Below are 72089 nucleotides of genomic sequence, written 5' to 3'. Positions count from 1 at the left end.
TTTGTAACGGTTAATTATGCTCACTAGAATACTCGACAAAAATTTCATAAAGTTTCGTTATCGTATGAGCAATTTGTGATCAAATTCGTATGCGAGGGATTAAAACGTCAACGTTGAAAGTTAGGGCTTTTCGGGTAACAATAAAGTTAACCGGGGACTTAACGAAGTGGGTATAAGTGTTGAAGCCCCTAAACGTCAATTTTGAGGGCTCAATATGCAAGAAAATGATGGCCAATCAGAGTTTGAAGAGCCAAGGATCAAATCGCAAAAATCAAAAATTGAAGATCTGGTGCAGAAGAGGGTCGCGCGACGCGAGGCCCAAGGGGGAGGGGTCCGTCGCGTCATGCGAGGGCCTGTCTGGTCGTTTTTCTTTTGCTCCATGCTTGCCTCTTCACTCTAAACCGACTTAGTTCCATTAATGTAGCAGCATGGGCGCCCCCTACATGCTTTAGGGCCCTTAGGGACACTTTTTGATGATCAATGAGCATGGGTAGACTTGGTTGTCAACAATCTAGTGCCTTATGAACACTATATAAAGGCCTTCATGTGCAACAAGTTCTTCACACCTTTCTCTTGCACTTCTGATCATTTCTGGAGCTCCAAAGCAGAACCAAGCCATCCCTAGTCGTGCATAGGACTTTGGTAAGCACCCTTAACCTTTCTTAGTTGAGTTTTTGCTTAGTTATAGCTTAAAAGTCAAACCGTCATAATTAACGGTTGACTTAACGGTTAATCACAAATGGTCCAGTGATTAGCCGAATCAAAGGTAGTTATATGTTGGTAATCATGTGGGCTTTAAACCCCTAAAAGGGCACCCTCTGATTCCCACTCTAACTAGTCCGAATGTCGAGTCAAACTTGCTTAGAAAAAGTCAACAGAATACTAATTTGCGATTTTATGCATAATCAGTAACGTAGATGGTGTGTAACCTGTTTTAACACTCATATAACATGATAATAAGTATATTAACTAGTCTAAGCTTGTTTGATCCGACCATTTACTGTTTTGACCCGGTTCGGAACCGAAAGTCGCAAACTTTAACTTTTGCTTTGACTTCAGTTCTGACCCGTTATGGTATGATTTAGATATGCCTTAGGACTCTCTTAGGACCAGGTTACATGATGGTATAACCCTCTGTGACCGGTTCATTGTTTGTCCGAGTCTTTAGCACATTTCCGTTAAACGCCTAAAAGTTGACCATAACGCCCTTTTAACTTTAAAACGAGAATTTTGGACATGTGAAGGGACAATAACCTTAGTTACTGATTTCTAAGCATGTTCCTAAAATTTCACGTCAATCCGAGGTCTAGAATAGGAGTTATGCTAAATAGCGCAATTACGGAAACTTTAGTAATTAAACGGCGCAATTAGCATAAAGCCTATCTAAACCCAAATTTCGACACCAAACCTTTTACACACTGATGTAAAATAATATTTTGAGATTTTTAAAGATTTTTAATTATTTTTAACCTGCTCATAACCTGCGGTTATGGCATCGGTTCGGTAATTACTGAATATACCCTTTTCGGACATAACTTGAGTTCTACATGGTATTTTGACCCGATTCCAGTTGCTACTGATTTTAAATAACAAATAGAGTATTTTGGACTTTATAAACTGTTCGGAAAACTCAGATTTCCTGTAGAACTCGGAAACCTCTTTTATAATCTTTAAAATGACCAAAATACCCCTACGGGGAGTATATTGGATTTAAACTCGTTACGGGCATTATGGAAAGTATCCTACTGATACCACAACCTCTTTAGAGCATATTAACTTAGGAAACCTGTGTGGGACTCTTACGGTTTCCCGTTACGCCTTTTGCGCGCACGATTCGGTTTATGTAACTAGTTTACATAAACTAGCCGAAACGGGTCAAACCTTATCGTTTTCACTTCAAAATCCAGAGTGTGGTTATAATACCCATACAAAACAAGTCTTCAAACTTGTTGGGTCCAAACCACATTCTATTCCCAGTTTTCGCCTTTCACGCGATTAAACCGTAATTATCCCTTGAAACTGACCGGTCTAAGCTAAGGCTAAATTAAAGACCCGTTAGGATTCTAATAGGTTATTTTAAACCTTCGTTCCAGAATAGGAGACCAGTAAAGGATACTTGCATTTATTTGATTGAGGTTATTACTTGCTCAGGTAAATACTTTTAACTTATTTTCCGTTATACGGTCTTGGGTTACGGTATTTAAAATACCACTTGGTTTTGTTGGCTTTACGCCTTTGGGAGCTTAATGACCATGTCCCGGATATCCTTGGCAGCATTTTACGAAATGGCCACGACCTTGACACGCGGGTGTAGGCGTACACCCGACAATGTGTCCATAATTATAAAGGTATAGCCGTTGGTTTTCCCGCCACGGTTTTATGCTATGTGGTGTGTCTATTAACCTTTAACCCGGCACGACCCGGGCGACCGAACACATAGTGAACATGTAATTCTTTTACAAGATTTGATTTATAAATTATCCCAAGTTATAAAGAGTTTGTGCCTTGTGCATTCAAATCAATTTTTTAAACATTTTATAAAAGTGTCGGTTGAATGTATTTACCAGTGTAAACTGACGTATTTTCCCCAAAAAGATTAATGCAGGTTCTACACGTAATAGGCTGGCCACTCCTTAGCATCGTTAGAGTCTCGCAAGCTTGGGATGCCAATATCTGTTGAACAATTATTTTTCTTTCTTATTTTGATCCCCTGTGGATTATATTTCGACGATTGTGATACTTGGATATTACATTCGATAGTTGAAATATATTTATCTTTATGCTTCCGCTGTGCATTATATATTGTGTGGTTTGACTATATTGTTGCCAACTACGTCACGGTAATCCCCGACCGGGCCCACCGGTGATACACGTGGAAATCGGGGTGTGACAAGTTGGTATCAGAGCCAACATTGAGTGAATTAAACACTATCCTTATGTGTTTAATCTCAATGACACAATTGCACATATTCGAGTCTAGACAAGAAAATAAGACAAATTCGAATTGTTATCCCAGTTTGTCTTTTATTGTATATTGTCGATTTAAAATTTTGAAAGCAGGAATTATGCCACCAGCAATTAGAAGAGGAGGAAGAGGCAAAGGGCCGATCACTACTCATAATGATCACGAGGCCGGACCTTCCAACATGCGAGCTCCTTCCAGCACAAGGAGTGAAGAACCTCAGAGGCGTAGAAGACCTCTTTGAGCCTGCAAGACGGTCTACCTCACACAGTTCGACACCTTCATACCGTCACTCTTTTGGACCAAATTCGGAGAATGAGCCCAGTAACCCTCAACATTCGTTTATACCTCTCCAGCGATCTGCTTCGCACCGTTCCTATGGCGATCCTACTCCTTTCTTTCAAGGCCGATTTAACCCGGCTGATTATGTCCAAGAACCAATAGGTTATAACCCTTTAGGACCAGAGGATCACTTTTCCGAAGACAACGCGATGGATATGGACGAGGATACAGATCCCGTCGAGCCTGCAAGGGGTACTCCCAATCACCCTATCGAGATCTTTGATGGGTCATCCTTCCATGGAACGCCCTATCAAGGTCCCGACAGTTTTCAGGCGAGGTTTAACCAGTGCGAGTGGTACTTTACACCCTCTCACCGTTCTTCACCTCACCAGCAGCAACAGCAACAGGATCCTTCTGAGGATTCGCGTTTCGTGGCAGTTACGCCACCGCCTCCACCGCCACCAGTTCAGCAAGCACCTCCAGATCTGCCAAGGCGAAGAAGATCAGGCGCACGGATGTCCACCCGAGGAGGGGAATTCCATTTCAGCACCCCTCGCCACTCGAGTGCAAGTCATTTCCCGCCACTGCCTGAAGAACCACAGTTAGGTGAACCTTCGAGTCACCCTGTAGAGGTGAATTCCGCACCAGTTGCACCACCTCCGCCACCGTTCGGCTATGACAATCCGATACCAGCGTACGCCAGTTCCACCGCGTACAACCCGTTTGAGTAGCCGACTCACACTCACTATAATTATGATGCCGACCCATACGTGGTAGCGGCTAATTACAACGCTCTCCATCCCGAAGGACCTTATGGAAATCCTTGGGGATTAGGATACGCAGCTCATGGGTATCCAACACCTCCTAGACCTCCGGTTCAATAACCGTCGCAGCAGCCAAGTTTTTCTCCACCGGAGCAAGAAGAAATCCTCCACCGTCTAAACCGAGTGGAACGAGACTTTGAGCAAGAACGTAAAAGTAATCGCGGATTCCTCAAAGGCCTAGCAAACCTACTAAAAGGAAGGAAGAAACGAGATCATTAGTCTCTCTATGTACTGTTGTATTCACTAATACAGTCAAGTCCCTGCGAGGACAATTGCATTTCAGTCCCTGCGTGGACTTATCTTTTAGTCCCTGCGTGGACATTTATCGTGTTTAGTCCCTGCGTAGACAATTGCATTTCAGCCCCTGCGTGGACTTATCTTTTAGTCCCTGTGTTGACATCTATCTATGTATTTGGTCCCTGCGTGGACTTGTTTTCTGTAAACCTCTGCGTAGGTATTTATTTATTTAAAAGTCCCGTTTAGGGCAGTGTGTAATCATTATTATGATTAATGGAATGTTAAGTTATAAATGTCATTTTTGGGATTAGATACATTATTATATGAAATAAATCAAAAATCATTCCTTTTTAAATTCATCTGCCTAAATAAAGAATCTTAATAGTGAAACCTAGCCTTCTGTCATTATAAGACCCGACCAAGATGGTAAGACTTAATTAAAAGATTCAGATTCCAGTTAACCTCTGTAAACATGTTAACATCCTTGGCAGATGTGATTCGTTAAAATCACAAGCGTCATTCTTATATATGAATCCATCAAGGGATTCCAAAACCCAAATTAATGATTTGTAAATCAAGGGTTAAATCGTCAATAAAGATGATCATTTATTAAACATCCTTAGTGATGTAGTGCCTACAGGCCATACTTATTGTCTTATAAGACAAAAGGCAGTTGTAGTCTATGACTCCCTGTCAGAAAAGGTAAAAGGACTCGGTTCAAACCTTCATGCCTTGATTCTCTGAAATCCTGGCTGATAATATAAAAAACGTCCTTGTGACTAGGCTTATATGCCACTAACAATATTGTTTGTAATTAGGATAAGTTATATTCAGATCCTAAATAAAAGTGAGTAACAAATTAACCAAATATGGTCTATGTTTACCATGGTTAATGAATTGCCATAAAAGACAATTCCATAATAAACTCCTAAATAAAACTTTGTCATTATCTTCTGTAGCAGATTCAAGTTGCAATGGCTGACCCAAGTGGAGTTAATAGTCAATCAAAGGAGGATAACAATAATAACGCCCAGATTCATATAACGGGCGCTGAATTGAAAGCTTTGGTAGACAACGCTGTGAAGACCGCCTTAGATCGTCAGTATGAAGAGTGCATCGAGTCTAGGAGCAGGACCTTATCTACACCACACTCAAAGCCAAGAACCCATTCTAAATCTCACAGCAAACCACCCTCGACTCCGTCTAAGCCTAAGAAGGATGACGATAGGCACTCATCAAATAAGAATAGTGTCCATGCTAAGAAGAAAGTGGTCGATGACGCACCTCGCGCCAGGGGTTGCACGTATAAGTATTTCGTTTCTTGCAAACCCCGAGACTTTACTGGGGAAAAGGGCGCTGTGGATTGCATGACCTGGTTAGACGAAATGGATACAGTTGTGGACATTAGTGGTTGTGCTGAGAGAGACGTGGTGAAGTTTGTATCATAGTCGTTTAAGGGTGAAGCCCTAGCGTGGTGGAGATCTTTGGCTCAAGCCTCTGGGAAGGCTGTTTTGTATAGCATGACATGGGAGGAATTTATTGCTCTCATCAAGGAAACTTACTGCCCTCAGCACGAGGTTGAAAAGATCGAGTCTGATTTCCTATCGCTGGTCATGAAGAACCTGGACTGCCAGGCTTATCTCATGAGTTTCAACACTCTGTCGAGATTGGTTCCGTACCTTGTAACACCGGAACCCAAACGGATCGCGCGCTTCATTGGGCGTTTGGCCCCAGAAATAAAATCTAGCGTGAAGGCTTCTAGGCCTGCTACCTTCAGATCCGTGGAATGATCGACAGTCGGGCGACAAGCCCATGTGCAAGGTCTGTCAGAAGCACCATTTCGGAAGGTGCAGGTTTGAAAAGAAATCCCAGCCGAAGGCATGTGGGATATGCAAGTCCTCTGAGCATAGGACTCTTGAGTGCAAGAAACTCAAGGATGCAACTTGTTATAGTTACAATGAGAAAGGGCACATCAAGACTAACTGCCCGAAGATAGTGAAGAAGACTGAAGATGGGAAAAAGACCAATGCGAGGGTCTTTCAGATGGATGTTAAAGAGGCTATCCAGAACGACAACGTCATAACCGGTACGTTTCTTATCAATGATGTATTCGCAAGAGTGTTATTTGATTCTGGAGTAGGTAAATCCTTTGTGGATGATAAGTTCTGCGAGTTATTAAAATTACCTGTTAAAACCTTGAATGTGAAATATGAAGTAGAACTAGCTGATGGAACTATGGGAACAATTTCAACTGTTTTAGATGGATGTGTTATATCCATTAGGAATCACTCATTTCCTTTATCCCTGTTACCCTTTAAACTCGCTGGTTTCGACGTAGTATTGGGTATGGATTGGTTATCGCATAACCAAGCCTAGATTGTATGCAACAAGAAACAAGTGGTAATCAAGACTCCGTCTGGAGAACCACTTACCATCCAAGGAGATACTCGACATGGATTGCCTGCACATGTAACTATGCTAAAGGCATCCAGATGTTTGAAGAAAGGATGTGTCATATATATGGCACATGTGACTATCGGTGAGGAGAAACCCAAAATTGAAGACATCCCAGTCATCTCTGACTATCCTGAAGTTTTTCCAGAAGAACTGCCTGGTTTGCCACCAGACAGGCAAGTAGAATTCATTATCGACATCATTCCAGGAGCAGCGCCTATCGCAAGAGCGCCCTATAGATTGGCACCCATGGAAATGAAAGAATTAAGGACGCAGCTAGATGATCTGCTAGCCAAAGGTTTTGTTAGACCAAGTTCATCTCCTTGGGGGGCACCAATCCTGTTCGTCAAGAAGAAAGATGGTTCGATGCGTCTATGCATCGATTACCGTGAGCTAAATAAAGTCACAATCAAGAATAGGTATCCTTTGCCCAGGATCGACGATCTGTTCGATCAGTTGCAAGGAGCGAGCTACTTTTCCAAGATTGACCTAAGGTTAGGGTACCATCAATTGAAGGTCAAGGACGAGGATGTGTACAAGACTGCTTTCAGGACTCGATATGGTCATTTCGAGTTCCTAGTGATGCCTTTTGGGCTCACAAATGCACCTGCCGCATTCATGGATCTCATGAATCGCGTTTGCAAGCCGTATTTGGATAAATTTGTCATTGTCTTCATCGATGACATCCTCATATACTCAAAGAGTCAAGCTGACCATGAGAAGCATCTCCGATGTATTCTCAAATTGCTTCATCAAGAAAAGCTTTATCCCAAATTCTCTAAATGTGAATTTTGGCTACGAGAAGTCCAGTTCCTTGGACATGTAGTCAGCGAGCGTGGTATCTAGGTGGATCCCGCTAAAGTTGAAGCCGTCATGAATTGGCAGGAGCCGAAGACACCTACGGAGATTCGCAGTTTCCTAGGTCTAGCCGGATAATACAGACGCTTCATCGAAAATTTCTCAAGAATTGCTGCACCCCTAACTTCTTTAACTAGAAAGAGTATAAAGTTTAATTGGGGCCCTAAGCAGCAAGAAGCTTTTGATATCCTCAAACAAAAGCTGAGCAATGCTCCAGTGTTGACATTGCCAGAAGGAATGGAAGAAATTGTCATATATTGTGATGCATCGCACACCGGTATGGGTTGTGTGCTTATGCAGAGGGGCAAGGTGATTGCCTATGCTTCGCGACAATTGAAAGTGCATGAAAAGAACTACACCACCCATGACTTGGAGTTGGGTGCCGTTGTATTTGCACTAAAGCTTTGGAGGCATTACCTTTATGGCATTAAATTTGTGATCTATTCTGATCACAAAAGCCTTCAGCATCTGTTCAATCAGAAAGATTTGAATATGAGGCAGCGACGTTGGATGGAAACTCTGAACGACTATGACTGTGAAATAAGATACCATCCAGGCAAGGCCAACGTAGTCGCAGATGCCTTGAGCAGGAAAGAAAGAGTGAAACCAATAAGGATCAATGCCAAGAGCATTGAAATTAAGAACAGTCTGAATGAACGATTGTTAGCTGCAAAGAAAGAGCTGTGTTAGAAGCTAACTATCCAAACGAAAAGCTAGGGATAACTGAAGAGCAGTTATTTTATGGCAAAGACGGAATTCTGAGAGTGAATGGGAGGATATGGGTTCCTATTTATGGGGGTCTTCGTGACGTTATCCTTCAAGAAGCCCACAGTTCCCGATATTCCGTTCATCCTGGTGCTGACAAAATGTACCAGGATTTGAAGGCAAACTTTTGGTGGATAGGCTTGAAGAAGTCTATAGCCACCTACGTAGCAAAGTGCTTGACTTGTGCGCAAGTGAAAGCTGAGCATCAAAAGCCGTCAGGCTTGCTACAACAGCCTGAACTTCCCGAGTGGAAATAGGAAATGGTGACGATGGATTTCATCACCAAGTTGCCAAAGACAAAGAAGGGAAACGATACAATGTGGGTAATAGTTGATAGACTGACTAAGTCAGCACATTTCCTACCCATAAAGGAGACTCATAGCTCCGATATATTAGCCCAGTTGTTTGTAGACAAGATTGTAGCCCTTCATGGCGTGCCTGTGTCTATTATCTCTGATAGAGATACCAGATACACGTCACACTTTTGGAAAAGCTTCCAACAATCTTTGGGTACACGTTTGAACTTCAGTACGGCTTACCACCCTCAGACAGATGGACAGAGTGAGCGTACGACCCAAACGTTGGAAGACATGCTTCGTGCATGTGCAATCAACTTAGGTGGCAGTTGGGATAACCATCTACCGTTAGTCAACATCTCCTACAACAACAGCTACCATACAAGCATTAAGGCTGCACCTTTTGAAGCCCTATATGGTAGAAAGTGTAGAACGCCCGTTTGTTGGGCAGAAGTTGGAGATGTCCAGATGACAGGACCTAATATTATCTTTAAAACAACGGACAAGATTGTCCAAATTCGCGATCGATTGAGAGCTGCCCGAGATAGGCAGAAGAGCTACGCAGATTTGAAGCGTAAGCCTTTCAATTTCGAAGTAGGCGACAAAGTATTACTTAAGGTATCACCCTGGAAGGGGGTGATGCGATTCGGTAAGAAAAGCAAGTTAAGCCCGAGATATATTGGACTCTTCGAAGTAATCGAACGTGTCGGATCGGTTGCCTACAAACTAAACTTACCGGAAGAGCTCAGTGGTATCCACAATGTGTTTCACATCTGTAACTTGAAGAAGTGTTTCGCTGATGAATCACTGGTTATACCGCATACAGATGTACATATCGACGAGAGCTTAAAGTTCGTTGAAAAATCTATGTCGATCGAGGATCGACAGGTTAAGAAACTTCGCAGGAAGTATATACCGATTGTGAAGGTAAAATGGGATGCCCGTAGGGGCCCCGAATACACGTGGGAGGTAGAGTCCACGATGAAAGAAAAGTACCCTCATTTATTTCAATAAATCTCGAGGTCGAGATTTCTTTTAAGGGGGTGAGGATGTAACACCTCGAAATTTTTGCGAAATTTTGCGTCCAATAATGTATTGACACGTGTCTTAGGTTTACACGTGGTGTTAAATACTAAGTAAAGGACTAAAGTTGACAAACATTAAAAGTATGCAAATTCGAGGGTTAAAAATGTCAACAAGGGATAAATATACTGTACGGTAACCCTAAATGATGCTCGTACCTTCAAACGAATGAATCATGGATCGTACGGAACGAAATGTGGAAGAAAGTGAGGAATTACAAACTACAGGGGTCAAATGTGTCAACATGTTTAAGTTATACCTCTGAGTGACCTTTTGACAAACCCAGAGCTTTGTAACGGTTAATTATGGTCACTAGAATACTCGACAAAAATTTTATAAAGTTCCGTTATCGTATGAGAAAGTTGTGATCAAATTCGTATGCGAGGGATTAAAACGTGAACGTTGAAAGTTAGGACTTTTCGGGTAACAATAAAGTTAATCGGGGACTTAACGAAATGGGTATAAGTCTTGAAGCCCCTAAACGTCAATTTTGAGGGCTCAATATGCAAGAAAATGATGGCCAATCAGAGTTTGAAGAGCCAAGGATCAAATCGCAAAAATAAAAAATTGAAGATCTGGTGCAGAAGGGGGTCGCGCGACGCGAGGCCCAAGGGGGGGTCCGTCGCATCACGCGAGGGCCTGTCTGGTCGTTTTTCTATTGCTCCATGTTTGCCTCTTCACTCTAAACCGACTTAGTTCAATTAATGTAGCAGCATGGGCGCCCCCTACATGCTTTAGGGCCCTTAGGGACACTTGTTGATGATCAATGAGCATGGGTAGACTTGGTTGTCAACAATCTAGTGCATTATGAACACTATATAAAGGCCTTCATGTGCAACAAGTTCTTCACACCTTTCTCTTGCACTTCTGATCATTTCTGGAGCTCCAAAGCAGAACCAGGCCATCCCTAGTCGTGCATAGGACTTTGGTAAGCACCCTTAACCTTTCTTAGTTGAGTTTTTGCTTAGTTATAGCTTAAAAGTCAAACCGTCGTAATTAACGGTTGACTTAACGGTTAATCACAAATGGTCCATTGGTAATCATGTGGGCTTTAAACCCCTAAAAGGGCACCCTCTGATTCCCACTCTAACTAGTCCGAATGTTGAGTCAAACTTGCTTAGAAAAAGTCAACAGAATACTAATTTGCGATTTTATGCATAATCAGTAATGTAGATGGTGTATAACCTGTATTAACACTCATATAACATGATAATAAGTATATTAACTAGTCTAAGCTTCTTTGATCCGACCATTTACTGTTTTGACCCGGTTCGGAACCGAAAGTCGCAAAACTTTGACTTTTGCTTTGACTTCAGTTCTGACCCGTTATGGTATGATTTAGATATGCCTTAGGACTCTCTTAGGACCAGGTTACATGATGGTATAACCCTCTGTGATCGGTTCATTGTTTGTCCGAGTCTTTAGCACATTTCCGTTAAACGCCTAAAAGTTGACCATAACGCCCTTTTAACTTTAAAACGAGAATTTTGGACATGTGAAGGGACAATAACCTTAGTTACTGATTTCTAAGAATGTCCCTAAAATTTCATGTCAATCCGAGGTCTAGAATAGGAGTTATGCTAAACAGCGCAATTACCAAAACTTTAGTAATTAAACGGCGCAATTAGCATAAAGCCTATCTAAACCGAAATTTCGACACCAAACCTTTTACACATTGCTGTAAAATAATATTTTGAGATTTTTAAATATTTTTAATTATTTTTAACCTGCTCATAACCTGCGGTTATGGCATCGGTTCGGTAATTACTGAATATACCCTTTTCAGACATAACTTGAGTTCTACATGGTATTTTGACCCGATTCCAGTTGCTACTGATTTTAAATAATAAATAGAGTATTTTGGACTTTATAAACTGTTTGGAAAACTCAAATTTCCTGTAGAACTCGGAAACCTCTTTTATAATCTGTAAAATGACCAAAATACCCCTACGGGGAGTATATTGGATTTAAACTCGTTACGGGCATTATGGAAGGTATCCTAGTGATACCACAACCTCTTTAGAGCATATTAACTTAGGAAACCTGTGTGGGACTCTTACGGTTACCCGTTACGCCTTTTGCGCGCACGGTTCGGTTTATGTAACTAGTTTACATAAACTAGCCGAAACGGGTCAAACCTTATCGTTTTCACTTCAAAATCCAGAGTGTGGTTATTATACCCATACAAAACAAGTATTCAAACTTGTTGGGTCCAAACCACATTCCATTCCCAATTTTCACCTTTCACGCGATTAAACCGTAATTATCCCTTGAAACTGACCGATCTAAGCTAAGGCTAAATTAAAGACCCGTTAGGATTCTAATAGGCTATTTTAAACCTTCATTCCAGAATAGGAGACCAGTAAAGGATACTTGCATTTATTTGATTGAGGTTATTACTTGCTCAGGTAAATACTTTTAACTTATTTTCCGTTATACGGGCTTGGGGTACGGTATTTAAAATACCGCTTGGTCGGGCAATTGACCCCAACTCATTAGTAGTTGGGTATTATCAATGTGACCCGTTTAAAAATTGGTTTTGTTGGCTTTACGCCTTTGGGAGCTTAATGACCATGTCGTGGATATCCTTGGCAGCATTTTACGAAATGGCCACGACCTTGACACGCGGGTGTAGGGGTACACCCGACAATGTGTCCATAATTATAAAGGTATAGCCGTTGGTTTTCCCGCCACAGTTTTATGCTATGTGGTGTGTCTATTAACCTTTAACCCGGCACGACCCGGGCGACCGAACACATAGTGAACATGTAATTCGTTTACAAGATTTGATTTATAAATTATCCCAAGTTATAAAGAGTTTGTGCCTTGTGCATTCAAATCAATTTTTTTAAACATTTTATAAAAGTGTCGGTTGAATGTATTTACCAGTGTAAACTGACGTATTTTCCCCAAAAAGATTAATGCAGGTTCTACACGTAATAGGCTGGCCATTCCTTAGCATCGTTAGAGTCTCGCAAGCTTGGGATGCCAATATCTGTTGAACAATTATTTTTCTATCTTATTTTGATCCCCTGTGGATTATATTTCGACGATTGTGATACTTTGATATTACATTCGATAGTTGAAATTTATTTATCTTGATGCTTCCGCTGTGCATTTATATATTGTGTGGTTTGACTATATTGTTGCCAACTACGTCACGGTAATCCCCCACTGGGCCCACCGGTGATACACGTGGAAATCGGGGTGTGACAGCACATTTAGTAGATTTATTCGGGATATAAACCTAAATTTCAAACTTGCGTAATTCGTGGGGAACACTACTTGGATATATAGGTAACCCCTGAAATCTCGTTTGAAAGGTCCCTCTTTCTGAGATACTAGGTCTTTATACTCAGTGATATCTGGGGTATTATTCCGGGACTTCTGCTGAATGGAAGTTCTGACCTAGTCCCTGAATAATACTTTCCACATTGCTTGAAATATAGCACCACCCTCAGCATAAAAAACGATGAAACATTGCAAAATGCTAATCGTGTGCTGTTGAAATAAAAAGATCCTCTAAAGGGGACACACCGAAAAGTCGAAGCCGTCATCTCTCTGCGTATACGGAAGTATCGATCTGAGCTCTCACGGCCCTCGCATTTAACCCCTTACAGATATCATCTGTGGTATACTCACCTATAAGACTGAATATTGGGAATCTGGATACGGGAGTATATTCAAGAGGTGGGACACATGAATGAGCTAAGTTCATAAGACATCTAAATCGTATCCTGAGTAAATTGAAATTTGTGTGAGAATTTAAAGTGGATCAGTATATCGACAATCTACGTGAATTGTTTAATTCTGAGTATGAATTGTAGCTTAACGGTACTTGTAATTTGTCTGATAAGCTGATATGATTCCCTGACATGCTCACCAAAAATATGTTTGTAAATAGTTTAATTTCTTTACTTTCTGCAATTTAAGTTTCTGTATTTCATTTCTTAGTTTAGAACACTTTATTAAAATCCAAAAAGATTTTTCATTTCTGCTTTATTTTCTGACAAACCAAAGTGGAGAGTTAATCGTTGGATTCTTGAAGATTGAAGTAGATGTAGGAAAGTTCTGGACTGGAGAATGAGGAGAGCTTATTTTGATGGAGATTGAGATGTTAAAAATTAAATCAGGTTCATTAATTTGATGCTTGTTATTTTCAAGAAAATGTTTGAAAATGATAAACAAAAATCAGTCTGTGTTGTCAAAAGATCAACCAAGGTCGTTAAGTTGGACTTGGTAGATTAATTGAGTAATCCGGGTCATTAACTTGGATCTGAATACTTGAGTGGATTTTTAGAACTGATAGACTGTGTGTTATTGTGAAAAAATAAGTTTGTAATGTTATTTGTTTGAGACACAGGTTATGGACTTCATCATTTCCACGGTAACAAAGTGTTAAAGATTGAACCAGATCAAGATCCCAGATTCCAGCATACTGAGAGGGGGAGTCTGTGAAAGGGGGAGTCTGGATCAACAGTCAAAGAAGAGACTGAAGATGAAGCCAGGTCAAGATCTGAACTTGTGAAGATAGAGTTCTTACGATGAGAAGACAAAGTTGGAGAAAAGACCAGGACTGAAGACTCGAAGCCGAAGACTTCGTCAACATCCAAAGGGGAGTCTGTTGGTGCACTGAATGTCTGTTTACTACGTCTGTATCAAGTCTCAGGTCTAGATAGGTTGTACAGAGTCGGAAAACAGGAAATGTAGTTTTAGAGGATGATTCCGCTCCTAATGACATTTGTGTCATTAGAAGCGAAATCAGATAACATGTTGATTCTGCTCCTGTGTGTATGTTGTTAGTTTCGCTCCTAGGTGTCATTAGGTTGATTCCGCTCGAGATCACATGGGGTTTCGATCCTGCTGTTTGGAGCGAAATCAGATACACTATATATAGTAGTTGTGTGATCTCATTCGGTATCAGTTGGAGCGGAATCTGAGTCGAGGTGGTGCTGAAATTTTGTCAGAAATCATTGTATTTGACTCGGAAAGTGTTTATAAAGAGGAAATTAAGAGGATATAGCTGTGTGACTTCATTTACATTGATTCCGCCTTTGTATTTGAAGATGAACTGCCTTATACTGACTGTTTAGGGTCACGACAACAGTCCAACATGAATCCCATACTGGCCTACTTCGGTACACGGTCCGAATTCCTGCTTTATTTGGGCCAATGGAACCACATTTCTTCTCCTTATTGTCTTTTAGCATATGCCTTTGATCTCCAAGAAACCCTTCATTTGCAAATTCCCATCTATCTGGATCCACTTTCCTGAAGCCCTAATATATTATGAACAAAATTTCATAATTCAGAAATGATTGACTCTCAACTTCAGACGAATGTGATATTGTACCAATAGTAATCATCTTTACAACTATAAAATAGTACTCACCGGAACAAAACAAAGTCGCAATTCAATCATATGAAACATTTATGATATTTACAAAGAACCAACCATAACAATTAAGCATTAGTAACAACACAAATCAAAGATTGAAAAAAAAACCATTTACCTGGTACACAAAAGCAAAACTGGGGGTTATGTAGACAGACGAAGAGTAACAGACATTCAATTTGCATCTTCAATTGGAATTCGCCCTATTATTGATTTCTTGATTAATTACTCTCATCTTCATTTTATTTGCTTCTTCAATTTACATAGCTTTTGTTGAAAGAATCATTGAAACGTAATTAAACGGGGCTAGATTTGGGAGAGGGGATGAAAAATTAGGGTAAGCAGGCATGATCTTTGGAATGACGTCTTAAAATTTTGAGGGAAATTACATTTTTGTACATGGGAAATGCTTTATATAGTTTTAAAGATTTAAAGATAAATTACATTGTCTTTTAGAATTCAAAACAAAACACAACAACTATTTTGTTTAAAGCAAGCTAAGGCCCGAGTCCATCCTACGTGTAGCATGCTTTTCATAATCACACATTTGCACCAGAAACATATGTGAAAATATGGTCAACAATGAATGCTGGTGAGTAACATAGGTTTTGTGGTTAAGTTCATGGCTTTGAATTTGTATTGCAATACCTCATCCGATTACGAGAGTCGATGATTGAAAACCTTGAAATCAACTTTTATTAAATGTGTTTGGTATTGCAATATGTTTAATCAACTATAAAAGTTGGTATAAGTAGGAAACCCTTGTAGCCATGAATCTTTGACAAAAGTGTTTCCTTTGTAAAATCTTGTAAGAAATCGATTTAAAAGAAAACTTTGTATGGTTTATATATTTTTAATTGAGAACCTTTTGTGACTTGTCTAAAACAATAGTTTTTGTTTTGCGCAAACCATTTGTCCTTATTTTGTATAAACCAATCGTCCATGTTATGTATAAACTAATTGTCCTTGTTTTAATCATCTTTGTGTAAACAAGTGTGGTCGTGTGGTGAATACATTCAAGCCTGTGTTGACTCGACTAACAATCCACCAAAGGGTTTGTAAAATTGTGTTTCACAGTTTCTGTCGTTCCCCAAACATCCCCACAAGCCCCGAGAAATTTGGTAACATGATTGTCAATCCTATGGTACCATAACATACTACCGTTCGGCTTGGCCAAAGTTAATGAATATACTCGTGTTATGGATAACGCAACACCAAGACTTTAGAAAAAATAAAAGAGGGGAACTATGTACTCACTCGGATTGGGGATGACTTGCTTAATCGTGTTTAGCAAAACTCAAGTGGTTCAAGTGTTTCCTAATAATTCGGATAATTATATAGTTAGTGTGTACATCGTTGTTTAAGTGGGAGAATGGATAGAATGTGGTTTATTAACCAAACGAATGAAGGATCTCATATAATATGGTTTATTAACCTTACATTCTGATTTGGAAAGTGCCTACATGTGTTTTGACCCGTTACGACTTGTAAAAAATGGTTTACGCCACTTTAACGGGTCATATGCGTAATTACGGGTCCGGATGGTCGAATGGGTCCTATGACGAGTCTGATATGTCAAAACATGTTTAAAAATGTTTTACGATCAGTTTAGACATAAAAAATATTGGCCATATAGGATTAAAACTATTTTACGCAAAAAGCGTATTTTTAACCTTTAAAAAGTATTTAAAGTTGACTTGCCATTTGACTTGACATTAAGGTGTAACCTCAGAGGGTTATTCCCTATATTACTATGGTCATATAAATGGACTTGATCAGATCCTAAGGTTGACCAAACGGGTCATATTCGAAAGTCAAAACAGATGTCAAACCACTCGACTTTCGACTAAGGAAGAAGCTCTAAACTAGAAACGACGAGCTAGACATGTTAAAACATGTCTTATAATGTTATAAAGCTGATTTGGTGTCAAAAATTTAAGTTTTAATACCTGAAAACTCATTCGTTGTAAAATGCACTTTTATGCGTTTTTTACTTTTATTTCGTAAAAGTATGACTCGTCATTTTGCGTACTAAACATGATAATCAAAGGGTGTAATCACAAAGGATTAACACATTCATTATTATGATCACATAGCAAAGTTCAATTTGAGCTTTGACTTGACCAAAACGGTCAGAACCGAAAGTCAAAGCAAATTTCAATTTGCTCGACTTTTGGCTCATAACTTAGCTAAAAGAAATGAAATAGACAAGGAGAAACACTTACTTGTGTTTGGAAGAAGATTTGAACTTACAATAGGAGGCCTCAAATGAAGAAGCAAGCTCCAAGAGAGTTTTTGAGTGAGAAAGAAAAGAATGGGTTGAAAAGCTCTCAAGAACTCAAGCCTATTTATACTAATTTGGGATCAAGGAGAGCTTAACAAGTGTTATGTGAGGTGTCCTAAGGTTGCTTAGTGTCCTAACAAGTGTCAAGACCATATTAAAGGTGGCAAAGATGGTGTTAGGTGTCATAAATTGAAGCAAGGTGGTAGAACTTGGTGAACAAGCAAATTTTCTACAACTTGGCATGTCATGCTGACCGTAAGGCTCAGGTCTTGCGGTCTGCATGAACTCCTGGCCGACAGAATTTTGTTTTTTTATAGTATCAGTCCATGGACTTTTATTATCACATTTTTGCCATTTTTAACCCTTCTAAGTTTTTACTTAAGCTATATGAAGGGTATAAAGGCATATGTAACTTGGATTTTGTTCCGGAAGTGTCGTGAATATTGTTTCGCTTGATCGTACGACAGTTGAAATTTTGCAAATGTTACATACATATTTCTAAACCATCTTGCAAACGAATTCCAAATAACTCAAATGGTTTATGAAAGGTTTATGCTAAACATACCCGTTTTATAAACATATGCGTATTTCGAAACATGCATGAGTTTCATTACTAGTGACGGGATTGTCCTAGTTACAACAATTGGACTGGGTTGTCCTGCATACGAACAACAGGACTGGTTTGTCCTGTATACAAACAATGGGATTGGTTGTCCTACTTACGAACATCAGGATTGGAATGTCCTACATACAAACATAAGAACTTGATTGTCCGCTACTCAACCGTAAGAGCTGTAGGGTTCTTAAAACTGTACAGTTAAGTCCTCGCTGCATATCGGAACTATAACCACCTGCAAGTCTACCATTTTGAGTAAACGGTTTGGCGAGGCACTCTCTAGCACGAGGTTGGTAATAGGATCATGCGGGCATGTTGTCGTGTCGTGCGTGGACATTGACAGTTAAACAAGTTATACAAGTACAAAGTTTTCAAATGACATGCCGAGGAAAATGATTTTATTACGTTTTCTTAACATTATTTAAACTTGTTATCAAAAAGATTTATTCCAAATATTTTTCAAACTAACTAGGAACTCGCCAACTTTATGTTGATTTTTCGCATGTTCTTTCTCAGGTTACACATTCAATTTATGGCACGGTTGGAATAGGAGAACCCATTGTGATTCGAGTACCTAGTGGGCGTTCATCAATCTAGAATTCTTAGCATTTTATACTTCCGTTATGCAATCAAGACGCTAAAATGGAGGTGATGTTCATGGTCCATTTGAGTTTCTGAATAAATCAAGATGTCGTCGATCAAAACAATGATGAATTTATCCAAATAAGGTTTACAAACCCTGTTCATTAAGTCCATGAAAATGGCTGGAGCATTTGTCAAGCCAAAAGGCATGATAGTGAACTCATAATGGTCGTATCAGGTAAAAAGAGTTGTTTTGGGAAATATCTTCTTCGAGTACACAAAGTTGAAGATACCCAAAACAAAGGTCAATCTTTGAAAAACAGGTAACACCTTGTAGTTGATCAAAAAGATCATCAATACGAGGTTGGGGATATCATTTTTTAATCGTGAATTTGTTAAGCTCATGATAATCGATGCACATGCGAAAACATCAGTCCTTCTTTATCAAAAATAACACTGGAGCTCCCCAAGGTGAAAAAATCAGACGAATGCAACCTTTGTTCGATAGTTCTTGGAGTTGTTTCGCTAAATCTTGCATCTCAGACGGTGCAAGATGGTAAGGGGATTTGTGTGACAACCCTCATAATTTCAGGTATCCGTACAATTAATTAATATTAAATTTGTACTTAATGACTGTGCTTGATTACAACTGATGATTAAATTGCTTTCTAATTTCTGTTACATACATACATATGCATCACATTTCATACTGTCACACCATTTATTACACACAAACTTTAGTGATACACTTGATGCATAAAGCACAGTTAGCATAGTTAGCGGATAACTCAGAAATATACTGACAATGCAGCACATAGACAGACAGTGTTTTGAGGCCCTGTGTGAGCTAGGGACAAGGTACTACACTAGTAGGGAGTGTAGGGAAGTAAGGACCATAAAACTGCGTCACTAGGTGATAGTTTAGGTGCCGGAAAGTGCCTAAAACCCATTCAAAATGCAGAATTCTGCACTTATTAACAAAATTCAGCATTTCAACATGCTAGTAATGTTCAAAAATATGGCAAAATGGTCCTGTATGCTTTCCTAGGTGTCGGGAATTAAAAGTGACACAAAAAGTTACATAAAAGACACTAAATGGTACAACTTAGCACTTTAACGGAACAGTATCTAACCGAACAACCGGACATTACTCGGAACACAAAAATATTGTTAAAAACATTGTTTCACTTTTTCTGAGCTAGTATTGGTTCCCGAACACTTAAACACACTACATAATACATGGTACAGACTAAACACTAGACTTTTACCACATAGCCTTCCACTAACTAAATTAGTTACCACCAAATTACATTTTAACCCCCCCCCTTCTCCTGTAACCGTCCCCAAGCATGACCCACATCAAGATTTGATTAAATCTTCCATATCTTCTCTAAATCTTGCATTGGGATTATGTAGATCATATTTGTACTTGTGTTGACATAATAACCTTTGGATAAAAAGGTTTAGGGAATAATAAGAACACTTATCATCTTTCATCATCTTCACACCACAACATCTCTTCTCTCCCTCCTCCATAAGCTAGGCCGAAAACACCCCCTTACACCACAACCATTTTTGATTTCCATCATCCATTCCAAGGTTACTACAAGGTTCACAAAGGTGAATAAGGAAGTGTGGAACTCACAGATCATCAAGGACCTCTCTAGTGTGCTTTTATCCATCACTTTTTCATCTTGATCTTCCCTAGCTTTAAGCTAGTTGTAAGCTTCTTGTTAACTCTTATTTACTTCATATTGTTAGTGGATAATAGATATATTATGATGAAATCTTATGAACACTAAAAGACGTGAATATTGAAACATGAAACATAAACTTAAATAAGATGAAACAAGATGATATATGATGAAATAATGCTTGAATGATGTTGTTTAGTGAATGTATGATGTTTGCTTGATGATTACTAGTAATATGATGATTGATCATCATATGGAACTTGTTAAAATATGATTAAAAACATGGTTTAACAAGTTAGAGATGATTATGTGCTTACATGAAACAATCATCTTCTAGACTAACATGAACTTGAAAGTAAAAATGATTTTCTTACAAAGTAATAAACCTAGTGAACTAGTAAACTTGTAAACCCAAGGCTTGTGAATGATTTTTCTAAACAAACGAAGTTTCAAAGACGGTTTTTGAAAGATCATGATTCTTACATATACTTACATTATTTTTTGGAAATAAAATAAGTGTATGGATGCTAGTGAAACATGTAAATGTTGTAAATAAATATTTTTGTAAAATATGTTCACAAGTTGTGAACATCTAAAAATCCCGAGAATGAGATTTTAACAAAAGTAAACACACTTTGGAGGGTAACTAAACCCACTAAACACCACACTAAGTTACTACGCGTTTTTATAAAACATCAAGTTCATGTTGTGTTATAAATAGAATAGTTTTGCACTTGGTAAGTGTAATATTGTTTAGAGTATGGTTGTTGATTGATTTGACTGATTTTTCGAAAAGAAAATGATATGCTTATTAGCATGGACACCTCCATTTACAAAGGAGACTATGGCGAAATTTTCTATAAATTCCAACACTTAGAAATTATTTTCTAACAAGTGTTTACAAGAATGTTTTTAACTTTGTTTTTCAAAATAAACTTCGCCATAGGATTTGTTACAAAAATACAAAGTATCGGATGGTGGTTTTTGTAAATAAAAATGGATAAATAGATATTTAGAATATATATTTTATACTAAAACACTTGTGTGAATATTTGTTTACTTGGTAAACTAGTTATATTATTTTAGGGTAAATTAATATAACTTAACAATTACCATGACACTTACAACTCCATAATAATACCCTAGGGTAAATTAGTATAACTTAACAATTACCATGACACTTACAACTCCAAAATAATACCAAAAATCACACGGAATAAATATTGAAGTTACACACTTGATATTGTGAAACTGAACGCAAAAACGTAACTTATGAAATATTCCGGAAAATACTTTTATAAATATATTTTTGGTAAATATTGTTTTAGAAACAAGAAGTGAAAATATATTATTTTTGGGAAAAATATATATTTTGGAATACATTATTTTTGACAATGAGTTATATATATTTCTAAGTTAGACTTAAAAATATATTATTTTCGGAACTACAATGTACATGTATAAATACCCTCGTCCTTGGGAAGGAAATACGGAGATTAAAATACTTGTGAAGTATTAATGCAAGAATATTGTTTACACAATTATTCCAAAATTAAATATAATTCAAGGTTAAAATAATTATTATTTTAGCAAATAATTATACTTGGAATAATATTGGAAACACAAGAAAACGTAACTCAAAAACCTTCATACTAAGTAAAGGCACAGCCCGTTCGTCTAATAGACATTAGTACGTTGTAGGTTGTCGTGTAGCTGACAGAGTTTGAGTTACGAGCAGGAGACGCACTACAGTGAGTTTATGTCCCCCTTTTCTTTTAACTGTTTTCAGTTTTATACTTCGGGGGTGAAATACATGTTACAATTATTACAGACACTTTTATACGTGGTATGGTTAGCTTAAGGAGGGTTTACTACTTAGATCATGTGAAAGGTGGGTATAACACTTAAGGCCATTAATCCTCATCGTAGGACCGAGGGACATGAGTGATAGATCTATTTGGGTGTAGCGAGCCCACACCCATGCGGACTAGGGTGGCCCATGTGGTGACTATGTCTTCATCCCGGAGACAAATTTGCTAGGTTTGAGTCTTCCTGCACCATTTCACACATACCATTGGCTTTGCAACCCATTGGTGATCTCTTTTTTTTCCTTAATTGCTACATACCAGGGATTTTCATACATACAGACGTACTTTAAAGGTTTATACACACAGACATACACATGAACTCGCTCAACTTTTGTTGATTTTTCAAACTACATGTATTTCAGGGAATTAATCGGATCTGGCAAGTGATGCATGTTAGTCAAGTTGCGTATTAAATAAAGATGCCATCCATGGTTGTAGGGTTTGGGAGGTGAAAACTCTTCCTGGACGGGTTACATGTCTCCAAACCTCGTTTTATTTAAAATCTTTTGTTGAGTCTTATGAACTCGTTTTAAACAAGTCATGGTTTGTAACTTATTTTGGGGTCGATGTTTCAAGACAAGTATGTTATGGAATTTTCTAAACTTTATTTAATGGATGAACATCTTGTATTTTCATCATATAGCATTTTTGTGATTGTTGCTATGGTATTAAGAAGTCACACCAAATAACCACGCTTCCACAAAAGTCAGGGTGTGACAATTTGGCAGTTGGGTTAGCACCAGGTAGAAGATCAATGCGAAATTCCACTTCACGTACCGGAGGTAAGCCAAGTTGTCACACCCCGGCCGCGTATAACATGCAACCGCGGCGGAAACGCCGGAGAGTGTTGGCATACAAAGTTATATTTTATTTATCAAACACGAGTGTTACATCGTTTCAAAACAGGAAATAAAGTGTTTATAACATAATTAAACTATTCTATCTTCGTTTTATGTCTCTAAGGCACAGGTCCGCCCTAGTATAACATTCATCATCCTAAGCGACAGCTCCTGAAAACACATGTGAAAGTAGGTACGTCAGCATAAAAATGCCTGTGAGATACATAGGTTTTGTGAAAATGGGATTCATGACTTGAGTTTAATAACAGTCAGTCATGAACCTTGTAAATTGTTTTGTCGTGTAAATCATTTGAAAAACGATAAAACCAGATGATATGTATAGATAAATGTAAGGTTAAACGAATAACCAAGTAAAATGAGTTGAATAAGATAAGTTGTTGGTAAAAATAATGTCTTGTGAAGAATATGTTATTTGTGTAAAACGTAATATGTCTAAACTGAAATGATTTAGATAACGCTACGATATGTAATATTATACAAACACTTATATATAGGAAGTACCAGCGGCATATCCACCATGTTTGTATCGTATTACACCCGTTTCGTTACTCAAATCATTTACCCAAACCAACCACCATGTAAATTGTTCATGTATAAGTCAATTGTCAAGTGTTATTGTGTAAACCATATCGAAATGTCTATGTTCAATGTAAACCACCAAATGTGTATATAAATGTCAAAATGTTTATGTTTAATGTAGATCATGTAATGTGTACCCAAAATATATAATGTATGGTAAGTGAAATATATCAACTAAACCATATGTAAAATGCACAAAAACAAGGTATTGAAGTAAAACATGGTTTAAATCAAAGTTATGTTTTGTGGAACAAATGCATGCTATACTGATACAAACATTTATGCGGTATTGTGAAAATGCATACATCCAAGCCTTGAGACTGTGGCGATAAACCCTTAAACAAATTAAAGGTTTATCTAAGTTATGTGTATCAAATTCGGTCATTCCTTTCATCCAAACGAACCTAGGATGTCCGGAACGAGAGTTGTCAATTCCTATGGTACCACTACCTACTAACGGGCGGCATGATCGGTGTTAATGAATGTACATTGTATAATTTAAACAAACCAAATTTCATACCAAAATGTAGGCATGTGATGAATAATTGTACTAAGTACACACACAATGGGCATACATAGCATAAAATGTAGTGTAAAATGATGTACTAAGTACGCACACAATGGGCATACATAGCATAAAAGTCATGTAAATCAATGTGCTAGCATGCTCAGTCAACATACATAGCAGAAAAGGTAATGTAAAACAATGTGCTTAATATGCTAAGTAAACATATGTAGCATAATAATGTAATGTAAATCATGTACTAATCAGTGTACTAAAGAACATAGCAAGTATATGATGTGAAAACGGGAAAGCATGAAAGTAACAAGTAGGCACATGTGTTTCACCCCAAAACAGTTTGGAAAACAGTAAAAGAGGGGTTCAATGTACTCACCTGAGATTGCTTTGAAGTTCTTGTATAACAACGAAATAATGCTAGAGATCACGGAATATCAAACGGCACCTAATAGGTCGCTATATTAATATACCGGACCAAAATCGGAAGATTGTATAGAATGAGGGTTCGTAAACCAAACGAGTATAGAGACTCGTGTAATATGGTTTAACAAAGTCTACAATCTAAACTGAAACCTAACCTAAGTGCTTACGACCCATTACGACCAGTTTAGGTAGCTTATGCTTCCTTAACGCGTCGTTCGCGTAAAACGCGTTTGGAACGCCTAACATCATGACCATAAGGTATAACCTCGGAAGGTTACAGCTATGGTCACCTAATGTGTTTGGTCGGATCCTAATGATCGACCAAATGGGTCGGGTTCGAAAGTGTAAGCGATTGTTTAGATCGCTTACCTTACGACCCTATATAAGCACTAAACTAAAAGTGACGAGCTAAGCATGTTAGAACATGCTTAACTAAGTTTAGAAAACAGGTTTGGCATCAAAACAAACAGTTTTGATACCCACGAGTAGTTTGGTTACAAAATAAGCAAGAATGCGCATTTTGGCCGAAACTACGACTCGTCACTGAGCCTAGATAACGTGGTAATCAGTAGGTATAGTCACTACGGACTATAACCATCGTGATCACGCTCACGTTATGAAGTTCCAACGAACTTCGTGTTGACCATAAGCTGGTCAACGCAGAAAGTCAAACAAAGTTTGACTTTAGCACTAGAAAGCGATTAAAAGAACGAAAGAACACTTACGAAGGGTCCCCGAAAGCTAAACTTGATCCATGAGCTCAGGTATGAAGCAATGGCATCAACTTAGAGCTCTTTGATCAGTTTTGTGGGTTTTCACACAAATGGGGGGGTATTTATAGGAAAAGCAAGACCGTTAGGATCGTTTCTTGAATATCGTGCCACGATCTCATGCGTACACTTGTCAAGATGTTATGGTATCATATGGTGACCCTAACTCCAGAGATTGTGAAAGGGCATTGCCCTTTGGAGTGATTGAAAGGCCAAAATGATCAAAAAAACGAGTTTCTGCATCTGCAGGGCTCACGCGGCCCGCGTCAGGATGCAGGCAAAACTCAGGCGGGCCGCCTGGCCTTGTCTGATCTGCACAACTTTCAGAAATGACAGTTTTAGTCCATGTTGCATATTTAAGCCATTTCCAACACTTTTAAGGCCCGTAAAGCCAACTTTAAGTCCCTAAAATGATGCCTAAATATTGTGGACATGAAACATGCTCAAAAATATGCCGGATGTTGGTTCGTTTGGTCGTACAAACGCGATGTTCGCTTAATTACGACGGAATGTGCATAAGCGCGAAAAACGATCCAAAATGCGTGACGAATGGATTTTTCTCATGCCAAACACTAAGGCATAGTATTAGGATGCTTACATAAATCTTTAGATGTCCGGATATATTCAGAACGTAAGTTATGCGCGAAAGTGCAAACTTGTGCACTTTTTGACACTTTTAGCCCCTGAATGATCCAAAAGTTTGTTTTAGCATACCAAACCCCTCAAAGCCTATTTCTAAGCTATGTAAAGGATATTTATGGTATGTTTAACTTATGGACATGTTCTGGAATGTTTGTTACAGTTCAAATTGGCATACATTTGCAGTTTGTCAAGTTTAGTCCCTGTAAGCGAATTAACTTGTTTTTGCCATACCAAAGCCTTCAAAACTTATTTCTAAGTTATGTAAAGGTTATTTAAGGTATGTTGAGTATATGTTGATGTTCCGGAGTATTTGTCTCATTAAACTGAGTACGTTTACGCACCAGTTTGCGTATAATTCCCCAGAAAGCGATGTAGAGTTTAAAATCAAACAAAAGTCAAAACATGAAAATTGTAAAACACAACCAAACAAACATTGGGATCAAATAACATTGTTTTATTGATAATTGAACTGTTCATAATGATTTCGAGCACAAATGTTACAGTCTCCCCTACTTGTGGAAATTTCGTCCCGAAATTTATTTAGAGGAAACTCCTGGAAAAAGATGCGGATATTTTGCCTTCATTTGATCTTCGCGTTCCCAAGTAAACTCGGGTCCACGTTTAGATTCCCAGCAAACCTTGACCAAAGGGATGCGCTTGCGTTTAAGCCACTTGACTTCACGTTCCATGATTTCCACTGGTTTCTCAACAAATTTCAGTGTTTTATCAACACAAATTTTGTCAAGCGGTATGTGGAGGTTCTCATCAGCTAAACACCTCTTGAGATTGGACACGTGGAAGGTTGGATGAACATTTCCAAGTTCATGAGGTAACTCAAGTCTGTAGGCTACCTTACCGATTCTTTCGACGATCTTGAATGGTCCAACGTATCTAGGTACAAGTTTTCCTTTCTTTCCGAATCTGATCACCCCTTCCAAGGCGAGACCTTAAGTAATACACGTTCACCGACTTGAAAATCTAAGGGCTTGCGTTTTAGGTCCGCGTAACTCTTTTGACGGCTTCTAGCTGTCTGAAGGTTATCACGAACTTTCTTAACTTATCTATTGTCTCTAAAATGAGGGCGGGTCCAGTAAGCTGAGCGTCGCCGATCTCATTCCAGCAGACTGGTGAACGAGATTTTCTACCATAGAGAGCCTCGAAAGGAGCCATGTTGATGCTGGAGTGATAACTGTTGTTGTAGGAGAATTCAATCAACGGGAGGTGTGAATCCCAACTACCACCAAAATCGATCACACAAGCTCTAAGCATATCCTCCAGTGTCTGGATTGTTCTTTCAGATTGACCATCCGTTTGCGGATGATAAGCTGTGCTCAGATTAAGTTGGGACCCCATAGCAGATTGCATGGTTCTCCAAAAATGAGAAGTGAAACGAGCATCTCTGTAAGAAATGATGTTCAAAGGAACACCATGTCGAGTTACAATTTCATCCACGTAGATTTGAGCAAGTTTGTCAGCCGAAAAATCCTCACGGATTGGCAAGAAATGCGCTGATTTAGTAAGACGATCAACAACTACCCAGATGGCATCGTGACCTTTCTTTGTGCGCGGGAGTTTAGTAATGAGATCCATGGTAGTGTTTTCCCATTTCCAAACTGGGATCTCTGGTTGCTCCAATAAACTAGAAGGACGCTGATGTTCAGCCTTAACCTTAAGACAAGTAAGGCATTTTGATACGTACAAGGCAATGTCTTTCTTCATACCAGGCCACCAATACTGAATACGAAGATCCTTATACATCTTATCTGAGCCAGGATGAATAGAGTAACGAGACTTATGGGCTTCATCCATAAGCAAGGTACGAAGATTATCTTGGCTTGGGACCCACAAACGGTCCATGAAGTAATATGATCCATTGTCCTTCAGTTCTAGAGCAGGTGTTGTGTGATAAGGAAATTCCTTATCCATCAAACCTTGTGAAACACAAGATTGTTGAGCCTGAGAAATACGGGCTTGGATATCGGATTGAGCTTGAATAACAGATTGGACACGTACACAATGAAGCTTAGTACGTTCCTTGCGACTCAAAGCATCGGCCACGACATTCGCCCTACCAGGATGGTAGCGAATTTCGCAGTCATAGTCGTTTAGAAGCTCTACCCAACGTCGCTGCCTCATGTTGAGTTCTTTCTGATTGAAGATATGCTGAAGACTTTTGTGGTCCGTGAAAACCACACATTTTGTACCGTACAAATAGTGTCTCCAAATCTTAAGAGCGAAGACAACTGCACCCAACTCAAGATCATGAGTGGTGTAGTTCTTCTCATGTATCTTCAACTGTCTCGATGCGTATGCTATGACTTTGTTCCTTTGCATTAGGACGCAGCCAAGACCCAGTTTAGATGCATCGCAATAAACGATGAAATCATCATTGCCCTCAGGCAAAGTTAGGACAGGCGCGTCGCAAAGTTTTTGTTTCAAAGTAAAAAACGCTTCCTCTTGCTTGAATCCCCAATCAAAGGGTTTGTTCTTCTGAGTTAGAGCAGTTAGAGGAACTGCAATCTTTGAGAAATTTTCAATGAAGCGGCGGTAATAACCCGCAAGACCAAGAAAAGAATGAACTTCAGTAGGAGTAGTAGGCGTATCCCAATCCTTAATCGCACTGATCTTGGAGGGATCTACATGAATACCTTGTTCGTCGACAATATGTCCTAAGAATTGAACTTCTTTAAGCCAGAATTCACACTAGGAGAATTTGGCGAAAAGTTGTTCTTTCTTTAGGAGTTCCAAAGTAAGACGAAGATGTTGCTCATGATCAGCTCGCATCTTAGAATATATTAAAATGTCATCAATGAAAACGATGATGAACTTATCCAAATAAGGCTTTCAGACCCTATTCATCAAGTCCATGAAAACAGCAGGAGCATTAGTCAAACCGAATGGCATGACTGAGAACTCATAATGCCCATAACGAGTACGGAACGCTGTCTTGGGAATATCTTCTTCATGCACACGGAGTTGATGATATTCAGATCGCAGATCAATCTTTGAAAAATAAGAAGCGCCTTGCAATTGATCAAAGAGATCATCAATGCGAGGTAGGGGATATCAATTCTTGATGGTAAGCTTGTTAAGCTCACAATAATCGATACACATCCTAAAAGATCCATCCTTCTTCTTGACAAAAAGAACGGGAGCACCCCAAGGTGAAAAACTAGGACGGATAAAACCTTTGTCAGAGAGTTCCTGTAGCTGCTTAGACAACTCTTGCATCTCAGACGGTGCAAGACGATATGGAGCTCTGGCAATGGGATTTGCACCAGGTACGAGATCAATACAGAACTCGATTTGGCGTGCTGGGGGTAGACCAGGTAACTCTTTAGGGAAAACCTCTGAATAATCCCGAACAACAGGAATATCTTGAATAGACTTACCTTTGCCCTTATCTGCTACAACGTGTGCCTAAAAGGCCACATAGTTCTTCCGCAGATACTTCCGAGCTTTAAAACAAGACATGAGTTTGAGACCACCAGCAGGTTTCTCACCACGAACCTGTAGGATCTCACCTGACGAAAGCGGCATGCGGATGAACTTCTCGAAACAAACTATCTCTGCGCGATACTTGGCTAACCAATCCATACCCACAATAACGTCGAAGCTTCCAAGTTGCATAGGCGTGAGGTCAATAGGAAAAAGATGGTTGTTAAGGTTCAACTGGCAGTTGCGGAGAACAGAATCAAGAACAATGGGTTCACCGCTTGCCACTTCTACTGTCAATGGTTTACCTAGTTTCGTTCTAGACACTCGAAGCAATGGTTCAAAAGATAACGACACAAAACTCTTATCGGCACCCGAATCAAACAGAACAGATGCTGGCTAATTATTAATAAAGAACGTACCGTTCACCACATTATCATTTGCTTGTGCCTCTTGTGCGTTCATGTTGAAGACTCGACCTCGAGCCTGAGCCTGATTCTGGTTGACTAGCCTTGGGCACCGGTTTCTGTAGTGGGTCAGATCCCCACAATTGTAGCACGAACCAGGAGGAAAATGAGGTCGTGCAGCTTGACCTTGTTGCTGAGCAAGAGGCTGAGCTTGGTTTTGGTTAGCAGGAATGCAGCAGGTGGCAGCAAGATGACCATTTCTTCCACAGTTGGTGCATTGACGACACTGAACCTGTGGTGGGTGATGGCTGTTACACCTGTTGCACAAAGGTGCATTGCCAAGATAAGGCTTCTTGGTTGGAGGCTGTGCGGGTTGGTTGGGAGCTGCCTGGTTAGCTTGGGCAGTGACAACATAGTTTTGGGAAGCCTTACGCTTCCTTGCTCTTTTTGATGAACCAGAATCCTTTCCATTTTTGTTTTGACCTTTCTTGCTATCTTTCTTGTCAGACGACTGTTTCTTGCCCTTGTCACCCTTCCTGTGTAATTTATTCTTCTGAATTTGCGACTCAGTCAATGTCGCTGATAACTCGATCGCCTGACGGAATGTGGTAGGGTTACTACCAGTAATGATGTATTGTACCGAGTCAGGCAGGCCATCGATGTACCTTTCGATAGCCTTGTCGAGTGGGGCAACCATAGTCGGGCAAAGCAGACTCAACTCCTCAAACCTATCAGTATATGCCCTGTGCTCGCCACTATCTTGTTTCAAATCATCAAACTCCTTCTCCAACGCTCGTTGCTCACGACGAGGATAAAACCCCCTCATCATAAGAGCTCTAAGTTCAGCCCATGTCTGTGCTAGAGCAACTTCTGCACCACGGTCTCTCATTACCCCATTCCACCATGTAAGAGCCCTCTTCTGAAACACGCTCGAAGAAAACTCGACCTTGCGATTATCCGGACACTGAACGTGGCGAAAAGTATTCTCAATGCTCTCGAACCATTGAAGAAGCCCAGTTGCTCCCTCAGAACCACTAAACTTGAGTGGTTTAGCCGAGTTAAAATTCTTGAAATTGCATGGAGCATTGTTGTTGTTGTTGGCTTGGTTCCATTGAGCAAAGAGATTTGGAAGTGCAGCAGCCATTTGCTGTGCAATAATTTCTGCCAGCTCGGCATTTGCTACCTGATTGTCGCGTCGAGGAGGCATTCTAGAAGAGGAAAACATGAAAGGAAACGAGTGAGATGATTGGATGAAGAGAATGAGATGAAACAAAATCAACAAAAGCAGAGATGGTGGTTACGCATCGCAAAGCAAACAAGCGACACGCAAAGTCTGGTCAAAGTAAATGGGTCATAAATAATGTATCGCGAAGACATGTTCGCCTATAAGTGAACACTCACCCCAAGAGTTCCCAGGTAAGAGTGACTGGTCCGATTATGTGGATTTGTACGAACACTCTAGCCTTAGACAGAAAACCCGGGGTACAGGCATTCACTCTTCCAGTTCGCACGTGTTCACACTATTAAAACCCGAAAACCTTGACGAGATTTTTGAAAATCCAAAGGGGTTCAAAACCTTATAACAAAGGGTTCAAAACCTAGTAATCAATCATCCTCGAACAGACGATTAATTTTCAAAGCGGATTCGGAATCGAAGTTCCCGTTGTGGTTATCACCTAAGGATAGGTGAAGTGCATGTTTTAAAATCTAAACACAAGATAACTTGTGTTAGGGTCCTAGAAAGTTATAGTCTAGGTCAAAGCATTACTAATAACCTAATTCCCTATAACCATTGGCTCTGATACCAACTCTTTTATCACACCCCGGCCGCGTATAACATGCAACCGCAGCGGAAACGCCGGGGAGTGTTGGGACAGAATTAATTGTTTCACAACTATGGCATACAAAGTTATATTTTATTTATCAAACACGAGTGTTACATTGTTTCAAAACAGGAAATAAAGTGTTTATAACATAATTAAACTTGTCTATCTTCGTTTTATGTCTTTAAGGCACAGGTCCGCCCTAGTATCACATTCATCATCCTAAGCGACAGCTCTTGAAAACACATGTGAAAGTAGGTACGTCAGCATAAAAATGCCTGTGAGATACATAGGTTTTGTGAAAATGGGATTCATGACTTGAGTTTAAAGAGAACGTTTAATAACAGTCATGAACCTTGTAAATTGTTTTGTCGTGTAAATCATTTGAAAAACGATAAAACCAGATGATATGTATAGATAAATGTAAGGTCAAACGAATAACCAAGTAAAATGAGTTGAATAAGATAAGTTGTTGGTAAAAATAATGTCTTGTGAAGAATATGTTATTTGTGTAAAACGTAATATGTCTAAACTGAAATGATTTAGATAACGCTACGATATGTAATATTATACAAATACTTATATATAGGAAGTACCAGCGGCGTATCCACCATGTTTGTATCGTATTACACCCGTTTCGTTACTCAAATCATTTACCCAAACCAAGCACCATGTAAATTGTTCATGTATAAATCAATTGTCAAGTGTTATTGTGTAAGCCATATCGAAATGTCTATGTTCAATGTAAACCACCAAATGTGTATATAAATGTCAAAATGTTTATGTTTAATGTAGATCATGTAATGTGTACCCAAAATATATCATGTATGGTAAGTGAAATATATCAACTAAACCATATGAAAAATGCACAAAAACAAGGTATTGAAGTAAAACATTGTTTAAATCAAAGTTATGTTTTGTGGAACAAATGCATGCTATACTGATACAAACATTTATGCGGTATTGTGAAAATGCATACATCCAAGCCTTGAGACTGTGGCGATAAACCCTTAAACAAATTAAAGGTTTATCTAAGTTATGTGTATCGAATTCGGTCATTCCTTTCATCCAAACCAACCGAGGATGTCCGGAACGGGAGTTGTCAATTCCTATGGTACCACTACCTACTAACGGGCGGCATGATCGGTGTTAATGAATGTACATTGTATAATTTAAACAAACCAAATGTCATACCAAAATGTAGGCATGTGATGAATAACTGTACTAAGTACGCACACAATGGGCATACATAGCATAAAAGTCATGTAAATCAATGTGCTAGCATGCTCAGTCAACATACATAGCAGAAAAGGTAATGTAAAACAATGTGCTTAATATGCTAAGTAAACATATGTAGCAGAATAATGTAATGTAAATCATGTACTAATCAGTGTACTAAAGAACATAGCAAGTATATGATGTGAAAACGGGAAAGCATGAAAGTAACAAGTAGGCACATGTGTTTCACCCCAAAACAGTTTGGAAAACAGTAAAAGAGGGGTTCAATGTACTCACCTGAGATTGCTTTGAAGTTCTTGTATAACAACGAAATAATGCTAGAGATCACGGAATATCAAATGGCACCTAATAGGTAGCTATATTAATATACTGGACCAAAATCGGAAGATTGGATAGAATGAGGGTTCGTAAACCAAACGAGTATAGAGACTCGTGTAATATGGTTTAACAAAGTCTACATTCTAAAATGAAACCTAACCTAAGTGCTTACGACCCATTACAACCCGTTTAGGTAGCTTACGCTACCTTAACGCGTTGTTCGCGTAAAACGCGTTTGGAACGCCTAACATCGTGACCATAAGGTATAACCTCGGAAGGTTACAGCTATGGTCACCTAATGTGTTTGTCGGATCCTAATGATCGACCAAATGGGTCGGGTTCGAAAGTGTAGGCGATTGTTTAGATCGCTTACCTTACGACCCTATAAAAGCACTAAACTAAAAGTGACGAGCTAAGCATGTTAGAACATGCTTAACTAAGTTTAGAAAACAGGTTTGGTATCAAAACAAACGGTTTTGATACCCACGAGTAGTTTGGTTAAAAAATACGCAAGAATGCGCATTTTGGCCGAAACTACGACTCGTCACTGAGCCTAGATAACGTGGTAATCAGTAGGTATAGTCACTACGGACTATAACCATCGTGATCACGCTCACTGTAACAACTATCAATAAAACCGGTAATTAGGATAATAATCATTCAATAAGAAAACCATAATTAAGACACCCAAGTAATTTGGCATAAACCCTGAAATTTCCGGAACAATCGGAATCAGGATCAGGACCCCTAAAACTCGAGGGGACAAACCCTCGTTGATAATTATCTTAAGTAATTCGTTGCTCAGTTCTTATTTGTTGAAATTGTTGAATCACCTAAGCTACAACCGAACTCAGCTAGGCTAGGAAGTAGGCTGCACCCTTTACGGACCGTAAAGGATTAGCTTTACGGACCGTAAGCTGACCGGGTTCCCTTACAGACCGTAAGGGCTTAGTCATACGGTCCGTAAGCCAATCGAAATTTTAGCTATAAATAGCCGACCTTGGCATTAGAATTTTGATGTTAAAACGTGGATCAGATACTGTCTGTACGTCGTGTTATACTCCGATCAGTTCACCACACACACACGATCACGAAACGCTGCCGCAATCAGGGTAATAACTCGATTGCTATTACGATTCAACGTCCGATCGATTATAACTATCCAACGATAGTCCGGGTGCTGCTCAATTGAGCTTGTACTTTGATTATTCATCGTGATTTCGACTTGAATATTTGAGTGCTGTTCGAATTCGGACTATGCTCTGTTATTCGTTGTGAATCCGATTGAATTATCGAGTATTGCACTGATTAACCGTTGTGAGGGTTTAATCTCGTGAATTGACGTAACTGCTGTATTAGTTACTAACCTGCCTGTGTGTGCATTGTGTTAAACTAGGTGTAATCAAGGCTAATCAGTAGGCTTATCTATTTGCTCGTTAATCTGCAATGTGAGTCATTCTTCTTTTTAACTGTTTTCTCACAGTTTGTGAGTAAGTATTACAAAACTTCAAGTTATTTTCAAAGGTTATAATTACAGGGATTAAGTCTTTGTAATCACCAAATTACAGCTGGTATGTGGGGTATTGTGCACATTACTATTTTTATTACTCTAGGTGAGTGAGCCGTCACTATTGGGGCGACGGGACCCAATAGTGGTATGACCACAGTCACAGATCCGGTCGAGTGACAAATACCCATTCTTGATAATTGGTTGATAAAAACATTGTAATTCCCCTTAATACTGTAATTTTTAACTAACGGGTCGTTTTAGAAAAACCGAATGATTCACTCAGTATTTCCCCGCTGACAAAACCTTTTTCAAACATGTTTCAGGTGATCTGTGTGATCCAGGAAAAGTGCAGTAAAGCACTACAAGCTCAAGGAAGTGGCTCAGTATGAATAAATCAATAAAATATGTTTTGAAAAATAAAGATTTCTGTGTGAAATCAACTTATTGTAAATTATGGGATTTATCCCTTAAACTTTGTGTAATATATTTAACGAGCTTTTTACGGTGAAAAGATCCTGTAATAAAAGACTTCCGCTGTCACATAAATTAAGTACCACGGGTACCACGGGAACTGCCTCGCGGCCCCCGACTCCGTCCAGGGTGGGTCGGGGAGCCGTGACAGTAAAGGTGGTATCAGAGCTAAGAATTAATAACTATTGAGCCACTGATCGAGCCGCTGATTAAGCCTAATACTAAATTAAGTATTTGACAAAATACTTAATCCTACTAGTTATTTTGTGATTATATGTTTTATTAACTGATTATTTGTTAGTTACAGTATGGGTAAGCAAAAGCTGTCTGCTATCTACCACAAACTAGATGTTGCATCTTCTTCTAAAAACCCAGTAAACCTAGAAGAAGGAATCTTTGTCCGCAAGGCAAACTATGAAAATCCTCTTTCCCCAGAGAAAAGGGATTCGATACTTAAAAAGAATCAGGGGACAAAGAAACCCCGAACCAAGAGAGTTAGGTTTAACCCAGAAGTCCAAGAATTTGGTAATAGTGCACCTTGGGAAGATAAAATAGACGGGAAATGGGCAAATCTCTATATGCTAGCTACTGTAGCAGAAAATATCAACCTCTAAATTTCCAAGTAATCGAGTCTAATAGAAAAATCACTATCCAGTAAATAAATAAAACCTAGTGTGTTTATTTCTGTTGTCTTCTATATAAATTATGCAATAAAACTTCAGTGTTTGTTTGTTAAACTTTGTTCCAAAGTTTTAACATTGCATTTTTATTTTGCATATATACTATGCAGCATGAATGAGATATCGGAAGCCTTCCAGAATCTCAATTTATATCCAGTGCCTATCGAAGTCTCTTACGACTTTACTGGTTACGTTGCTGACATAGAAGAACCTGTGGAATTCCAAGCTCCACCGCTTGAAAAAGCCAAACCTAAAAAGAAAAGAAGATACGTAGGATGGAGGAAAGTACGTCGTAGAAAACCAGCCACTAGGAGACTCCCTAAAATAGAAAATCCTGTGATCGTGAGCAAGGGAAAGGAAATAGAAACTGGAGAAAGTTCGAAACCACCAGAAAAAGAAATAGGAATAGATCTTAAGCAAAAGGGAATAGAGATTGGCGAAAGCTCTAAACAACCAGAAGAAATTACGTTCCAAGACGAAATAGACCGTCTCTTAGAAAACTGTGAGGTCATAAGCCCAATCCGCACTAACTTGTACCCTTACCCGGCTACAGTTCAATTTCCCTTAAACGTAGCACCAGCTATTCCTGAACCTTTAATCCACACCCGACCACTAGGCGAACTGGAGGAATGGTGGACAAACGACTGGCAATTCCAAAACATAGTCAATAGTCCTTATAGTTTCATTCCACAATTCGATCCAGAACCAATCCCGAATCCTCCCATGAGTAATGAAAACCTGGCTGAACTCCGTCAGTTCGGTGAAGAACTGATAGGTACGGGTAATAGGATCAGGGAAATGGGAGAGCATCTAACTTGGAAGTACGATGAGAGGGAACATCGTTACTAGAAATATCAGTTAAACCACAGGAAGCCGTATTGTATAATAGTGTAAATAAGTAACTTAAAACTTTGTAAAATGGGCAATAAAACCATGTAAGATACGGTGTGTACGGATGCATATACAATATACAATAACAAAATGAAAGTCGAGAAATCGACAATTTTGGTTATATCTGTATGTTGTGATAAAATATGTGTTCAGCTGTGTGAATTTTGTTATTAATAAGTTAGACACTAATAATTCCTACCAATTAGCAGATGGAAAACGCTAACAATGAACCAATTAATGAAGTAAATCAATCTGAGCAAGAACAGGAAGATCAATATATAACTCGACAAGATATCGAGCACTTTATCGCCCAAGGGATAGCCCATGCTATTCCAGCAATTGTGGCTGCTGTTCAAAAACCTGCCGAACCACAACAATTAAATCCGAGTAAACGTACTCTGGAAGATAACGGCAGTAACAGCATAAATGGAGGCGGCAATCATAACAATCATGATCCGCAACAAGTCCCACTTCTAAAAAGAATAAAAGCTGCAACGTCTGGTTGCACTTACAAAGAGTTTCTTGCTTGTAAACCCGCTGAATTTGCAGGTAACGAAGGGGCAACTGCAACTCTGCGCTGGTTAGAGAAAACCGAAGCAGTAATTGCAATAAGCAAATGTGCCGAAGAGGATCAGGTGATGTATGCATCAAATCTATTCAAAGAAGGAGCGCTAGAATGGTGGAATACGATTCTCCAGGCAAAAGGAAGAAGGATAGCCTATGCCATGAGTTGGGAAGAATTTAAGAGTCTTGTAGAAAGAAAATTCTGTCCCGAATATGAAAAAGACCAAACGGCAAACAAATTCCTAAGTCACCGTATGACAGGGGTAGATTGCCGAGGCTATACTTCGACATTCTTTGAATACGCAAGGGTAGTGCCAACACTGGCTTCGCCAGAACCGGTACTTATTTCCCGTTACATCTGGGGGTTAATTAGTGAAATCCGAAACATCGTTAAAGCTGCGAGACCTCGTACTATTGACGATGCTGTAGAATTAGCTAACACCCTAACGGATGAATTGGTACGCACAAGAGAGGAAGATCGCAAGAAGGAATTAGCTCAAAAGATTACCCAAGGATTTCGTATGGGTAATACCAAGAAAAGAGGAACGGGGCAATCCTCATCATCTCCCTTCTGCAAAACTTGCAAAAAGAAGCATTATGGACAATGCAACATGGTTTGCAATTTTTGCAAGACACAAGGACATCGGGAAGAAGACTGCAGGAAGAAAACAAGAATTTGTTATAATTGCAGAGAAAGGGGTCATTTCCAATTTGAATGTCCTAAATTAGCTAAACCTGTAGCCAACCAAGTCAAACCAACTGAAGGAGCAACAAAGAGAAATGCGCGGGCGTTCCAGCTAACCACTCAAGAAGCCGAACTCATTCCAGATGTGATAGCTGGTACGTTCCTAGTACATGATGTGTTCGCAAAAGTATTATTTGACTCTGGTGCAAACCAAAGTTTTATCAATACTTCATTTTGCCAAGCTCTTAAGTTACCTTTAACCACTCTTAGACAAGTCTTCACAGTCAAAACCGCAGAAGGAAATTCTGTGAAAATAGATAAAGTCTGGCAAGAAGGAAAAATAGAACTATTAGGCCATAAGTTTTCTGCAAATCTGTTACCAATGAATTTAGCCGGATTCGATGTAGTGTTAGGAATGGATTGGTTAATAGTCAACCATGCTCGAATCCTATGTGATAAAAATGCTGTAGAAATTCAATCCCCTTCCGGAAAAGTAATTTTAATTACTGGAGATAAACCCCGAAAGCCACTGAAATTCATTTCAGTAATGAAATTGGCTAATTATTCGAGAAAGCAGGAAATGGTGTATATGATTTCAGTAATCGTTAACACTAAGGATAAAGAACTTCAGGATATCCCGGTAGTGTCAGAATACCCAGACGTTTTTCCAGAAGAATTACCTGGGTTACCACCTGATAGAGAAGTAGAGTTTAGAATTCATTTAATTCCAGGTACTGCACCAATAGCTAAAGCACCTTATAGATTAGCACCTACCGAAATGCTAGACTTGAAAAAGAAATTAGATGAATTATTAAGCAAAGGATTCATACAACCTAGTTCATCCCCTTGGGGTGCACCAGTGTTGTTTGTGAAAAAGAAAGATGGATCGATGAGAATGTGTATCGATTATAGGGAGTTGAATAAAGTTACTATTAAGAATCGATACCCATTACCTAGGATTGATGATCTTTTTGATCAATTACAAGGAGCTAGGTACTTCTCAAAGATAGATTTAAGATCCGGATACCATCAGTTGAAAGTACAAGAAGAAGACATACCTAAAACTGCTTTCAGAAGGAGGTATGGTCATTATGAGTTTACAGTCATGCCCTTTGGGTTAACGAATGCCCCAGCCGCATTCATGGATATGATGAATCGCATCTGTAAACCATACTTGGATAAATTTGTAATCGTTTTCATCGACGATATACTTATTTACTCCAAAAGCCAAAAAGAACATTGTGAGCACTTACACGTTCTCATAACTTTGTTAAGAAAAGAAAGGCTTTATGCCAAATTCTCAAAATGTGAATTTTGGCTGCAAGAAGTACAATTCTTAGGACATGTGGTAAATCACGAAGGTATCCATGTAGATCCTGCTAAGATAGAAGCAATTACAAAATGGAAAGTTCCACAAACAGCAATGGAGATAAGAAGTTTTCTAGGCTTAGCTGGATACTATGGACGATTTATCAAAGATTTTTCTAAGATAGCCATACCTTTAACCAAGTTAACCTGTAAAGCTGCTAAGTTTGAATGGGGGCCTAGATAAGAAGAAGCCTTTAAGATTTTAAAGCATAGATTGACAAATGCACCAATCTTAGCTTTACCTGAAGGAACAGAAGACTTTGAAGTATATTGTGATGCTTCAAAATTAGGCTATGGATGTGTGTTGATGCAACGCAAGAAGGTAATTGCATATGCTTCTAGACAATTGAAAAGTACGAAGAGAATTATACGACTCATGATCTAGAATTAGGAGCCATAATTTTTGCCCTTAAAATCTAGAGACATTATCTGTATGGAAGTAAGTTTACTGTCTATACAGATCATAAAAGTTTAAAATATATATTTGGGCAAAAAGAATTAAACATGAGGCAAAGAAGATGGATGGAGATGCTGAGCGATTACGACTGTGATATTCAATATCACGAAGGAAAGGCAAATATAGTTGCCGATGCCTTAAGTCGTAAGTACCATGAGAAACAGAAACGAGTCCGTGCTCTGAGGTTGAATCTACAAGTAGATTTAATGGCACAAATCAAAGAAGTTCAGAAAACAGCAATCAAAGATGATGCTGAAGGAATGAAAGGTTACCTAAAAGAACTAGAACAAGGAAACGATGGAATTTGGAAATTCCATAAGAAACGAATTTGGGTACCTAAGCAAGGAGAGTTAAGAGACAAGATCTTAGAAGAAGCTCATAAATCTAGGTATACCATGCACCCAGGAAACAATAAGATGTACCAAGATTTAAGAAATAATTTCTGGTGGATAGGAATGAAAAAGGATATAGCCGAATACGTATCCAAGTGTTTAACTTGTTCACAAGTTAAGGCTGAACACCAGAAACCTTCCGGATTACTACAACAATTAGAAATGCCTGTATGGAAATGGGAACTCATAACAATGGATTTTGTTACTAAGTTACCCAAAACCAAAAGAGGTAATAAGGCGATTTGGGTAATTGTAGACCGATTAACCAAGTCAGCTCACTTCCTACCAATGAAAGAAACCTTTAGCATGGAAAGGTTAGCACAACTGTACGTGGACGAAGTAGTATCCCTACATGGAGTCCCACTCTCCATTGTATCGGATAGAGATAGTCGATTTACTTCTCATTTCTGGAAAAGTTTTCAGAAAGCAATGGGAACTCGACTAAATCTAAGTACTGCATATCATCCACAAACAGACGGACAGAGTGAAAGGACAATACAAACGTTAGAAGACATGCTCCGAGCATGTGTAATTGACTTTGGTGGTAATTGGGATAGCCATTTGCCATTAATAGAATTCTCCTATAATAATAGTTATCATTCGAGCATCGAAGCTGCTCCATTCGAAGCACTGTATGGACGCAAATGCAGAACTCCAGTATGTTGGGCAGAAATCGGAGAAAGTCAATTATCAGGTCCTGAAATAGTACAAGAAACTACTGACAAGATAACCCAGATCAAGGAAAGACTGAAAACAGCTCGAGATCGTCAAAAGAGCTATGCAGATAATCGTCGCAAACCTTTAGAATTTCAAGTCGGAGATAAAGTACTTTTAAAAGTTTCTCCTTGGAAAGGTATAGTACGATTCGGTAAGAAAGGAAAGCTAAGTCCGAGATACGTTGGACCATTCCCTGTGATTCAACGAATAGGACCAGTAGCTTATCGTTTACAACTACCAGAAGAATTAGCCGGAGTACATGAGGTATTTCATGTATCCAATCTCAAGAAATGTCTATCAGACGAATCCCTGGTAGTCCCTCTACAGGATGTAGAGGTAAACGAAAAATTAAAATTCGTAGAGAAACCATTAGAAATTGAAGATCGAAAAGTCAAATTCCTCAAGCATAAAAGACTGGTATCAGTCAAAGTCAAGTGGAATTCAAAGAGAGGACCAGAATACACTTGGGAGCTGGAATCAGAAATGAAGCAAAAATATCCACATCTCTTCCAGTAAATCTCGAGGACGAGATTTTCTTAAGGTGGGGAGGATGTAACAACTATCAATAAAACCGGTAATTAGGATAATAATCATTCAATAAGAAAACGCTAATTAAGACACCCAAGTAATTTGGCATAAACCCTGAAATTTCCGGAACAATCGGAATCATGATCAGGACCCCTAAAACTCGAGGGGACAAACCCTCGTTGATAATTATCTTAAGTAATTCGTTGCTCAGTTCTTATTTGTTGAAATTGTTGAATCACCTAAGCTACAACCGAACTCAGCTAGGCTAGGAAGTAGGCTGCACCCTTTACGGACCGTAAAGGATTAGCTTTACGGACCGTAAGCTGACCGGGTTCCCTTACGGACCGTAAGGGCTTAGTCATACGGTCCGTAAGCCAATCGAAATTTTAGCTATAAATAGCCGACCTTGGCATTAGAATTTTGATGTTAAAACGTCGATCAGATACTGTCTGTACGTCGTGTTATACTCCGATCAGTTCACCACACACACACGATCACGAAACGCTGCCGCAATCAGGGTAATAACTCGATCGCTATTACGATTCAACGTCCGATCGATTATAACTATCCAACGATAGTCCGGGTGCTGCTCAATTGAGCTTGTACTTTGATTATTCATCGTGATTTTGACTTGAATATTTGAGTGCTATTCGAATTCGGACTATGCTCTGTTATTCGTTGTGAATCCGATTGAATTATCGAGTATTGCACTGATTAATCGTTGTGAGGGTTTAATCTCGTGAATTGACGTAACTGCTGTATTAGTTACTAACCTGCCTGTGTGTGCATTGTGTTAAACTAGGTGTAATCAAGGCTATTCAGTAGGCTTATTTATTTGCTCGTTAATCTGCAATGTGAGTCATTCTTCTTTTTAACTGTTTTCTCACAGTTTGTGAGTAAGTATTACAAAACTTCAAGTTATTTTCAAAGGTTATAATTACAGGGATTAAGTCTTTGTAATCACCAAATTACAGCTGGTATGTGGGGTATTGTGCACATTACTATTTTTATTACTCTAGGTGAGTGAGTCGTCACTATTGGGGCGACGGGACCCAATAGTGGTATGACCACAGTCACAGATCCGGTCGAGTGACAAATACCCATTCTTGATAATTGGTTGATAAAAACATTGTAATTCCCCTTAATACTGTAATTTATAACTAACGGGTCGTTTTAGAAAAACCGAATGATTCACTCAGTATTTCCCCGCTGACAAAACCTTTTTCAAACATGTTTCAGGTGATCTGTGTGATCCAGGAAAAGTGCAGTAAAGCACTACAAGCTCAAGGAAGTGGCTCAGTATGAATAAATCAATAAAATATGTTTTGAAAAATAAAGATTTCTGTGTGAAATCAACTTATTGTAAATTATGGGATTTATCCCTTAAACTTTGTGTAATATATTAAACGAGCTTTTTACGGTGAAAAGATCCTGTAATAAAAGACTTCCGCTGTCACATAAATTAAGTACCACGGGAACTGCCTCGCGGCCCCCGACTCCGTCCAGGGTGGGTCGGGGAGCCGTGACACTCACGTTATGAAGTTCCAACAAACTTCGTGTTGACCATAAGCTGGTCAATGCAGAAAGTCAAACAATGTTTGACTTTAGCACTAGAAAGCGATTAAAAGTACGAAAGAACACTTACGAAGGGTCCCCGAAAGCTAAACTTGATCCAGGAGCTCAGGTATGAAGCAATGGCATCAACTTAGAGCTCTTTGATCAGTTTTGTGGGTTTTAACACAAATGGGGGGGGGGGTATTTATAGGAAAAGCAATACCGTTAGGATCGTTTCTTGAATATCATGCCACGATCTCATGCGTACACTTGTCAAGATGTTATGGTATCATATGGTGACCCTAACTCCAGAGATTGTGAAAGGGCATTGCCCTTTGGAGTGATTGAAAGGCCAAAATGATCAAAAAAACGAGTTTCTGCATCTGCAGGGCTCACGCGGCCCGCGTCAGGATGTAGGCAAAACTCAGGCGGGCCGCCTGGCCTTGTCTGATCTGCACAACTTTCAGAAATGACAGTTTTAGTCCCTGTTGCATATTTAAGCCATTTCTAACACTTTTAAGGCCCGTAAAGCCAACTTTAAGGCCCTAAAATGATGCCTAAATATTGTGGACATGAAACATGCTCAAAAATATGCCGGATGTTGGTTCGTTTGGTCGTACAGACGCGATGTTCGCTTAATTACGACGGAATGCGCATAAGCGCGAAAAACGATCCAAAATGCGTGACGAATGGATTTTTCTCATGCCAAACACTAAGGCATAATATTAGGATACTTACATAAATCTTTGGATGTCTGGATGTATTCAGAACGTAAGTTATGCGCGAAAGTGCAAACTTGTGCACTTTTTGACACTTTTAGCCCCTGAATGATCCAAAAGTTTGTTTTAGCATACCAAACCCCTCAAAGCCTATTTCTAAGCTATGTAAAGGATATTTATGGTATGTTTAACTTATGGACATGTTCCGGAATGTTTGTTACAGTTCAAATTGGCATACTTTCGTAGTTTGTCAAGTTTAGTCCCTGTAAGCGAATTAACTTGTTTTTGCCATACCAAAGACTTCAAAAATTATTTCTAAGTTATGTAAAGCTTATTTAAGGTATGTTGAGTATATGTTGATGTTCCGGAGTATTTGTCGCATTAAGCTGAGTACGTTTACGCACCAGTTTGCATATAATTCCCCAGAAAGAAAGCGATGTAGAGTTTAAAATCAAACAAAAGTCAAAACATGAAAAATGTAAAACACAACCAAACAAACATTGGGATCAAATAACATTGTTTTATTGATAATTGAACTGTTCATAATGATTTCGAGCACAAATGTTACACAAGTAGTGATTCAGGAAACACTTTGTAAAAATCTCGAACAATGGGGATGGCTTTCATATTCTTGCCCTTGCCTTTCTCTGCTATGATATGTGCCAAGAAGGCTACATACATCTTTCGTAGGTATCTCTGAGCTTGGGTACAAGTCATAAGTTTGAGTCCCTTAGAAGGTTTCTCTCCATTAATTTCTACGACTTCGCTAGATGGAAAAGGCACGCAAACAATTTTATTGGAATAGATAACTTTGGCATGGTGTTTGGTTAACCAGTCCATGCCTACTATGATGTCTAAACTCCCAAGTTGCATAGGCGTGAGGTTGATGGGAAAAAGATGGTTATTGAGGTTTAGTTGGCAATTGCAAATAATTGAATCGAGTACAAGAGGTTCACCACTAGCTATTTCTACCTTTAAATGTTTTCCTAACTTAGTTCGAGGTATCAAAAGAAAAGGTTCAAAAGCTAAGGATACAAAATGTTTATCGGTACCCAAATAAAAAAGAACAAAAGCGGATTGATTATTAACAAGGAACGTACCATTAACCACATCGTTATTGGCACACACCTCATTAGCACTGATGTTAAATGCATATCCTCGAGCTAGATTGTAATTAACAAGATTTGGACAGTTGATTCAATAGTGACCCATCTCGACACAATTGTAACAAGACCCAGGTCAAAAATGAGGATGAGCAGGATTTGCTTGAGGTTGAACAGGATTTGGGACAACTTGATTTGGAACAGAACGACAAACATTGACCAAATGACTGAGTCGCTCACAGAGAGTACATTGACAAAAAGGTAAATAGTTTTGATGGCGACCATGGCATCGGTTGCGTAAGAGTGCAGTACCAACATATGGTTTCCTAATAGGGGTTGAGCTAGTTGGTTGGGAGCAGCTTGATTGGTTGGTGCAACAACAGCAAAATTCCTAGAAGCCTTACCCTTGCGGAAGAGCTTTTCTTTCTTCACTTGAGAGTCAGTTAGGGTTGTGGCTAGTTTGATAGCCTCCCGAATAGTAGCTGGCTTGCTACCATAACAATATATTGTATTTGGTCAGGTAAACCCTCGATATACTTCTCAATTGTCTGATCAAAGCGGTGACCATGGTGGGACAAAGTATGATCAACTCTTCGTACTGAACTATGTAGGCGTGACCATGATTGTATGGTTAGTGTAAATTGTGGCTTAAATGGAAAATTAGATAGAATGTGGTTTATAATCAAACGACCGAAGGATCTCGTTTAGTATGATTTATAAAACATTACATTCTGATTGGAAAGTGTTTCAAGTGTCTTGACCCGTTACGACTTGTTAAAATGGTTTACGCCATTTTAACGGGTCGTATGCGTAAATATGGGCCCGGATGATCGAATGAGTCCTATGACGAGTTTCGCATGTCAAACAAGTTTTATGATGTTATAGGATCAGTTCTTTTAGTTAGAACATAGACCATATAGGCTTAAAACCATTTATGTCAAAAGGGTATTTTTGATATTTTTATAATATATAAATAGTTGACTAGTCATTTGACTCATCAAATGAAATGACCACAAGGTATAATCTCAGAGGATTATTCTTTATATTATTATGGCCACATAGTTGGGCTTGATTGCCTTAGGTTGACCAAACGGGTCAGATTCGAAAGTCAAATCAGAAGTTAAACTGCTTGACTTTCAACTAGGAATTGAGCACTAAACTAGAAATGACAAGTTAGACATGATAAAACATGTCTTATAATGTTATATAAGCTGATCTGGTGTCAAAACTTTTGCTTTTAATACTAAAAACTCATTTGTCGTAAAATGCAATTTCTGCGGTTTTTACTTTTATTTAGAGCATGTTTGGCTCGTCATTTCGCCTACTAAATGTGATGATCAGAGGGTGTCGCAAAGGATTAACACCTTCATTATTAGGATCACGTAGCAAAGTTCATTTTGAACTTTGACTTGACCGAAATGGTCTGAACTGAAAGTCAAAGCAATAGCCAATTTGCTTGACTTTTGGCTCATAACTAGCTAAGAAAATGAAATAGATAAAGTGTGACAACCGGTGATTAACGGCTTCTAATTATGCGATTAACAAACATTTAAGGTGATAATAAGTAGTGTTTAAGGCACGGATTAACTTAATTAGGCTCTTGGTATGCCTAGGAATGCTTATCGGACGTTACACTGCGTGTATGGTGAATTCTGGAGAAATCTGCGGAACGATAAACGAAAACGAACTGACACCGTAGAAACTACTGACAACGCCCACAAATACAAAGTCTATACGTCTAACTTATACTTATGAATGTGGTTTTATGAAAACATCATGCTTTCGAATGGCACAAAGCGCAAACGTGAACGAAAACGCGACTGCAGGAACGCACCGACAACGAAACGGAAACCCTATACACGCATATTACCTACAAAAATGAAGGTTTGAGATATATTTAGCTTCATTTTCAAGTTTTAATAACCGCGGTGGAAATTGGATCGAAAAATGGACCAGAAACGACACGCGAAGCATCTTTCGCAATTTTAACGCAACGGACGAACGAACGCGACAAGCATCGACTTTCGACGCTATTTTACATATTTTTGATCTTAAAATGATATTATTTGGTACGTTCATCGCGCAAGTTGTAAATTACATTTACAATACGCGGTTAGCACGACACAAATAATAGGTAAATATATTTTATACACCGGACAAATTCATAAATAATGTTATGTGGTTATATGCACAAGTTTATTTTTGTATGCATTAATATTTCATGATCTTTCGTATTCTTTATTTTTTTATACGCACCTTCGTATTTTCAAAGATTTCTATATCACGATCACGCACACGTATGTTTAGGTATACGTACATACATACACATATATATATATTTATGGGAATTATGTATTTGATTTTATAAATCAAACTTACGAGGTTTATTTTTATCCAAACCATATTAAGATTTCATGGATAGCTTTTTATGGATTTGTTTTTTTTTTCTAAATTTTCTATCCTTAACATCCTACTTATGATATTACACCCTAACATCATTTTTCCCTAAAATGTTGTCTAAAAAAATCGGTTTTGAGGGTCCCAAAGAAAAAAAAAAGAATTAGTTTGTTCATTTTGACACTCTATCATCATGATTCTAACAAGAACAACTCTTTACCCATACCTTCAATCTTGCAAGTGAGATAAGCATGGCATTATGAATAATAAATATGAAAGATTTACCATGTGACCCCCACTCTCTTTCTCTTTTTCTGCCTTGGACCGAACCCACACCACCACATCCATTTGAAACCCCAAACTTGATATTTCTAAGTTATTCCACTAGTCTTTCAAGCATCAAGCTAATGAGGATTCTAAGACTCTTCTTCAAGATCTTGTTGATCTTATTTCTTCTCCATACTTGTGTCTTGTAAGTTTATCTTAAAGATCATTTCATATTTGTTTTTATTGTTGTACATGGTCGAGCTCATTCAAGTAATATTTTATAACTTAAAATACATGAGTTCTAACAAGTTTATATATTTTAGAAACTTGGCTTTCTATTACAAAAATAATAATAAATAAATAAAAGCACAAGACTTTTCTTGAATATAGGTCTTTTTAGACACATGATCCTATAATATTTTACAAGAGATTTCATGAGATGTTTGTGTTTTATTCAAGATCATAAATATATTATATGTTTATATTTTTTTCCACCGATCTATTGATGGGTATTATTATGTATTTAAATATTTACTATGAACAATAATATGATTTTTATTCCATAATATTTAAGGAAGTATTTACATCATTATGTATGTATGCACATACGTATCCTCTGTGTACATACACAAGATGGAAATGCACATGGGCACATGGAGTTAAATATATGTTTTAGGCTAAAAAAATATGTTATATAGATATAAGTTGGAACTTTGGAATTTGCAAATCTTAGTATACATTCTCGTGTACTTGGTGATTTTCAAAGTTCTAAGAAACGTAAGGACTGAATAGAAGGATTTTTATATATAGATCTATTAATTTATTTTCATCCTACGAAAACTATAACAATATGTTACCATAATATATACGATATTTTGAATACATACCATTTCACCTACGCCTTTTAGTTCACGAAAACTAACATGACGCCACAAGTATATTTATATTTAAATATATAAATATATATATCTTATAACACTCGAAAACTAAGTCGAATTCGTGACTTAGTTTTATCCCGTTTATAAACGGGATCAAATAATCATAGATTGGTTATTCTAGATCAAAATACTAACACCTTCGTAGAGTCGTTTTATTAATGACTCGGTAGAGCTCGGATACGTAGTTAACTACGTCGTTATACTAGAAACTTATAATTATTCCTTGATTAGGAATGCTTTAGTTGCACGCTAGCGAGTTCACATTATTGGAATGATTCACAGAATCACTTGTAGCTAGCTTTGCACAAGGATATCGAGGTGAGTTCATAACCCCCACTTTTTACTGTTTTACGGTGACACTTCGGATTTTCCCGGACAACCTTTCGATGTAACATGTGTGTACGTAAACTATTAAGTGAAAAATTATGAATTGCTTGTTATTACGTGTTGGGTGCATATGTGTACGTATACATATATATATATATATATGTGTGTGAGTTATATATGAGCCGAAACCTCAACCCGACCCGAGACCCGGAGTGGTCTCGAGTGAACAATGAACGTGGGCCGGTTTGGGCCGGTTAGGGCCTTGCGACCGAGAACCCAACCCGGAAACCCCTAAGCCCACTCGTGACATTATATAAACCAACCCTCCCCTCCCTTAACCATTTTTACAACACTCTCCCTCACTCACTCCTTCTTCCTCACTAAAACCCTAAAAACCTAAGAACTCTAGCAACCAAAACCATCTCCTTCTCCCTCTTCCTCTCTCGGATCAAGTGGACAAACGACAAGGAGGATCGGCCGGATCAATCTTCACCCGAACACCCCCTTTCTTACACCTCGAGTTAGCCGGTTAGTGTTTTCTTGGCTTGAATGTAATCCTCATTATTTTGTGCTTGATTATGCTTGTTGATGATTGTTTGGCCATGTTTTGTGTGAATAAAAACATGTGAAATGGATAACCGGTTAGCATGTTTATGTTTCGGAATGTTTAGATAGAATGAATATTCATGACTTTGGGTGAATGGTAAGCATCCGTTTATGCTTAGGAACCGAGAATGATAATGTCTATTATGTCCGTTCATGTTGTGATGTTTAGTGATAAAATGTGTTCTAATATTTCTATGAGGGATTTGATGATTTTGTTATCCGAATGATATTAAAGTGATGTTAGGGATTGAATGTTCATGAATGATGTTGAATGTTATTTGAATATGATGAACAACTTGAATGTCATATAAATATTTTCAAATATGCTTGGTTTGATCTGTTTTGTGCACATTTTAGACAAGAAAACATGTTTAGTGGGCATAGTACACTGTTACATGAAAATGCAATTTTATTGGTCAGTACATTGCAGGTTCTAGAAGATTTGTTGTGCACGTAATCACGGTTGCGAGTCGTAACCTTTGGTTGCGACTCGAGATCACATCAAGATTTGTCGAGACCTCCTAGTTGCGAGTCGCAATCAGCACGAGTCGAATCCGGTTGCGAGTCGTAACCACTGCTGCTAAGTCGGAACTGCTAGTTGCGAGTCGTAACCTCTGGTTGCGACTCGTAACCAAAACGTGATGAACCGAGACCTCGGTTGCGAGTCGTAACCTCGGTTGCGAGTCGCAACCACCCTTGTCTCGACTGGACTATTTTAGTGTTATTGGGCTTTGACTGTTGGGCTTTCTGTTGACTGGGCTACGTGTTGTTGCTGCTGATTGTATGTTTAGGGCTGACCCAATAACCCAACTGTTTGTTGTTACGCATGTTATACGTGTTTGCTATATGTGTTGCCATACGTGTTCGCTATGTGTTTATTTGTACCCAACTTGACCCATACTTGGTAACCATGCTAGGACGTGGTGACCAACTTACTTGACCGGGTAAAATAATCTACCGAGCAACCCAAGGTGAGTTCACAACTTAAAAGCATGCGTCCCGGTGGTTTGGGACACGAGACTAAAACAACCCTATCCCCTTGTAAAGGGGATACCATTTACATTCCTTCCCTAGTTATTGAGAACAAACTTACTTTTCCTTCCCTTGTCATTGGGAAACCTTTTAGTTAATTACTGTTTATACGGAATGCAACCAAACGGCACTAAACGCAAATCTATCACTCAAGTCCCTACTACATAATACCGATTAGTCGCCGGGGCCAGGCGAACGGGTTATTAGTTGATAGCGCTATTTAGGTTTTGCCAACCTCACACCGTGCCATGGTATGGGATCGGTCGTGAACTAATGTACTCAGGCATCCGTCAATGATGATAGAACATTGACATCGGGGCATCCTGCGGAAACGCAAACGGTTACCTAGTGTTCGGTATTGGAAAAACAGTTTAGTCACTAACTTTTGGGGTAGCTCCCCATGGCATGTATAAACGGATAAATTAACTGGTGAAACAAGTTTTTGGAAATTAAAACTGGACAACTAGTGAACTCACTCAGCATTATTGTTGACCCCTTACTGCATGCTTTGCAGGTAACCAGTGACGAAGGAGCTTGCTGCTTGGGAACGAGTAGTGTCTGTCCACCCTTGTGTTGGGTGTTACCTTATTTTGAACTATGAACTTTGTTTAAACTACCTTACTTATGCTTCCGCTACTTATTACTGTTGAACTTGAAACCTCAAACTCTGAACTTGATATTTGCTAATCTCATGGTTAGTAAGTATTACTTTTTGTTATCAATTTAATTATTCAGTATAATTGGTGGCTGGATCCTGGTCAGTCACGCCCTCGAAGCGGGTGTTATCCGCAGGTGGAATTTGGGGGTGTGACAGATTGGTATCAGAGCCATTGGTTATAGTGAACTTGGTTTTAAAAAGGGGAAAATCTTTTTGAGAAAAACCAGACTATAACCCGTGACTCGTGACGACACTACACTCCAAGTGCAAGGCTCGACTTGTCTGACCTCATAGCTCGGACCCATATTTGCTTGCTTGTTTGTCCTATGCTTTCTGCTTTATTATGCGTACTAGTTTGCCTGATTAGATAGATACGCCTTCTCTCTTCTATCTCTTTCTCGCTATGTTACGACACCACACTCATACTATGTTTTCTGATTATGAAGACAATGAGTGGACGCGGACGAGGAAACGTCAACATGACTCAGGCTCAGTTCACTAACCTGCTCAACACAGTGGCTGCAGCTTTCGCAGCTCACCCTATAGGTAAGGTCGTTGTTTTAGGATGTTTAGATCCTACCGCCACATCGTCTTTTCGCCTCTAAACCTATTTCGCTTCACTCCTCACAACAGGTCAGCCTGCGCCTGTGCAACCACGTGTCTGTACCTTCAAGACCTTCATGGATTGCAAGCCTCTTCCATTCAGTGGCACTGAGGGTGCCATAGGTCTCCTGCACTGGATCGAGAAGGTCGAAGCTGTCTTTGCTGTCTGCGAGTGTCCCCCTGCTAATTGGGTGAAGTTTGCTACTGGTACCCTTGAGGGTAGTGCGCTTTCATGGTGGAAGGCGCAAATTCAAATGCTTGGTTTGGAGACTGCAAACGCTACTGCATGGGAAGATTTCAAGGATATGATCAAGGAGGAGTACTGTCACAGGGATGACATCCACAAACTCGAGGACGAGTACTATGAACTCAAGATGGTTGGGTCAGAGATTGAGACCTACACCAAGCTGTCCAACGACTATACTGCTCTTTGTCCAAACATGTCCCGACCTATGTACCGGAGGATCGAATTGTACATCAAGGGCTTAGTCCCAGAAATCAGGAGCCACGTAACCTCGGCCAACCTCACTGCCATACAGCCCGTGGTTCGTCTTGCCCACAAACTCACTAACCAGGCTGTGGAGGAGGGCAGGTTGCCCAAAAGGATCAGTGCTGCGGAAGGAACTTCTAGTGATGGTAAACGAAAGTGGGATGGAAATCAGGGCAAGGATGCTAACTCTACTCAGGCCCCAGCCCAGCAAAGGAAAACTGACAACAACAAAAGCACTCAGCAACAGGGTGGCTACCGGGGAAGCTACCCTAAGTGCAACAAGTGTAACAGGCACCACAATGGGGCATGTAACAAGGGCCAGTGTCAGCGATGCCACAAGATGGGGCACGAAGCCAAGGATTGTAGGAGTCAGTTCCCAGCAAGGCAGAATCAGCAACAACCCCAACAGCAACAGCAGCAGGGAAACAACCGAGCATGTTTTAAATGTGGGGCAACAGGGCACATGCGAAAGGATTGCCCTGAACTGAATCAGAATCGCAACAACAACCAGGGAGCTGGGAACAATGAGCAAAACAACAATGCTGGGAATGCAAGGGGAAGAGCTTTCGTGATTGGAGCTGGAGAAGCAAGGAACGATCCCAACGTCGTGGCGGGTAAGTTCCTACTTGATGATCGTTATGTTTCTGTGTTATTTGATTCCGGTGCCGATGCCAGTTATGTGTCCCTTCGCATTAGTAAGAAACTTAAGCACCCGCCTGCATTATTAAGTTCTAAGCACATCGTCGAGATAGCTAATGGTAAGAACATCGAGGCCACGCACATGATCCACGACTGCACTCTAGAATTGTCTGGCCACACGTTTAGTATCGATCTTTTCCCTGTCAAACTTGGAAGCTTCGACATCGTCATTGGTATGGATTGGTTATCCAAACATCGCGCTGAGATCCTCTGTCGAGAGAAAGCAGTTCGTATACCTCGCCGTTCTGGCCAACCCCTCATCGTCAAAGGCAACAAAGGTGGAGAAGTCACAGGCATTATCTCGCTCCTGAAAGCTCAGAAGTGTTTACAGAAAGGGCACACCGCTATCCTCGCACTCGTCACCAACACCCATGAAAAGGAAAAGAGGATTGAAGATTTTCCTGTAGTACGCGACTATCCTGAGGTATTTCCTGAGGAACTACCTGGACTCCCTCCCCACCGTCAGGTCGAATTCCAAATCGAGCTAGCTCCCGGAGCAGCACCCATAGCTCGTGCACCGTACCGTCTAGCCCCTGCAGAACTGAAGGAACTCTCTACGCAACTACAGGAACTATTGGATAAAGGATTTATCTGTCCTAGTTCATCACCCTGGGGAGCCCCAGTACTCTTTGTCAAGAAGAAGGATGGCACGTTCCGAATGTGCATCGACTATCGTGAGCTGAACAAGGTTACCATCAAGAATCGTTACCCTCTGCCGCGCATCGACGACCTATTCGATCAGCTGCAAGGATCGAGCTACTATTCTAAGATTGTCCTACGGTCAGGTTATCATCAGTTGAGAGTACGTGACGAAGATATTTCCAAGACTGCATTTAGGACCCGTTATGGTCACTATGAATTTCTCGTTATGCCTTTCGGAATGACCAACGCGCCGGCAGTGTTCATGGATCTTATGAACCGCGTATGTAAGCCTTACCTCGACAGATTCGTGATTGTGTTTATCGACGACATCCTGATTTATTCGAAAAGTCAAGAAGAGCATGAACGACACCTACGCCTTATCCTCGAACTCTTACGCAAGGAGCAATTGTACGCCAAATTCTCTAAATGTGACTTCTGGCTTCGAGAAGTCCATTTCCTCGGCCATGTAGTTAATAAGAACGGAATTCATGTTGACCCAGCTAAGATCGAATCGATAAAGAACTGGCCTACGCCTAAGACTCCCACTGAAGTTCGCCAATTCTTAGGTTTGGCAGGCTACTACCGCAGATTCATTCAGGGATTCTCAAAGATTGCACAACCCCTCACGACTCTTACCCAGAAAGGCATCGCCTACAAGTGGAATGAAGCACAGGAATCTGCTTTTCAGAGGCTTAAGGATAACCTCTGTAGCGCTCCTATTCTTTCGTTGCCTGAAGGCACTGACGACTTTGTGGTTTACTGCGATGCGTCTATCCATGGGCTCGGTTGCGTGTTAATGCAACGCGAGAAAGTTATTTCTTACGCCTCACGACAACTCAAGACACACGAAAGGAACTACACAACGCATGACTTGGAACTGGGGGCAGTGGTTTTTGCTCTTAAGATATGGAGACATTACCTGTACGGTACCAAGTGCACTATTTACACCGATCACAGGAGTCTCGAGCATATCTTTAGGCAAAAGGAATTAGACATGAGACAACGTCGATGGGTCGAACTCTTGAATGACTACGAATGCGCCATCAAGTATCATCCGGGCAAGGCCAATGTCGTGGCAGACGCCCTCAGCCGAAAGGACACTGTACCGAAGCGCGTGCGAGCATTGCAACTTACCATCCAGTCTAACCTCCCTACCCAGATCCGAAATGCTCAAGCTGAAGCATTGAAACCGGAAAACATCAGGGCTGAGTCTCTGCGAGGATCGAGACAGCAATTAGAACAGAAGGGAGATGGCGCTTACTATGTAGCAGGGCGCATTTGGGTCCCTCTCTATGGAGATTTACGTGAACTCGTGATGGACGAAGCCCACAAGTCCCGCTACTCGGTACATCCTGGTTCGGACAAGATGTACCACGACTTGAAGACTACATATTGGTGGCCTGGTATGAAGGCCCACATAGCAACATACGTCAGCAAATGTTTGACTTGCGCAAGAGTCAAGACAGAATACAAGAAGCCAGCAGGTCTACTCCAACAACCAGAAATCCCGAAATGGAAATGGGAGCAGATTTCCATGGATTTTGTTACAGGGCTACCTAGGTCTCAACGCGGAAATGATACTATTTGGGTAATAGTAGATCGATTGACCAAGTCCGCGCACTTCCTGGCTATTAAAGAAACAGACAAGTTTTCTACCTTGGTGGAGATTTACTTAAAGGAAGTAGTTTCGAGGCACGGGGTGCCAACCTCAATTATTTCCGACCGAGACGCTCGTTTTACCTCGGAATTGTGGCAAGCTATGCACAAATCCTTTGGCTCACGTTTGGACATGAGCACTGCTTATCACCCGCAAACGGATGGACAGTCCGAACGCACCATTCAGACTCTAGAAGACATGCTTAGAGCATGTGTGATCGATTTTGGCAAGAATTGGGAGAAGCATCTACCGTTAGTAGAGTTCTCGTATAACAACAGTTACCACACTAGTATTCAGGCAGCACCTTTTGAGGCATTGTACGGTCGTAAATGCCGGTCACCTCTCTGCTGGGCAGAAATCGGTGATAGTCAAATCACGGGCCCAGAGATGGTGGTAGATACAACGGAAAAGATTGCCCAGATCAGACAACGCATGGCGGCAGCTCGTGACCGTCAGAAGAGTTACGCTGATAAGCGTAGGAAACCATTGGAATTCCAGGTCGGCGACCGGGTTCTACTTAAAGTCTCACCCTGGAAGGGTGTGGTTCGCTTTGGTAAACGGGGCAAGCTTAATCCGCGATACATCGGACCATTCGAAATTACCGAGAAAATCGGTAAGGTTGCTTATAGATTGAACCTGCCTGAGGAACTGAGTCCGGTACACAACGTATTACACGTATCCAATCTGAAGAAGTGTCTGTCAGATGAAACGCTCGTAATTCCTTTCAAGGAACTGACTATCGACGAACAGCTACACTTTACTGAGGAACCGATTGAAATCACTGATCGAGAGATCAAAATCCTCAAACGTAGCCAAATATCTCTTGTACGAGTCCGTTGGAACTCGCGACGCGGCCCAGAGTATACCTGGGAGCGGGAAGACCAGATGAAGCACAAGTATCCCCAGTTGTTCCCAAACGAAAACCCCAGCACTGAAGCTACAGCCGAATTTCGGGACGAGATTCCAAACTAACGGGGGGATGATGTGACACCCCGTTGAAACGCTTTCACTTACACTAGCTTGACAGTGGCTGCCTTAACTTTCGGGACGAAAGTTCTTAAAACTTGGGGATAATGTGACACTTCGGATTTTCCCGGACAACCTTTCGATGTAACATGTGTGTACGTAAACTATTAAGTGAAAAATTATGAATTGCTTGTTATTACGTGTTGGGTGCATATGTGTACGTATAGATATATATATATATATATATATATATATATATATATATATATATATATATGTGTGTGAGTTATATATGAGCCGAAACCTCAACCCGACCCGAGACCCGGAGTGGTCTCGAGTGAACAATGAACGTGGGCCGGTTTGGGCCGGTTAGGGCCTTGCAACCGAGAACCCAACCCGGAAACCCCTAAGCCCACTCGTGACATTATATAAACAAACCCTCCCCTCCCTTAACCATTTTTACAACACTCTCCCTCACTCACTCCTTCTTCCTCACTAAAACCCTAAAAACCTAAGAACTCTAGCAACCAAAACCATCTCCTTCTCCCTCTTCCTCTCTCGGATCAAGTGGACAAACGACAAGGAGGATCGGCCGGATCAATCTTCACCCGAACACCCCCTTTCTTACACCTCGAGTTAGCCGGTTAGTGTTTTCTTGGCTTGAATGTAATCCTCATTATTTTGTGCTTGATTATGCTTGTTGATGATTGTTTGGCCATGTTTTGTGTGAATAAAAACATGTGAAATGGATAACCGGTTAGCATGTTTATGTTTCGGAATGTTTAGATAGAATGAATATTCATGACTTTGGGTGAATGGTTAGCATCCGTTTATGCTTAGGAACCGAGAATGATAATGTCTATTATGTCCGTTCATGTTGTGATGTTTAGTGATAAAATGTGTTCTAATATTTCTATGAGGGATTTGATGATTTTGTTATCCGAATGATATTAAAGTGATGTTAGGGATTGAATGTTCATGAATGATGTTGAATGTTATTTGAATATGATGAACAACTTGAATGTCATATAAATATTTTCAAATATGCTTGGTTTGATCTGTTTTGTGCACATTTTAGACAAGAAAACATGTTTAGTGGGCATAGTACACTGTTACATGAAAATGCAATTCTATTGGTCAGTACATTGCAGGTTCTAGAAGATTTGTTGTGCACGTAATCACGGTTGCGAGTCGTAACATTTGGTTGCGACTCGAGATCACATCAAGCTTTGTCGAGACCTCCCAGTTGCGAGTCGCAATCAGCACGAGTCGAATCCGGTTGCGAGTCGTAACCACTGCTGCTAAGTCGGAACCGCTAGTTGCGAGTCGTAACCTCTGGTTGCGACTCGTAACCAAAACGTGATGAACCGAGACCTCGGTTGCGAGTCGTAACCTCGGTTGCGAGTCGCAACCACCCTTGTCTCGACTGGACTATTTTAGTGTTATTGGGCTTTGACTGTTGGGCTTTCTGTTGACTGGGCTACGTGTTGTTGCTGCTGATTGTATGTTTAGGGCTGACCCAATAACCCAATTGTTTGTTGTTACGCATGTTATACGTGTTTGCTATATGTGTTGCCATACGTGTTCGCTATGTGTTTATTTGTACCCAACTTGACCCATACTTGGTAACCATGCTAGGACGTGGTGACCAACTTACTTGACCGGGTAAAATAATCTACCGAGCAACCCAAGGTGAGTTCACAACTTAAAAGCATGCGTCCCGGTGGTTTGGGACACGAGACTAAAACAACCCTATCCCCTTGTAAAGGGGATACCATTTACATTCCTTCCCTAGTTATTGGGAACAAACTTACTTTTCCTTCCCTTGTCATTGGGAAACCTTTTAGTTAATTACTGTTTATACGGAATGCAACCAAACGGCACTAAACGCAACTCTATCACTCAAGTCCCTACTACATAATACCGATTAGTCGCCGGGGCCAGGCGAACGGGTTATTAGTTGATAGCGCTATTTAGGTTTTACCAACCTCACACCGTGCCATGGTATGGGATCGGTCGTGAACTAATGTACTCAGGCATCCGTCAATGATGATAGAACATTGACATCGGGGCATCCTGCGGAAACGCAAACGGTTACCTAGTGTTCGGTATTGGAAAAACAGTTTAGTCACTAACTTTTGGGGTAGCTCCCCATGGCATGTATAAACGGATAAATTAACTGGTGAAACAAGTTTTTGGAAATTAAAACTGGACAACTAGTGAACTCACTCAGCATTATTGTTGACCCCTTACTGCATGCTTTGCAGGTAACCAGTGACGAAGGAGCCTGCTGCTTGGGAACGAGTAGTGTCTGTCCACCCTTGTGTTGGGTGTTACCTTATTTTGAACTATGAACTTTGTTTAAACTACCTTACTTATGCTTCCGCTACTTATTACTGTTGAACTTGAAACCTCAAACTCTGAACTTGATATTTGCTAATCTCATGGTTAGTAAGCATTACTTTTTGTTATCAATTTAATTATTCAGTATAATTGGTGGCTGGATCCTGGTCAGTCACGCCCTCGAAGCGGGTGTTATCCGCAGGTGGAATTTGGGGGTGTGACATTTACATTTTTATAAATGTTTTCGGGGGTGGAAAGACATGCAAGTTTTGCAAAAATAAACAGCTTTTCGATGAATGAAAACTCATATTTCTAAACCATGTTGCGAATGAATTTCAAGGAATTTAAATGGTTTACGAATGATTTCGATCAAACATACCGGTTTTACAAAACGCGCACATATTTACGAAACGTGCATGATTTTCTAATGGGTACGGGCGACACAGTCGAGGTGATTCGACACAGTCGAGGTGATTCGACACAGTCGAGGTGATTCGACACAGTCGAGGGGATTCGACACAGTCGAGGTGATTCGACACAGTCGAGGTGATTCACACAGTCGAGGTGATTCGACACAGTCGAGGTGATTCGACACTAAAAACCGTCTACACAGGTTGAGTACTTCCTATGTTGCCGCATACGTTAATGTCCTCGCGAAACATTAACGATCAACCTGTTCATAGACGCTTTACATACCCGTTTACAACACTAAAACTTTCATATATTCATAAGATTCATTTGATGGAAACTCACAAATACATGAATTACAAACTTTGGTAACGTTTTTCAAGTTATACCTAAGTAAGAGGAAGCGCTGATCCTGCTTACAAAGGTTCGTTTGGGCTCGGCCCATTCTCTCTCGTGCAATGCACAAACACTCTCGTGGGCTAGACTCATAGTTTTCATATATCAGGCCGAGAAAATGGTTTTTCTATATTTTCTCAACAATTTTTAAACCGGTTATCAAAAAGATTTATTTTAAATCTTTTCAAAACAAACTACGAATTCGCTCAACTTTATGTTGACTTTTTCGCATGTTCTTTCTCAGGTTATATTTTCAAAACTATGGAACGGTTGGACTTGGAGAACCCATTGGAATTCGAGTAATTAGCAGGCGTTAAATTTCTAGAAGTATTAGCTTATTTGCTTCCGCTGTGCAATGAAGGTACCAGTCCAGTCACGCCAGCTCTGATATTTCGGGGTGTGACAGATTGGTATCAGAGCTATAGGTTTCAGCGAATTAGGTTTCTGTAGAGATACCTAGGCTCTAACCTCAATTTCCTCTAGGGACTTAGATTATTAAGACTTGAATACATACAGAACGCGTAGGACTCCAATATGGGTTTCCAACCGTTGCTGAAAACAATGAGTCAACAGTTTTGGTTTAAAAAAAAAATTACACTAGTGTTGAGTTGATACATGATACACAAAATGATTACACACAGTAAGCAAAACCTGGAGGGTTTTGATAACACGCATATAGGACCTTTGGAAAATTCTTGATGAGAAACTTATGTCGAAATTCATTAAAGGTCCTCACTTAGAAACCGTGACTAACAACTCGGGCAAACACCATTATCTATATTGTCTATGCTTTTTAATTACCCGAGCAGGTAACCTACATGGAACAAAACGCTATTGCGCAAGTATACATGAAACTTAAACTATACGTCAACGGACATCAGAGTATATCACACACGACCTTTGAGACAAGGCCTTTGGAAAGCATGATTGGGGATGACAACAACGATATTAACTACGTCAATGACAGGACTACGGATCGAAATGTGGCAACTTGCCACGCGATAATATAAATGACACGAATCGTGCTGAGGTACGTTAAAACAAGTTTTCATAACAGTTAATACTTAGTCTGAAGAGACTCACACTTGTTGGCGCTGCAAAAGAAGTCACACGTCTTCGCACCTCCCCTATTTCACGAATGGCAAATACGCAATGTTCGACATTCTATGGTAATGCCATCTAACAACCGATCATCACACAAACTTCCAGGTAAAGTCCTTAAATTCCTTTATTTGAAATTCCAAAATTTTGCATATAGTGAGTAGATTTTTGTATTTCTACTCCCCCTAACGGTCATTGCGTTATGAAGATTTTATTTCATTATAGTGAACTCTCGATTGCTTTTTTTTTTCTTGACAAATTCATATATTACACATGCATTGTCTGTTACGCATGTGGCTTCACTTGAAATTGTTGCTTTATCAAGTTCAAATATTATTTCGCTATCTTCACTCTTTGCATTGTGATCTAGCTAAACCACATTATTGCATAATGTTGACTCTTTGATATCGAGTCAACGAAACTCGTTGAAACTCCTTTCTTTTCAAGCTACATACATGGTTTTTCGTTGTAACCATGGCAAAACTTTCTTGTTGATACATGTAATCATTGTTGGATTATGCTTAATCCAAGTTCAATTGATTGAACTTACTCGTTATATATATATTAGATTCAAGATTCCATATGATGGATTGAAGCCATCATATTCGAAATAATCCCAACAAGCACTTCATTTGCTTTGAACCATAACAGGCTTGTTTGGTCTTTGAATTCACTGAATCGTTTCCTTGATCACGATCACCTTGTGGTGACGTTTTCACAAATTTGAAGCTTGCGCTAACCTCGTTTACACACATCATGTACGGATTTAATTATTTATTTATTTTTTATTGATATTAAATCCGCTTTGTTGATTTATCATATTAAAGCAATCTTAGCACAATCGTGTGTTAAGATAATGGTACACAAATTTATGTCATATTTAAGTGTACCTCTTAACGGTTCTTTTAGCATCGATCAAACATTTTGTGATATTTATTGCTCTTTCATTTTCGATAAAAAAATTATTTATTTGTTTCATTATCAATTGAAAATCCTATCGGATTTGTTTGAAACAACAATTCAGATTTACTTCGTTGAACCTTTCGTCTGATTTCAAAACACGGTGATACTTGTTCGGTCACCGCTATTATTTAATTATCTCATTCACTACGACACCTTGTGGTGTCGGTATAAACTTGTAGCTTGGGCTAATCATGAATCGAGCGTTTCATGCAAAACACGGTGATACTTGTTCGGTCACCGCTATTATTGAATTATTTCAATCACTACGACACCTTGTGGCGTCGGTATAAACTTGTAGCTTGGGCTAATCGTAATCGAGCGTTTCATGCAAAACATAGGTGATACTTGTTCGATCACCACTATTATTGAAACATTTCATTCCCTACGACACCTTGTGGTGTTGATATTAACTTGTAGCTTGTGCTAATCACGATCAGTCATCTCTTGGGAAACTGTATATGCTTTTCGTTTGACATATCATTTAAGTAGTCTTAATGCAACTATGTATTAAGACGATGATACACCAGGTTCGGTTGTATTTCATTTCGGTGTATCCTTGCAACTCAACACTGTCAACACGTTGATTTTATCTTATTCAATTATTGGTTCAATAGTTGAAAAAAATCATTTTTATGATTCTATTTATTCGAGCTTGTTAAATTCGAATTTCAATTATACGATAACTAAGGCAAGCTTCCGTTGGTAGTGAATTCTATTGTTTCAAAAATTGATTTTTATATTGTGAACGTTCATTTGGAATTCTTTAGGTCGAAATTCCTCTTTTGTTGGACCTCCGTAAACAAAATCACATTGGGGATAGTATTACAACGCTTCGTTCACTTGACATCAATTTCTGGAACAAACTCGGTTGAACCGTTGGGTTCTTATTGATGCAAAAAGTCTTTACACTCACGTAATCCAAATAAGTCTTGATTCGGTTACGCGGTCATTCACTTTGATATTATTCGGACTTACCTAGGAACGTCATAACTCTGAGGAGATAACATACTCTAAATTTCGAGGACGAAATTTCTGCAACAGGGGGAGAATGTGACAACCGGTGATTAACAGCTTCTAATTATGCGATTAACAAACATTTAAGGTGATAATAAGTAGTGTTTAAGGCACGGATTAACTTAATTAGGCTCTTGGTATGCCTAGGAATGCTTATCGGACGTTACACTGCGTGTATGGTGAATTCTTGAGAAATCTGCGGAACAATAAACGAAAACGAACTGACACCGTAGAAACTACTGACAACGCCGACAAATACAAAGTCTATACGTATAACTTATACTTATGAATGTGGTTTTGTGAAAACATCATGCTTTCGAATGGCACAAAGCGCAAAGGTGAACGAAAACGCGACTGCAGGAACGCACCGACAACGAAACGGAAACCCTATACACGCGTATTACCTACAAAAATGAAGTTTTGAGATATATTTAGCTTCATTTTCAAGTTTTAATAACCGCAGTGGAAATTGGATCGAAAAACGGACCAGAAACGACACGCGAAGCATCTTTCGCAATTTTAACGCAACCGACGAACGAACGTGACAAGCATCGACTTCCGACGCTATTTTACATATTTTTGATCTTAAAATGATATTATTTGGTACGTTCATCGAGCAAGTTGTAAATTACATTTACAATACGCGGTTAGCACGACACAAATAATAGGTAAATATATTTTATACACCGGACAAATTCATAAATAATGTTATGTGGTTATATGCACAAGTTTATTTTTGTATGCAGTAATATTTCATGATCTTTCGTATTCTTTATTTTTTTATACGCACCTTCGTATTTTCAAAGATTTCTATATCGCAATCACACACACGTATGTTTAGGTATATGTACATACATACACATATATATTTATGGGAATTATGTATTTGATTTTATAAATCAAACTTACGAGGTTTATTTTTATCCAAACCATATTAAGATTTCATGGATAGCTTTTTATGGATTTGTTTTTTTTTTTCTAAATTTTCTATCCTAAACATCCTACTAATGATATTACACCCAACATCATTTATCCCTAAAATGTTGTCTAAAAAAAATTGGTTTTGAGGGTCCCAAAGAAAAAAAAAAGAATTAGTTTGTTCATTTTGACATTCTATCATCATGATTCTAACAAGAACAACTCTTTACCCATACCTTCAATCTTGCAAGTGAGATAAGCATGGCATTATGAATATTAAATATGAAAGATTTACCATGTGGCCCCCACTCCCTTTCTCTTTTTCTGCCTTGGACCGAACCCACACCACCACATCCATTTGAAACCCCAAACTTGATATTTCTAAGTTATTCCACTAGTCTTTCAAGCATCAACCAATGAGGATTCTAAGACTCTTCTTCAAGATCTTGTTGATCTTATTTCTTCTCCATACTTGTGTCTTGTAAGTTTATCTTAAAGATCATTTCATGTTTGTTTTTATTGTTGTACATGGTCGAGCTCATTCAAGTAATGTTTTATAACTTAAAATACATGAGTTCTAACAAGTTTATATATTTTAGAAACATGGCTTTCTATTACAAAAATAATAATAAATAAATAAAAGCACAAGACTTTTCTTGAATATAGGTCTTTTTAGACACATGATCCTATAATATTTTACAAGAGATTTCATGAGATGTTTGTGTTTTATTCAAGATCATAAATATATGATATGTTTATATTTTTTTCCACCGATCTATTGATGGGTATTATTATGTATTTAAATATTTACTATGAACAATAATATGATTTTTATTCCATAATATTTAAGGAAGTATTTACATCATTATGTATGTATGCACATACGTATCCTCTGTGTACATACACAAGATGGAAATGCACATGGGCACATGGAGTTAAATATATGTTTTAGGCTAAAAAAATATGTTATATAGATATAAGTTGGAACTTTTGAATTTGCAAATCTTAGTATACATTCTCGTGTACTTGGTGATTTTCAAAGTTCTAAGAAACGTAAGGACTGAATAGAAGGACTTTTATATATAGATCTATTAATTTATTTTCATCCTACGAAAACTATAACAATATGTTACCGTAATATATACGATATTTTGAATACATACCATTTCACCTACGCCTTTTAATTCACGACAACTAACATGACGCCACAAGTATATTTATATTTAAATATATAAATATATATACCTTATTACACTCGAAAACTAAGTCGAATTCGTGACTTTGTTTTATCCCGTTTATAAACGGGATCAAATAATCATAGATTGGTTATTCTAGATCAAAATACTAACACCTTCGTAGAGTCGTTTTATTAACGACTCGGTAGAGCTCGGACACATAGTTAACTACGTCGTTATACTAGAAACTTACAGTTATTCCTTGATTAGGAATGCTTTAGTTGCACGCTAGCGAGTTCACATTATTGGAATGACATCACGGAATCACTTGTAGCTAGCTTTGCACAAGGATGTCGAGGTGAGTTCATAACCCCCACTTTTTACTGTTTTACATTTTTATAAATGTTTTCGGGGGTGGAAAGACATGCAGGTTTTGCAAAAATAAACAACTTTTCGATGAACGAAAACTCATATTTCTAAACCATGTTGCGAATGAATTTCAAGGAACTTAAATGGTTTACGAATGATTTCGATCAAACATACCGGTTTTACAAAATGCGCACATATTAACGAAACGTGCATGATTTTCTAATGGGGACGGGCGACACAGTCGAGGTGATTCGACACAGTCGAGGGGATTCGACACAGTCGAGGTGATTCGACACAGTCGAAGTGATTCACACAGTCGAGGTGATTCGACACTAAAAACCGTCTACACAGGTTGAGTACTTCCTATGTCGCCGCATACGTTAATGTCCTCGCGAAACATTAACGATCAACCTGTTCATAGACGCTTTACATACCCATTTACAACACTAAAACTTTCATATATTCATAAGATTCATTTGATGGAAACTCACAAATACATGAATTACTAACTTTGGTAACGTTTTTCAAATTATACCTAAGTAAGAGGAAGCGTTGATCCTGCTTACAAAGGTTCGTTTGGGCTCGACCCATTCTCTCTCGTGCAATGCACAAACACTCTCGTGGGCTAGACTCACAGTTTTCATATATCATGCCGAGAAAATGGTTTTTCTATATTTTCTCAACAATTTTAAACCGGTTATCAAAAAGATTTATTTTAAATCTTTTCAAAACAAACTATGAACTCGCTCAACTTTATGTTGACTTTTTCGCATGTTCTTTTCAGGTTATATTTTCAAAACTATGGAACCGTTGGACTAGGAGAACCCATGGGAATTCGAGTAATTAGCAGGCGTTAAATTTCTAGAAGTATTAGCTTATTTGCTTCCGCTGTGCAATGAAGGTACCAGTACAGTCACGCCAGCTCTGATATTTCGGGGTGTGATAGATTGGTATCAGAGCTATAGGTTTCTACGAATTAGGTTTCTGTAGAAATACCTAGGCTCTAACCTCAATTTCCTCTGGGGACTTAGATTATTAAGACTTGAATACATACAGAACGCCTAGGACTCGAATATGGGTTTCCAACCGTTGCCGAAAACAATGAGTCAACAGTTTTGGTTTAAAAAAAAAATTACACTAGTGTTGATTTGATACATGATACACAAAACGATTACACACAGTAAGCAAAACCTGGAGGGTTTTGATAACACGCATATAGGACCTTTGGAAAATTCTTGATGAGAAACTTATGTCGAAATTCATTAAAGGTCCTCACTTAGAAACCGTGACTAACAACTCGGGCAAACACCATTATCTATATTGTCTATGCTTTTTAGTTACCCGAGCAGATAACCTACATGGAACAAAACGCTATTGCGCAAGTATACATGAAACTTAAACTATACGTCAACGGACATCAGAGTATATCACACACGACCTTTGAGACAAGGCCTTTGGAAAGCATGATTGGGGATGACAACAACGATGTTAACTACGTCAATGACAGGACTATGGATCGAAATGCGGCAACTTGCCACGCGATAATATAAATGGCATGAATCGTGCTGAGGTACGTTAAAACAAGTTTTCATAACAGTCAATACTTAGTCTGAAGAGACTCACACTTGTTGGCGCTGCAAAAGAAGTCACACGTCTTCGCACCTCCCCTATTTCACGAATGGCAAATACGCAATGTTCGACATTCTATGGTAATGCCATCTAACAACAGATCATCACACAAAATCGTTCTAGGTGTCACAATGTGAAGAAAGGTGGCAGAACTTAGTGAACAAGCAAATCTTCTTCATCTGGGCACCCCTTGCTAATGTTACATTTTAGACTAATATAGGGTTTAAGAACTCTTGAATGATTGTTGCTAGTCTATGGCAACATTCTTTCCCTCTTGGATCTAGATCTTTTGATCAATGTGTTTACATAAGAGTGTTAAATGGGTCGAGTTCGTGGGTTCAACCCAACCCGAACCCGAACCCGAAAATTTTAGATAAACTCGAACACGACATGAACCTAAAAATTATGTCATACATATGAACCCAAACAAGACTCGAATATTCGAAGATTGACCCGAACATGACCCATTTAACCCGATTTTTAAAATTAAACTTTATAAAATATCATGTGAATTTCTCTTTCTAAGCTATAACTATGACATAAAATACACATACAATTTAATTTATGACTTAAAATATATTGTAAAAAATATAATTTAATATAAATAGGTTTAATGGGTTAACCTACCAACCCAACCAGGTTGACCCGAACCCGACCTGTTTAGCTAAACGGGTTCGCGGGTTCGACCTGAAAATGACCGAAACCCGTCAAGATTAAACCCTAACCCATGAATTTCGTGTTATGTTTTGTCGTGTTTTTAGGTCGTGTTAGGAATTCATACCCCTATGTTTACACATGCTTTATCTCTTTTCTAGATGTGCACAAATCGGGTATTTCTAATACCCGGCTCCGAGTGTGGACTCAGGTTTGGGTATCATCGGGTACTGAAATTTGGATATTAAGAGAAACCGAGGGTTTTGGGATGGGTATTGAGGTGAAAACCTTACCCTACGTACCTGGGTAAGATCAGGTTTAGGTATTAATGCCCCTTTTCTTTAAAAAAGGAGTTTTTTTTTAGTTTTTACAATAAAAAAATTTGGATTGCAATTTGAAAAAAAAAATAATTAAAATATAGAGTAAGTTATTTACTTTATAATATGTCTTTGTTAAGAAAACTTAAACCTATAAGTTGTAAAGTAAACATAAAAATATACATTAACTGGTATCAGGTACAGAATATTACCGGGTTCGGGTATAACCACTTCAGTCGACTCAGTAGACAGTCCAGTGATGCATGCTATTTGCTGATGATATTGTACTAGTTGTATAGAATAAACAGAGCCTGAATGCAAGGATTGAGGAGTGGCCAGCAGCTTTTGGGGGAAATGGTTTAATAACTAGTCATGCTAAGACTGAGTACATGTATTGTGATTTTAGTAATGCAGGCGATGGCGACGACACTCAGATCACTATTGAGGATCATGTGGTTCAATGGAAACTAATTTCAAGTATTTAGGATCATTTGTTCAAAGTTATGAGAGATAGATAGAGACGTTACCCACCGCATCAAGGTTAGCTAGTGTAACTGGAGAGCTTCCACTAGGGTTTTGCATGACATAAGGTTTCCCACAAAGTTAAAAAGGAAATTCTATAAGGTTGCAATTAGATCTTTTATATTATATGGGAATGTTGGGACATCAAGAAGACACAAGCACGCAAGATGGAGATGGCGGAGCCAAGGATGCTGAGGTGGATGTGTGGGACGGGTACACAAGCTTAGACCAGAAAAGAAACGAGGCATTTAAGGAAAAGTTAGGAGTGGCTAGTATTGCAGATAAAATATATGAGTGGAGATTGCTATGGTTTGGGCATGTGAGTAGAAGGCAGACAACAACGACAGTTAGAGTAGTGGAAACCCTCACTGTAAAGGGGAAGAGGAGTAAAGCTAGACCGAAATTGATTTAGGGTGAACGGATTAGGCAAGATATGGTAGATTTGCACCTTTATGATGACTTGATCTAGGATAGGGGATCATGGAAGCGTAAGATTAGGTTTGGAGACTTTTAGTATATGGTATTTATGTGTGTTAGCTTTGGTTTAGATACTTAAATGATCTTACACTTTAGGTAGCGTTGCATATGCCTTTTTGGTGTGGCGTTTTGCTAGACTTTGCATGTCCATATGTTATATATATCATGTTATACGAACTCCTATTCTTAGTATGGTACTCCTCAGCCACTCTTTTTATTATTGGTAGCTTCTAATTTTTATATATTTAGTTTTGTGTGTTCGTCTGTGGTATGCTTTGGAGCCGGGGATCTCTATGGAAGCAGTCTCTCTATCCTTAGGTATGATGAAGGTAAGGTTTACCTACATCTCACTCCCCCTAAACCCTATCAATAGCTTTGCTATTTGTGCGATTTATTCGCTATAATTGTTGTTGTTGGTGGTGGTATAACCACTTCTAGATATTGTTGTGTATAAACCGTATATGAGTATTGAGCTCAACATGTATATCATATCAATATCACACGGGTAGGGTCGGTGGAACTTGGCCCATTAACTCCTTGCCTTACAATATAACCCCTTTGTTTCCACGTTCAAACTCATATACGTATGTTATTCCTGAATTTTTTTTTCCACAGAGAAGTCTGTAAACAAGTTACAATTTGATTATTATATTATATATTGGGTCAGGATTTATAGAAAACGGTGAAAAGTGTGAGAACGGTGAGAATAATTTTGATGGTGACATGTGTCATTGATGCTAAATTACACTAAGGGGTAATATTGTCAAAAACACCCACTCACATGAACTGGGTGTTCAAATAAAACGCCATAAAAACACCCAATTCAGCAAAACGCCATGAAAATACCCAGTTAAAAATGCCATAAAACATCCACTTCAGAAAAACGTCATGAAAAAACTCAGTTGAAAACGCGATAAAACATCCCGTTCAGAAAAACGACATGAAAATACCTAGTCTAAAACGCCATAAAACACCCGGTTCAGAAAAACGCCATAAACCCAGTTAATTTTTTTTTTCGAAAAGTATATCAATAGTATAGTCGTTGTAAAGATAAAAAAATGCTGAGTTTTATGGTGTAATTTTTTTCGAATAATAATCACGTATAGAAAAATTATCGTTTAAATATGATGGGGGAAAATGGCATGTGATTAGCATGTGCACCTTTGTTCGGATCTTCCTATTTTACCCCTCCTAGTAGATTCAAGACCCAAATTATTTACAAAAATGTTACCGCATTAATCTCAGACACAAACCAAAGATCTTGTGATTGAGAATCGTTTTCACCGTTCTTACACTTTAAGGCGTTCTCTCCTGATTATGTTGCTATATATTATACTCATATATTAGTATAAGTTAGTTGTATATTACTTTTAACCGATACAATTTTTTGCTTTATACAAAATGCAATTAGAAAGAATTTCGTTTAAAAAATGCACTTAAAATAAATATTCACATAAAGTCCGTCCAATTTAGTATAGTTTCACTTAATAATTTTTATTTTATTCAAATGCACTTAATAATTTTTATTATATTTTTTCTCTCTATATCAGATCAAATTAAATATTTTTTCCTATATAATTAATTGAGTTAATTACATAGTTAGTCCCTGTGGTTTGCACAAAATAACATACTTAGGTACTAATAGTTTAGAATCACATTCTAGGGTATTAACTTTTCATTTTGTAACGTTTGAAGGTATTAACGTTATTTGTAGGCTTAAAATCACATTCTATTAGTACCTAAATATGTTATTTTGTGCAAACCACAGGGACTAACTATGTTAATACCCTAAAAGTTAATACCTCCAAACGTTACAAAATGAAAAGTTAATACCCTAGAAGGTGATTTTAAACTATTAGTACCTAAGTATGTTATTTTGTGCAAATCACAGGGACTAACTATGTAATTAACTCTAATTAATTACTTGTTCTTTGCTAGTCACATGTTGTAACATATGGAGCTAGGGGTAACACGTATGCTCAATCATGGTTGGCGCTGCATATTGTTGGTCGGCACATTTAATTTGTGCCATAACTCACTCAATAATTTATACACAAGGTAGGTTTAGGTTGTGTAACAACTTGTTTTAAATTTATTATACTTTTATTAACATTCATTTCTGGATTTTTAATATCAAAGGTTTACTATAAACAATAATCATCAATAATATTTAATGACTTTTTAGGCCAATCTCTCAAGCGGGTAAATATTTTGTTGATCTATTTATCGCTATAATTTATGTTTACTAAGACTATCCGCGTCAGTGAAAGGCTATCCTTTCTACAAACAGCCTAATCAGCATGCCATATCAGCTTTTCACTTATTCTTCCCACAAACACTTTTTACCCACAACAATAACATATATATCATTCCCACAAACAACCTTATTATAATTATTTTATTAAATTTAAACTAAATAAAAAAAGAAAGGACCCACCATTCCCCCATTCTTCACCATTCTTCCCCAAGAATCCTTAAGAATGAACACCCTTCATGTCATCCTCTACAACACCCACTAATCCATCCCTCTCACAAATGCCCTTCACATAGACCAAGAATCACCTACAAACATCCTTGATGTGATAGTCTAACTAAACAAAATTGAGTTCACATGAAAGTAAAGACCCTGTGTTCGAAACTATGATATCTCATATCACAGCTTATATCTTATTTCATATAGACACGAGCAAAAACCAAATCACAGCCCGGATTAATACCGAGTGTTAGGAATTTTATTTAAGGAATAACTAATTTTTTTTCAGTTTGGTTAACATAAAAAATACCTAAAAATACCTAAAAACACACACAAAATGTGTTACCAGTATTAAGTGTTACACAATTACACTTTCATTTACACTATCATCCGACATCCGTAGTACACTATTTTTTACATTAGCAATATATAAAATGCACATATACATCTATATGTATTAACATGATATAACGTGTTTTAGTACATAAAAGTTTGTGATTTTAAATAATTAAGTATGCCAATATACATGTTTTTGGTTAGTTATATATAGTGGTTGATGATTTGCTTATATTTGTCACTTTATGATGTAATATGTTGTTTGTTTTGGTATGTAGGGTGCTGATATATATGTGCATAAAATGAAAAATATTATACATATTGGTAATGGGCGACTTCTTATTTCTGTACTCTCTCTATATTCTTTGACTTGTTGTGTTGGTTTGGTTTGGTTTGCTGTTCGTTTTCGAGCCGAGGGTCCCCCTGGAAGCAGCCTCTCTATCCCTAGGGATAGAGGCAAGGCCTATCTACATCCCACCCTCCCCAGACCCTATAAGTAGCTCTGCTATTTGTGGGATTTACTGGGTATGGTTGTTGTTGTTGTTGGTAATGGAAGTGTATTATAGATAATAGGAGGTAATGATAGTGTATTATGGATAGTCGGAGATAATGGTAGTGTATTATGGATGGTATAATGGATGAAAAGGAAAGTGTATTCAAAGTAGTGTACCAAAAATACGTTACATCATGTTCATACATATAGATGCACATGTGCATTTCTAATATTGGTAATGTACAAAGTATTGTATTGCGGAGATAATGTAAATGAAAGTGTAATTGTCTAATACTGGCAATGTATTGCGGAATTTGTCAAAGAAATGATATATATGCACATGTGCATCCACAATTTTTACTTA

The sequence above is a fragment of the Helianthus annuus genome, chromosome 7, assembly GCF_002127325.2.
Source record: "Helianthus annuus cultivar XRQ/B chromosome 7, HanXRQr2.0-SUNRISE, whole genome shotgun sequence".
Classification (NCBI taxonomy): domain Eukaryota; kingdom Viridiplantae; phylum Streptophyta; class Magnoliopsida; order Asterales; family Asteraceae; genus Helianthus; species Helianthus annuus.
The sequence above is the reverse complement of the archived record's forward strand: the minus strand, read 5'-3'. Positions refer to the sequence as shown.